At 36.8% G+C, this 72,089-nt stretch overlaps 3 protein-coding genes, 1 long non-coding RNA gene and 2 pseudogenes across 4 annotated transcripts; 1 reads left to right on the top strand and 5 right to left on the bottom strand.

Moving 5' to 3' along the window:
- Positions 1–27,569: 27,569 nt before the first annotated feature.
- On the bottom strand, positions 27,570–28,129 carry LOC127137197 (histone H1). The gene has a single exon (XM_051063680.1). The coding sequence runs from the start codon at positions 27,990–27,992 to the stop codon at positions 27,570–27,572; it is 423 nt and encodes a 140-aa protein (XP_050919637.1). The 5' UTR covers positions 27,993–28,129.
- A 421-nt stretch (positions 28,130–28,550) lies between these two features.
- Positions 28,551–29,769, bottom strand: LOC127137196 (putative disease resistance protein RGA3; annotated as a pseudogene).
- A 1,569-nt stretch (positions 29,770–31,338) lies between these two features.
- On the bottom strand, positions 31,339–39,885 carry LOC127137195 (uncharacterized). Its single transcript, XM_051063678.1, has 6 exons — positions 39,303–39,885; positions 39,072–39,259; positions 37,478–38,966; positions 36,867–37,339; positions 31,463–31,522; positions 31,339–31,362 (listed from the first exon to the last, which is right to left on the bottom strand). Exons 1-6 carry the CDS (start codon positions 39,883–39,885, stop codon positions 31,339–31,341), a joined length of 2,817 nt encoding a protein of 938 aa, XP_050919635.1.
- A 6,562-nt stretch (positions 39,886–46,447) lies between these two features.
- LOC127075222 (uncharacterized) lies at positions 46,448–47,468 on the top strand. Its single transcript, XR_007786262.1, has 3 exons — positions 46,448–46,572; positions 46,849–46,982; positions 47,110–47,468. It is a non-coding gene; the product is annotated as an uncharacterized LOC127075222 (long non-coding RNA).
- Positions 47,469–48,028: 560 nt separating this feature from the next.
- LOC127137194 (serine/threonine-protein phosphatase 2A 65 kDa regulatory subunit A beta isoform) lies at positions 48,029–49,477 on the bottom strand. Its single transcript, XM_051063677.1, has 2 exons — positions 49,006–49,477; positions 48,029–48,705 (listed from the first exon to the last, which is right to left on the bottom strand). The coding sequence occupies exons 1-2, from the start codon at positions 49,421–49,423 to the stop codon at positions 48,029–48,031; spliced, it is 1,095 nt and encodes a 364-aa protein (XP_050919634.1). The 5' UTR covers positions 49,424–49,477.
- Positions 49,478–49,981: 504 nt separating this feature from the next.
- LOC127137193 (putative disease resistance protein RGA3) lies at positions 49,982–51,219 on the bottom strand (annotated as a pseudogene).
- Positions 51,220–72,089: the final 20,870 nt, after the last annotated feature.

Below are 72,089 nucleotides of genomic sequence, written 5' to 3'. Positions count from 1 at the left end.
TTGTAGTGTTCCGGATGTCTTTGGTTTAGTCTTCCGGTTTGAAAAAAATACATACCGAAAGTCTTTTTCCAGGAGTTCCGGTGCGAGGGTGGAATGTGTAATTTTCGAAAGTATCAACTGAATGGTAAAAATGAAATGGTAAATTGGTTAAAACCAATTAAGGGTAAATTTGGTATTTTTAAAAAATTATTGGGGTATGAGTCTAAACATAGGGGTATGAAGTAAAAAAATTCACTTATCAATGTTGATGAAAAAAATACAACATCTATTATTTTATTATATCAGTATCACATTTTAAAAGTTATGAGACCTAGATGTAAGATGGACGTTAAAGTGAAAGATTTCAAGCCTAATAATGAGAATAAAAAAGATGGAAAACTTAAATAAGTATGTGAGACCATCATGAATTCATTGTGAATTTGTGTAAGGGCTTTATAATATCTCATATATCCTTAAAGGTTCAATTGGTTGTTAGTTGAGACCAACTGAGTTTCTAAGTACTCTATCTTTTGTCAGTTGAAACAATTTGCGTTCATATGTGCTCTAAATGTTGTCATTTGGGACCAATAGAGTAATCAATGGATTCTGAAGAGATCAATCATTATTAAAAGAGAATGACAATTATTAATAAGTACAATAGGGGATATTTTAGTAACAATAATAATTGATCAATTGGTACTGGAAGACAAAATATCATTTGAGATATTTTGCATCAATATTTAATATTATATATATTATTATATGTCATATATTTATGTGGTGGAAGAGTAGAAGAAGAATATGTGGATGAGAAAGAGATAAGAACAAGGAAGAAAAAGAAAAAGGAAAAACCAGTAAAGAGGGAAAGAAAAACGTGGAAGAGGGAAAAAGAGGGGGGAAAGACAAAAGAAAAGAGAAAAAGAGAAAGAGAAAGAGGAAAAGAAGATAAGAGGGGGAGAAAAGGAAGATGGGGAGAATAAGAAGACCCATGGAAGCTCACCACCATATCATCATCTTCTTCACAAACTTCATCTTAATTTCATCATCTTCATCAATCTAAGGTGAGTTCCATAGGTAGAATTAGTCTTGGGTGGGAGAATTTCATGAATGGAAACTAGGGTTTTATGATGTTGTCGTTGTTGATCATAACATGATGATGTTGCTTCCATGTTGTTCTTGATATTTGTGATGGGTTAGGTTTGTATGTTGTGTTGATATTGTTAATGTTATGATAGAACCATGAGTTATATTATTATGTTGAAATCATGTCATGTATTTTGAAGTTGTGTTGTTAATTGTTTGGTTGATGTTCATGTGGTAAGCTCACATGGTTAACTATGTTGTTATTATTTGAGGCATGGTGTTCTTGTTGTTCTTCATGTGTACTTTGTGTGATCCATGTCTTATTGATGTTTGGGGGTGTAAACTGATGAAGTTCATGGTATGAGATGATTGGGCATGTTAGGAGATGATTATACATGGCTTAAATTGGATAAAAGTTTGGAAATGGTGTTTTATCAGTTATGGAACTGGTTTTTGCGCTTAACATCCACTTTCTGGGTAATTTTCCAACACTGGTGGCACTCAGCGCGGCTTCTTGGCGCTCAGCGGGCCCTTGTATTTATTATGTTACTTGTATGTGACATAACAAAGTCCTTAAAATAATTAGTCTGTTTAATGATAGATTAAGTGTGACTTAATTGTGAGACCTCATTAAACATAATGATGTTATTCTTAAAGTATCTATAGTCAAGTTGTATTATCAAATAGGACAACAATAATACATAGAGACTATTATGTGAGTATATTCATGGTTGTATCTCACGGGTCATTGATATGAGATATCAAGTCTTCACATAGGTATAAATATTATGAGTAATATTTATACTAGATTACCCACCATGAGAATAGTACATAATATGTTACGTAAGTGTCATAAGGTATTCTCATAGTGATAGTGGTGTATATCATTCTTCGACCTGAAACCACTATGGGTTCTAGAGTGTAGTTGAGTACTTTATTGCTAATCAAACATTATCCATAACATGATGATTATAAAGATGGTTGATGGGTACTCCATAAATCATGATGATGGACATGATTTGTAAGCAGGTATATGGCCAATCCTGGGAAGGCGCATTGACAAGCATTAAAATGGATTCTAAGGTACATAAATGGGCCTATGAGAAGAGTCTTGATTTATGGTGGAGCCTGTGGTGATTATAGCAAAGTCAAAATCAAAAAATTTGTCAACTGTAATTATGCAGGTTGTATGGATTCTAGAAAATTTATTTCTGGATATGTGTTCACCATGTTTTCCACGGCAATCAGTTGGGAAGCAACACTTCAGAAGGTTGTTGTTGCCTTATCAACCACTGAAGTGGAGTATATTTCCCTCGTTGAAGTTGTTAAAGAAGCATTGTGGCTTGAATGTTTTTTTAAGAAGCTGAAACTTCAAGGTCGAGCTATCACTGTTAATTATGATAGTCAAAGTGCAATACACTTGTCAAAGAATTCAGTCTATCATGAGCGTACCAAACACATTGATGTGAGGCTGCATTTCGTCAGAGACATAATCGAGCATGGAGAAGTCCAAGTACTTAAGGTTTCGACTAATGACAATGTTGTTTAAATGACTACCAAAACATTTTCAAGTAGCAAGTTTTTCCACTGTATGCAGTTGATAAAGTTGCGTGATGAAAGCTAGTTTGTTCCCTTGTTAGTGTAGAGTTTGTTCCAAGGTGAAGATTTGTGGTATTTGGATCGAACTCTAGCCTCTACAAGATTAGCTTTATGGTTCGACATAAATTGTGCATGTTGTAGTCGAAGTCTGTTATAGCATGCTATCGAAATATGTTAGCTTGTTGTTTAAGTTAGCAGGTCGAATTGGACCAGTCTGTTAGTCTAATTATTTAAGTTAGCTTAGTAGTCTATAAATAGATTATTTCTCTCAGGTTGTTGAGAAAGAGTTTGGTTGTTGATATTCACTTGTAATCTTTGAATCCTAATAGAGAAAGTGAATAGTAAAACAGTTATAACCAATCTTGATTCTTCTTATTCCTTCTTCTCTCTCTCTCTTTCGTAAAATCTAATAAGGCTTCTTGTGTTTGTTCAAGAAAATCTATCTTTCTCATATTTTGATTTGTTCTTGACGACAACAATTACAACAAAAGAGAATTCAATAATGATCGTTTGACCACTCCAAATAATTTCTCGAACGAGAAGTTCAAATTAGTCTCTAAAGAGAGTTCAAGAAATTCCAAAAAATACTTAAAAATTAAACGAGTAAAAAGAAAGATAAAGAAATTGGTGTTTTGAAAATTTGAAAACTCAATAAAGAAAATGAGGAAGAAAAAACTCAAAAGCAATTTTATATGTTTTGGAATGAAACATTAATAATGAAGTAAACTATTAAAATATAAAATCTCAACAATGTGAGACTTATTTTTCTCAATTAATCCAACAAATGACATAATTTTTTAACAATGTTGGACTTAAGAAAAATGACATAATTTTTTAACAATGTTGGACTTAAGAAAAATTTAAAATTCATCCTTATATTATAATATTGACACGATCGAACAAAGCATGCAACACATGGTTCCTTTTAGTGTTTAAATCCTCCAAATCCTTTTCACTATATGTATGCATCTCCTTGCTTGTTTAAACTCCAAGTCAGCAAAGTTATTAAACTCCACCATACGTCTAAACGTAGCCCTACCATAATCCCAAGCACTTGAGTTATTAAACTCCACCATACGTCTAAACGTTGTGGTTTTGTTGAGGGATTTTTGGTGTAAGAGATGGAGGAGGATTAAGTGATGCCATGAGTGTTTCAGAGCTAGCTAGTTACCGGATGGAAGAAAATATGTGTTGTTTCAAACCATGAAGAAAAAACTTAGGTATCTTTCTATATAGTGAAAATGGGGCCTCGTGAAGATATGGATTTCTAGGCTACTTCGTTGATGAACACAATGAAATTCAGTTGATTACTCATTTAACGTATGGTTGACAAAAACTATATTTTACTCTACCTTGTTTGTTACTTTTGAAATGAAAAATGATGGAAAAAATAGTCAAAATTCTACGCATAATCTACATGAACAATAAGTATAGAATATTTTGTCTTACATACATAATTATCAAACCGCGTTATTTATTTGCGAGTCAGTGATACGGAACTTGTTCCTTTTCTGTGTGGCCTGTGTTGTGTCAAAGTTGCTTTCAACAGTAGGGTGGTTTTAACTATTTTTATTTTATTTTTTATAGTAGTATAAATTAATATATTATTTATGTTTTTTCTTTGCTATCCCTCCATAAAATGGGGATAATTCAGATTTTTTTATCAAAATATCCTAATTTAAAAAAAAAAAATCATGATTTAAAAAAAATTCAATCTATCCAATTTTTAAAAGAAGATGTCAATCCAATTGGTGTCTCCTCTTAAATTTATAGAGGAGATGCCAATTAGATTGGCTAGGGCTCCTGGTGTTGCCAATCCAATTGGCGCTCATGTGCAAAGCTTAAAGGGAGACGTAAATTGGATTGACACTTTTGTGTGTTTTGTGATTTTTTTTTTAAAAAAATCTATGCGGTAGATAAATTCGAATTGGACCAACTCATATTAATATTAAATCTCATTTACATAAAAAAAACTAATGTTGATGACCGAGATCACCTAACCGACCTCCGGTCCCACATCCCCTAGCTACCCGAACCCTTGGCTCTAACCCACGTTGATGATTCACCCTAGGTGTTTGAGTATCCAATGGGCCAGGAACATCACTACTAACTTCATGAGATTGTCTATTGAGATAGTCAGACAAATCAACGTAGTCTTGTGTATGTATCGAAGGTGTACCTCCTAGCTAAGTTCATGACCCATGGCAGAGTAGTTGGGTTTTGTTTGAGTTATTTGAGGGCGATCAGGACGGTTGAAGGGAGACATTGGTGTGAATGATGCATCGAGGAAAGGTTGGAAAGATTGTTGTGGTGTTTGGTAGACATATGGTTGTTGAAGGTTTCAGTTTTGAGATGTTTGACCTTCTTGGCTATGGTAGAAGGAGGGACGGTTGATGTTAAATGATCGTTGAATGTTTTGGGAGGGTGATGTGTTGCGTGCGAAGCGATGTTGGGTCTCTGGTTGATGATCTAGTTGTTGGTGGTGGTACGAGGTATGCTCTTGGTATTGTGGTTGGGTGTACGACATGTTAGGGTTGTATGTTTGTGGAATGGAAAGTTTGACGGATATGGGGTTGTGAGTAGTCGGTCTGACAATGTTGTTAGGGGTTAGATGTTAAGGCCTCTGGTGTGTAAGTTGTCTGTCGTGGGTCGTATAGGTACATATCCTCGGAGATGAACTCAAAATCAACCGATATGTACCAAGCCATATAATTACGACTTGGTTTTTCTTCAGTTGGCATCAAAACGTCAGTTAAGACATGGTCATGGCGGTGCTTCCATTTGCGACACTCAGATCTATCGAAGATTTGCCATGGGTTAAAGTTCCATTGGTCGTTAACTTTGTGTATATGCCATTCTCCTAGGTTTGCTGGGGGATCTGGGATATGTTAAAGCATACCGAACTGCAATTTAACACGGTCACTATTGTGCATCTCCACAGTGGTGAATCGTATGATCGATGTGCATGCAGTCCAAACGGATGTGTCTTCTCCGTTGATTTCATGGTCATGATCCAAATGTAGGTATGGACGTCAAATGAACTGAAATGTGAACATATGTTAGATTATAAATTTGGTAGAAGAAATTAACAAATTGTTACGAAATAATTAGGTTAGTATCCATACATTTTTTGGTCGGAGGTGATCCAAGAGATTGTGATACTGGGTAATACAGTGTCTAGGACATCTGTTATAACTCATACCACGTGTCGACCATCTGCACAATAAAGGTAAAAATATTATTTAGAGATAATAATCGGTAAAGTAAGTAAATATAGTCCATTTTAAAGAATTTACTTTAGTGCATACGGGAATGTGAAAGAGTTGTTGTTGACGGGCGCTAGGACGGTAGTCTGGACCAACCCCATGCTTGGAGCAAAACAGCACATCCAGAAAAGATGGATGTGTCTTTGTGTGAATTTTTACACAAAGAGCTATAAAGATAAGCCAGACAAGCGGATCCTCAATTGTAACTTCCTATTCTATCTACATGTCTTAGTAAAGGTAAATACATAACATGCATACTAGAACCACTACCTTCAGGAAATAAAAATGAACCAATTAAAAGCATAATGTAACACCTAGTTTTTATTATTCGAGCATCTTTGATCGAATTCTCATCTAAGTGTAAGTTGTTATAATATGCCTTAAGGCGTGAAAGGAGTATACCTTGACCTCTTCAGTTATCATCTAACAAATCAACATCCAAGAGGTCCATGCAAATTGAATTCGTATAGTTGGTTTTTCCATTTACCGCCTTACCTTCGATAGGCAGTCCAAATAGCATGTAGACGTCTTCTAACATCACGGTACACTCACCAGTTAAAAACTAGAATATGTGTGTCTCGGGACGCCATCTTTCACATAACACCAGAATGAATTTATTATCCACCGACCAAGACATTATTTTGCTTATATGCCCAAAATCGGCGAGTTTGACATATGGTTAAATCATCGGGTCCATGTGTACGTATTCGTGGACCCGAGTTCGAAACCTTGAAACATCCTATAAAAGAAACAACAAAAAATGTTACTTTATAAAAGATAAACAAAAAATTAAGTATATTTACTAAAAGGTATTCTAGACAAATAAAAAAAGAATTAAACGCTTACATAAGTTGATATGTTTGCAACGGTTCCTCTGTGCGATTCACCCATTATGAGGAGAGATATTTTGTCGGAGATGAAAGAGGTTGTTATAGATGAAAGAGGTTATTACAGATGAAAGAGTTAATGTTGTTGAGGAAGAAGTGAGTGTTGGTGTGGGAAAATGTGAGAGTTTGATGTCTATTTATAAGGTGTGACATGCAAAAGTGTGGAAGCTTGGAAAATTGTGATTGCATGTGCTAGCCAAATGAATTGACGCCCATGTGCATTTTCTACAAGCCAGCGTCAATCAAATTGGTGCCTTCCTAGGCTCATGCATGACACACCTTGACCTAGACTGGCGCATGCATGGCTCTACATGCTTGGTTACGAGGTCTGCATGCAAGACATGGTGTCGCCAATTGGACGGGCGCCCATGTGCAAGCATTACAAGCTAGCGTCAATCCAATTGGCGCTAGGGCTTGCATGTGTGACATGTGGCATCCCAAAGAATTCCACAAGTCAATCTCTATTTGATTTCTGATAGACATGATGCCATTGAGAGTGTTTACAATAACCGTGACAATGGATGGCATGATCCTCCTTCTACCCATGTCTATTGCAGTAGACATATCGCACAAAACTTCATGCGTGCAATCAAAGATAAGAACCTTCGCAAAAAAGTGGTGAATGTTGGGTATGCTCTAACTCATCCGTCATTTCAATATTACCATGATGAAATTAGACTGTCTAATGCAGATGCAGAAAGAGGGTGGATAACATACCAGTAGAGCAGTGGACAAGGGAATTTGACGGAGGTTGTCGATTGGGCCACATGACAACAAACCTTGTGGAATGCATGAACGGCATATTCAAAGGCATTAGAAATCTACCAATAACTGCTTTGGTCAGAACAACATATTATAGGTTAGCTTCTATCTTAGCAACCAGAGATGAAAGATGGAGTGTAGTGTTAATATCGGGTCAAATATTCAGTGAATGTTGTATGAAAGTGATGAAATAGGAGAGTATCAAAGCTAGCACACACGCGGTAACAGTCTTTGACCGTCATAGGCAAAAATTCAACGTACAGGAAACAATGGATCATAATGAGGGGAGGCCAAATTTATCCTATGTTGTCAAACTAAACAAAAGTTGGTGCAATTGTGGAAAATTTCAGGCCTTCCGTATTCCTTGCTTCCATGTCATTGTGGCATGCGCACATACTCGCCATGACGCTTACAGTCATCTATCATATGTTTACAAGGCCATTACCGTCATGAATGTGTATAACAAAAGCTTCTCAGTGCTACCAATGAAGGAATACTGGCCTCCATACAAAGGTGACATAGTTTGGCACAATGATGACATGAGAAGAAAGAAAAAAGGACGGCCAAACAACACGCGTATTAGAACAGAAATGAATGCAATTGATAAAATGATAAGATTATGTAGTATATATCATCAACCAGGACACAATAAGAACAATTGTCTCAATATAGGAGCAACATCTGCATCATAATATAGTATTTCCTTTTAAATTTTGTAACCTTGGATTTTATATATCATTATCTTTTTGTTACAATAAGGTCAACAACAAACATCACTACAACATAACCAAACTTAAAACAGAACATTCCTAACTGATTACAACAATCAAATTGATGTCATCTCTTCCAAACATCCTTTCCCTAGCATCCTTATCAGTTTTGACTCGCATCCAACCAAATATACTATCGAGTCTCTCAATAATTCTAATTTTTTCTCCTTCTGGTATTTTTCCATCTAACCAACGAATCAACTCCACCTTCAGTTGATCGAAACTCGTGATGTTCTAGAAAAGCATCAACATCGGAGGTTTGTTTCTCGAATAAACCACATTTCCGTAGTGCCGACGAACACCAAACATGTTTGCAAAATGATGAAATAATATATGGAAAATGATTCAAACAATACCTTTATTTATAACACAAAAAATTGAACTTTACACTGAGGCGCCTGACCAATTGGCGCCTCCTCTTCAAACTAACACATGGGCGCCAATTGGGTTGGCAGCACCATGTACTGTAGTCAATCCAATTGGAACCTCCTCTCTAACTTTAGGAGCTATCTCCAATTGGTCTGGCGCCTCCTCTAAAAGGTGGGGTAAAAGGGGTAGATTGGGAATTTTTTGAAATCAGGGTTATTTTGGGATTTTTTTTGAAAATTAGGGTTATTTTGGTTTAAAAAAAATCGATAATTCACCTGAATGATGTGTCGATCAACTTTTAAATGTTAACCATATATTTAAATTATATATTTTGATAATGTAGATTTCGGTCTCCCCTTTTAAAGTATTTTATTCTATTTGAATTTTATGTTTGAGAGACTTAGTACATTCTTGATCTCTCTGGTCCGAGTATCATACGGAACATGGAACGATTGAGTCGAGTAAGAATTCGAACACGAATTAATCATTGGACAAAAGTAAGCAGGTCGGCCTAAAACAAACTCGTCCAGTTGATAACATGAACACCTTAAATACGCGGAAAAAACTTGAAGAGCATATTAACGCATTATTACAAATAATACATTTTATAACAAAGTTTTTATCTTAGTCAGTAAAAAATCGAGGTTAAATTATCTGGAACGCGTCATTTTAATATATTTTTTTATAAAAATTAAATCTTATCCCTCGGGTTTTCAGAAAAATGACATAAACTATAGCTTGGGAATTGAGTTTTTATTCCCAGCTCCTGCAATTTTATGATTTATTTAGAATCTAATAGGCGCCACTATTTTATAAATCATTTTTTTCCTTGGTTTTTCTGAAAACCGGCATGCAATGTTGAATTAATAACTTATTTGGTTAAATTAAACTCGTCTTTTACGTCAATTGTTTTCCCTCGAGTTTCTTTACCAACTGAGATTTAAATGACTCTATTCGTCTCAAAATAAGTGTCATAGTTGGTCATTTAATAGAGATTAAGAAAATATGATAAATGAAAGAGGGAGAATAGTATTTTTATCAAACTATTCTTGTTTACTATTGGTGTATTCGAATTATCATAAATGCAGGGTGAGAGAATAATATATTAAGAGTATTAATTAGATGGCATAATTGGAAGATAAAAATTAAAATTGTATTGGAAACTAAAAGCTGATATTTATTTTGGACAAATAATTTTATAAGATGCGAAAGTTATTTTGGGACGGAGGGAGTATTAACATTATTTTATTACAACATCAAAATATTAAGTCTCATTCACTTTTTATTATTTCTCGCCCTAGCAAACTAAAGAAACGCCATTCATTCTCCACCAAGCAAACTAAAACACCATTCTTCATCTTCTTCAAGGAGGAAGGAATCTCGAATAAGAAAACTCACTCATCAGATTTCCGGTATATAAAAATTTCTTCATGATTGTACCAGTAATCTCGTTGTTGTTGTTGTTATGGATTTTGAGACTTATGGTATAATGTTGTTTTGTTTTTAAGGTATTTATAGTTGTTGTTTTTGTTTAGTGTTATTGTTGTTTTATTGAGATGAAATGTTCATTGTTATTGGTTTTGTACGAAATTTATTTTATTTTCAGAAGTTGTATAAGATTATGGATTGTAGTTGGGTGAAAGTCAATAAATTAAGTAAAGAGTATAAGAATGGAGTAATTCAATTCTTGAACTTGTGCAGAAAAATCTTTCTAACAATAATGAGATTTTTTATTGTCCTTGTAAGAAATGCTACAATACGCAAAAACTTGCAAAAAAAGATATATTTACTCATTTAGGTTGTGATGAAATTATTCAAAATTATACGAAATAGGTATGGTGTGGTGAAGTGATTAAAAAAGACTTGCGTCACATAGAGTTGAAGTTGATGAATATATGAATGATACTCTAGAAGATATGATATGTGATATTGGAATAGATTTTTTAAGAAATCTCATGTGAAAGATAATTTGCAAAGAGACATGAAAGAACCATTATTTCCGGAGTGCAAAATTTTTACAAGATTGTCAGTTGTGTTAAGGCTATTTAATCTTAAGGGAAAAAAGTGAGTGGATGGATATAAAGTTTCATTGAATTGTTTTAATTGTTACAAGAAATTCTTCTCAGAAGGTAAGATGTTGCTGAATTGTAATTATAAGACCAAAAAGATATTTTGTCAAATGGGTTTGGACTATGTCAAAATACATACATGTTGTAATGGTTGCATATTTTACATGAATAAGTATGAATCCTTGAAGGAGTTTCCGAGGTGTGGGGAGTCTGCTGGTGTAAGCCCTAGAGGCCAATACTTTTGGTACTTGTATCGAATTATTTAAAGACTTTTTCTTTATTACGTTTGTTTAATAAAGTCCCTAGAATAGCTAGTCCGTTTAATGTATCAAGTGTGACTTGATCATGAGATCACATTAAACATAAGGACACTATTCTTAAAGTATACGTAGTCGAGCTTTATTGTGAAGTGGGATAACATTAAAGCATTAAGACTATTATGTATATAGACTGATGATCACATCTCATGGATCATGGATAAGGAGTTATCAAGTCTTAAACATAGGTATGAATGTTAAGAGTAATATTTATACCGGATTGACCCGCTATGAGAATACTATATAGAATGTTATGCAAAGTGTCATAAGTTATTCTCATGGTGATAATGGTGTATACCACTCTTCGACCTGAAACCACTATGGACCCTAGATGTAGAGTCGAGTGCTTTATTGCTAATCAAACATTGTCCGTAACTGGATAACCATAAAGACAGTTGATGGGTACTCCACGAAGCATGCTGAGGGACATGAGTGACCTAGATGGAATTTGCCCATCCTGCGTAACAGGATAAATGTCTATGGGCCCAATATTGAACTGGACAAGGATGACACGGTCTATGCCTTGTGTTCAATATAGACATAAGGGAAAAAGGGTAATTCTACATAAGTATTATCACAGAAGGATTTGTCAGATCACATGACATTTTCGTGTCTTGGGTAGCAGTGATGTGTTGCTAGATACCGCTCACTATTTATTATGTTAAATACATGATTTAATATAATTGCCAACGTCGCGAAAACCTACAGGATCACACACAAAGGACGGATTGATGAGAGATAGAGTAACTAAGGAACACCGTAAGGTACGGTGCACTTAAGTGAATTATAGAACATCGTAAGGTACGGTGTACTTAAGTAGAATACGAAATATGGTAAGGTACCACAAGCTTAAGTGATTTTAGGCATATTATAAGATATGGGCCAAAATACACTTAAGTGGGCTTTTTAGCTTGAAGCCCACACAAGTGGTTCTATAAATAGAACCCTTGTGCAGAAGCACTCATTGCGGTTGCATTATTTTCGCTTTCTCTCTCTCTCTCTCTCTCTCTCTCTCACACTCAAAGCCTTCATTCGTACCAGCTAGCACTGAGATTGAAGGAATCCGTTCGTGTGGACTGAGTAGAGACGTTGTCATCGTTCAACGTTCGTGATCGCTCCGTAGATCTGCATCAAAGGTTTCGATCGTCACAAGAGATCTGCGCCAAAGGTTTCAACCGTCACAAGAGGTAAATATTCTATCACTGATCATGACCACTCGTAAGGATCTCTAAAGGAGAAATTTTAATTTCCGCTGCGTTTTGGACCGCAATTCTCCTTCAGTGGTATCAGAGCCACTTACGAAACCACGACTCGGATAGCTGTTTATTTTCTGTATTAATATGATTAAAAGACAGAATGAATCAATTAATTAAACGGGTAATTAAATTTGGCATCATGAGTGTACTAGTTGGATGATTGATGTTGACTATGCTTCGGAACCGACATTAGTATGGTGAAGCAGCGATACATCGATCGTCCATAGGTTACGCAATTGAGACTGATAAACTTATATATGATATAAGTAATCCTAATGCAAAGTACGGTATATATGATATACTATTTCTGTTTCGTTCATTCAAACACTAAATGATTGTTTTCCTATGAACGATCAATGGTCATTTGCTTCGGAATCCGACATTAATATGGTGAAGCAATGACCTGTTGATCAATCATACTGAATCAACAATCGAGATGTGTTTGACGGTCTGAAACTGGTGCATTAGGGTTAGTGACAATGCAAGGGTTGTGCCGTCAAGAAGTTGTGGATTAAGGGCTTGTTGGAACACGTCTATTGACTGTTTTAAAGTGCTGGTTTTTGGCCGCGTGACGATCGTCATGGACTTGTGACGATCGTAACAAGTTGGACGTGACGGTTGTCACGTGCTTTGTGACGGTCGTCACATTCACAGATCCAGAATTCTAGGCGTTTCTGTTTTTGGCCGCGTGACGTTCGTCGTGGGCCTGTGACGGTCGTAACATGTTTGTGACGGTCGTCACACTCATAGAGTCAGAATTCTCGGGGTTTCTGTTTTGTGACTGCGCAAGAGTTGTGTCGATGCAAAATGACACCGATTTCAAATGAATTGTTCATTAAAATTTTCGGTCAGGGGTGCTGCCCCCTTGACCCCCGTCCGCTGAACGGTCAGCGGAACCACCGTCCGCTGACCGGGCAGCGGACCCTTGGCTAACTCTGCATAGTGTGATCGGTCGCCGAAATTTAATTTGGTTTTAATTAATTAAAGAATTAAAATTAATAATAATAATGTGTTTATTATTGTTGCCTTGTTGTGATCAGTTATGGCCTTAGTTTTCCTTTATTTTATTTTGGGTTTTTAAATACGACCTGCGTGTCGTGCCTCTCCTTTTAATCTCTTAATGTAACTTCTTTTCTCATCTCAATCTCTCGTATGTAAAACGAGTTTCTTCTGTAATATAATGTTATGAAGAAAGAGAAGAAGACAATGTTATGAAGAAAGAGAAGATTTCAATATCAAAGGAGGACAACCTTGAAGATCAAAGGAGGACAACCTTGAAGATCTTGCTTGGAGAAGCTTAGATCGTTATTAGGTTAGCTTAGGTTCTCTCTTTGGCTTGGGAGAACAATTGCGCTAGGGGCCATAACTGTTTCATTATGTATGTTGATGCATGTGTATGTATGTTGATGCATGTGAATATATGTTAATGCATGTGAGAGACGATTTATATGATAAATAAGCCGGTGAGATCAGAACAATTGCAATTCCCTCAAACTAAATATTAAGTTTATGCTTTCCAAGTTTTAGCATTCATCAAGACTAGTATCGGATAATGTAGGTTTCGCCTACGCGAGGTGCATGTTCTATATTAGTAAGGTGCGATGGGATAATTGTAATATCCAACTGCTAAGACAATGGGTCAAACTTAACTAAACAAATTATAATAACATTATATATGTTTGCTTTCCAAGTTTTAGCACTCATCAACACTAGTATCGGATAATGTAGATTTCGCCTACGCGAGGTGCATGTTATATAATTGTAAGGTGCAATGGGATAATTGTAATATCCAACTGCTAAAACGATGGGTCAAACTTAATTATAATAATATTATATATGTTTGGAAGCAAGAGTTGGGAATGATCCATATGATGGATTGGAATAAGGAGTTATTCACCCAACTGAAATTTTTGAGAGTTGTATGTGATACAATTGGAAGGAGTTCCTACCTAAATAACCTAGTTTTGTGTAATCCGTCTACACGGACTTAGAACGAAATGAAATATGGATCTCGACCCACTAGAAAATCTTCCAACGGGATTTTCCGAATCAAATGATGAGGGTCATTTGTTTTAAGTAAAATAGTGGGAGCATATTTAATTAAAGGCCTAATTAAATATGTCAATGATACTTATATTTTCATTAATTCTCATGTAGATTACCATGACAACAAACACCTCTAACAACATTTTGCGATCAATCCTTGACAAGGAAAAATTGTTTGGGACAAATTTTCTGGATTGGCACCGAAATCTGAGGATTGTCCTAAAACATGATAAAAAGTTGTATGTCTTGGAGAAACCCATTCCTGAAGAGGAACCTCCTAGTTCTGCACCTAAGGAAGAAAGAGATGCTTATAAGAAGCATGTCGATGATGCCAATGAAACTGCTTGTCTCATGCTAGCTACCATAAACTCAGAGTTGCAAAAGTAACATGAGAACATGTCAGCGTTCGATATGATCGAACACCTGAAGATGCTCTATCAAGAGCAAGTAAGGTATGAAAGGTTTGAAGTTTCAAAAGCCCTTTTTCAAAGCAAGTTAGCTGAGGGAGCCCCTGTAAGTCCCCATGTGCTCAAGATGATTGGGTATGTGGAAAACCTTGAAAGGTTGGGTTTTCCCCTCGGAAAGGAACTTGCGACTGATGTGATCTTGCAATCGTTGCCAGATGGATTCAGTCAATTTGTCCTAAATTTCAATATGAATGATATGGACAAATCTCTTCCTGAATTGCTAGCTATGTTAAGAACTGCTGAGCAGAATCTGAAGACAAAAGCGAAGTCCATTCTGATAATCGGAAATGGAAAGAGACAGAACAAAAGGCCCACCAAGCAGGGTGATAAAGGGAAAGGCAAGGAAGTTGCCAAATCCAGACCCACTGTTGCTGCTTTGAAGCCTAGTGGAGGCATAACAAAGGCAGGCACCTGCTTCCATTGCGGTAAGACCGGACACTGGAAGAGAAACTGCCCAAAGTACCTGGAAGATACGAAGAATGGAGTAGAGACTTCAACTTTAGGTATTTTTGTTATTAAAATAAATTTATCTACTTCTGCATCATGGGTATTAGATACTGATGCGGTTCTCACATTTGTACAAATGTGCAGGGGCTGAAAAGGAGTAGAGATTTGGCAAAAGGTGAAGTTGATCTACGAGTTGGCAATGGAGCAAAGGTTGCTACTTTAGCCGTAGGATCTTATGTGTTGACTTTACCTAGTGGTTTAATAATTCAGTTAGAGAACTGTTATTATGTACCTGCAATTAGCAGGAATATTATTTCCATTTCTTGTTTGGACAAGTCTGGTTTTTCATTTATAATAAAGAACAATTGTTGCTCAATTTATTTGAATGATATATTCTATGCTACTGCACAAATGAGCAATGGACTATATGTCCTTGATCTCGATATGCCTATATATAACATTAATACTAAAAGGATGAAACCTAACGAGTTAAAACCAACTAGGTAAGAATATTAAAACTCTTCGATCAGATCGAGGTGGTGAGTATTTAAGCCTAGAGTTTGATGACCATCTGAAAGAGTGTGGGATCCTATCCCAACTTACTCCTCCTGGAACACCCCAATGGAATGGTGTATCTGGGAGAAGAAATCGAACCCTGTTAGACATGGTCCAATCCATGATGAGTCACGCCGATCTTCCAAACTCCTTTAGGGGACATGCACTATTGACAACAACTTACACACTTAACCGTGTTCATCCAAAAAGGTTGAGAAGACACCATATGAGATATGGAGTGGTAAGAAACCACATATGTCTTACATGAAGATTTGGGGTTGTGAAGTTTACGTGAAACGACAAGTTTCAACTAAGCTTGAGCTCAAATCTAACAAATGCTTATTTGTGGGGTATCCTAGAGAAACAAGAGGGTATTACTTCTACAATCTTTCTGAGGGCAAAGTGTTTGTCGCTCGAACTAGAGTATTCCTAGAAAAGGATTTTTATTTCCAAAGGAATCAGTGGGAGGAAAGTAGAGCTTGAAGAAATTCAAGAATCACAACGCATTGATACACCTATGGAGGAATTAGAGCAGGAAACACAAGTAGTTGTGTAAGAGCAACCTGCTCAAGTAGAACAAGACCAGCGTATGTCAAGCAGGATACGTCACCTACCTGAGAGATATGGATATCTCATAACTGATCAAGGTGATGTATTACTCATGGATTCATCAAGAACGAAGATGAGCCTTGTGTCTACAAGAAGGTTAGTGGGAGCATGATCGTTTTCCTGGTATTATATGTAGATGACATATTACTCCTTGGAAACGATATCCCTACTGTCGTACCTCATATGAAAAAATGAGTGACACGACTTTAGCGAAGCGCGATCGCACGCTCGCAATGATGGACTGAACAGAGTCGCCACCGAACTTTATTTATTCCTAAAAAGGAAAGGGGAAATATCGATAAAACCCAAGACAAAACGACAATGATTATGGTCGTCGCAACCAAATCAGGGTTCGGGAGTCGATTACGCAAGGGGAAGGTATTAGCACCCCTCACGTCCGTTGTACTCAACGGGAACCATTAGGTTATTTGTGTGCATTAATGTTAGTTTGAAATGTTAGGATTTTCAATTTATTAGGTGGGAAAGAAAGAGTAAAAGAGAGGAAAATGTTTTTGGATTTTTGACGAAGGACTGACCTAAGTTTTTTATTAGTGGGCCTGACAAGATTTACAAATCCTGCTCCTACGTATCTCAACAGAGAAATCAAGGCTTACGTAGTTCTGGGTAGAAAAATGTTTGTTTGTTGGTCGATTTTAGCGAAAGCTACTTTGTGTCAAATCGACGAAAACATTGTTGGACTACCCAAAACAGGTGGAAAAACATTGCTTTGCATTATTTTGAAACAAAGTACCTCTCATTTGAGAAAAATTTTGAGAGTCAATCGCACGGCGGCGAGAAAAAGAAATTGATTGGTTTGATGTGTTTTGAATAATGGCGAGAACTTGGATGAGCGAGATATCCATCTCGAATCCTAGTCTCAGGAGTGCGTGGTATACACCACGTTCCATTTCCATCTTATTTGCAAAAATGTTTAATAAGCATTAAGTGTTTTTTGAGGTTTGATTGAGAAAGGGTTTAAAGAAACCACATTGACAATTTTAAATGATGGCGAGAGCTAAGATAGGCGAGGCATCCGCCTCGAATCTTAATCTCAGGAGTGCATGGTATACACCATGTCCCATTTCCATCTTTATTGAAAAGTGTTTAATAACGGAATTAAGTATTTTTGAGTTTTTGTTATGAAAATGACTTGACATTAGATCAAGCATTTGATGAGCGATTGAGAAAGATTTGAATGAGTGTTTGAGAGAAACAAAATAGATAAATTTGGATGATGGCGAGAGCTAGGATCGGCGAGATATCCATCTCGAATCCTAGTCTCAGGAGTGCGCGGTATACACCACGTTCCATTTCCATCTTTATTGAAAAGTGTTTAGATAGGATTTAATATTTTTTGAGTTTTTATTATGAGAAATGGCTTGACGTTGGATCAAGTATTTGATAAAGGTTTGAAAGAAATGGAATGGAATGGGAGGAAGAAATGAATTGATTTGTTTATTGAGAAAAATACTCGACGTTGGATCGAGTCTTATTTTTTTGATCTTTTGGAAATGGTTGATTTTATTCTTGTGTTAGTAGCTAACTAAACAGTCAAACAAATAAAGAAATGAAAAGCAGTAAAATTATTACAAATCGGGGGAGTGGGGTACATTTTGTCAAATGGGGATTCAAAGTAATGAAATAATCAAATCGGGCCCAAACAACAAACAATGCGATGGATGAGTGTAAGTGCACGCGAACTGTCTCATTGTAAGAAGGCCCAAGAGTAAACCATGTGAAAAAAATAAATAACACAACAAATTATATTTACAAAACACTTAAAAATTAAATCTAAAAAAGGTAAAAACGGGATTTTCACGGGTGGAAATTGAGGGACGCGCAAAACCTAAATAATGTGCTCAGAGCCGGTTTACACATGTTGACAACAATCGAAATGTCATATGTGATTAATCAGAACGCGGCGAAATACCATCAATGTATCGATAAAGGTAATCGTGGATAAACAACATGGGAATTGTTGAACCCATGAATTAAAATCGATGTTTAACAAATAAAAATAAAATAACGACGAGAGAATAAAAACTAAAGTTGAAAAGTGAGAATAAAATAAAACAAAATGATTAATAATAAAATAGATCTTAAATCTATCAAAGATTAAAAATTGAATAAAGTGAAAAAAACTAAAACCAAAGTGAAACACAAGGGTATTGAACCCGGGACCAAAGGCTTGCCAAAGCATCCCTTTACCAACTCTGCCAGACAAGCATCCTTGTTGTATGATCTCAAGCACTAATACATAAGATAAACATGAACCAAACTCTTAAATAAAGCACAAAGTTAAAAACAGGAACATGTTCTTATAAACATTTTCATCTTCATCCATCCAGCGATATCTTTCTTTCCATTTTGACCATACAATAAAACATTAAAAAAATCAAAAGCAAGATAACTCCACAAACACATGTAGGTGATGGTAAAGCTAAACCAAGTGGAAACTTGAAGGAAACCAAACTGGCATGCAAATAACTCCCTCAGAATGATGCAAAGCGAGACCGAAGCATGGATTAGAAACAAAACTTGTAAATGAAACTAATCAGTTGCAGCGAAGTCGACCGACGGATGTAAAGAGAGATTTTGGATTCCCCTTTAGAACGTTAGATGTTTCGGCTGCTCAACTTCAACTCGTGTGAATCCTCCGGCGGTGTTCCGATGAATCCTTCGTGTTTTCTCTGAGGAAAGGTAGAGATTCTAGCTTATCTCCTTCGTCTCTTTCTTTGACTTTGTTAGGGCTTTGATGTTCTCGCCTCCTCATCGTCAAAGATTCTTAGGGTTTTTAATTTTTGTTATTTTGCATAATTTTCTCTCCTTTTCGTGAACAGTGGACGCGCCTCCTTCAAAATTAGGGTTTGTGTGCTCTTATATGCGTGAACAACAGGGACCACAGGAGTGAATTCGTAGTCTCATAGTACGGAGTTTCCTGAGGAATTTTTGTCTTCTTTCAATAGGTGGTCCCTCCTTCAATCCTTTCCATCTCCAAGAATTTTTACTGTTGGTAAGAAGCTTATTTACTATAGTGTATTTCACTTGAATAGAATATACATTTTCCCTGGGATTATCAAAATGTAACTGTGTTGTTTGATGCTTGCAGGAGGACATGTCGGGTTTATGAGCACAAGGGTGGGAAGCACATGCTAGCAACTTGAGTTCCATGGCCAACGTCCGATGAGAAGAGAAACGCAAGTTTGTCCTTGTGGAGAATAATGATTGCGTCATGATTGTTCAAAAAGAGTTCGTAAATAGCACTCCCATCTATTTGGACCAATCTCTTTCTGAAATGTGAGTTTTCTCAACGAAATTGCACTGCTTTGGGCATATGCCGCTAATCTTTTAAACTCCAGTGCACTAGGCGATAATCCAGTCCAGGCCTCAGATGCTTTATCATAAGTTGCAGCCGAGAACATCATCGGCTCTATATTTTGCCCATTCTCTATGTGACCTTTCTTTCGTAACAAACAATTATCATTTACCTCTTTGACATTACCTTAGCTCAAGTCGTTGTTTATGTCAACAACCAGGGAGAAAAAGTCCAATCAGTGTGAGAGCAAACTGCAGGAATCTTAAAAATCTAGTAATCCGTGAGCAGGGAGCATCAAATGGCAAAGGGTTGAGAAAGCGATATGCAGTCGATAGCTCAAAGGCCTCCTCTACCAAACAAGCAGAAAATAGATGCGAAGCAGCCCAACGTTGTAAGTCCTTGTTTGGTTCTTCATGAGACAACTCTCCAGCTGCTTTCAAGCTATTTTTATGTAGCAACTGACCAGGATAAACAATTCTTATCTCCTTGAACTAAATATGGTTATCTTGCATTTCCAGGTCCATTGCTCAAGTATGGTAAGCTAGGAGCCTCAATTCGTGTCTGAAGGAATCTTGATATAACCAAAAGCTTCTAACGAGATGGAGCTGGTGAATGGCAGTAATCCTGTCACCTAATTTCTCTTTCCTAACCTTGAAGGTTGATTGAGTCGTAGCTTGACTAAGACCATGTCTCTAACTCTGAACTCCGCCAACTTCATTTAGCATCAACATACTTCTTCATAACTTGCTGAGCACGATGGAGATTGTACAGAAGTTTGACATTTTGTTTCGATAATGACTTATGCGATTTTGTACAGTTTCATGATTTTGATTCTAATGGAGCTTGTTGCAGGGTCCTGCTTGGAAATTAAATGATGATTTGGCATGGCTTTCACATGGCTTTGGTGCGATTCGTTATGGATTTGTTGCACTTCCTACATGGCTCATTTGGAGACAAACCCTGCTGGATTGATGCTGCCATAAGACCGAATTGCAGATTGGTTCAGGTTGGAGAGGCGGATACCTTGGCATCAGAGATTATTCAGCTATTATCCTATGGGTGATGGATGGAGAATCCATTCCAAGTGTTTCCATAAGGAAGTTCCTTTCACTTTCTGAAAATTGTGGACTTGGAATTGCTGAATTTACTTGGATATGACCTGATTATTTTGCTGTTTCTTACTGGAGTAGCGAATATGAAACAAGAAAGATTCATTGCCACGCTCCCCTTACTTTTTCTCTTTGAACGTCCTTTTACAATTTGTGTCTTGTGTTACTTTGCTGACTTGAGATAAACCACTTTTTTGCAGGAGAATGTTATACGACGTGTCGATCATCATTAGCGGTATCTTTTCAATATACAATTTTGCATTACCAGTCTCTTGATTTTAATTTGGCAGGCAGAAGCTTCATATGGCCACTTCTCTATGCCTTCAATAGAAGAACTCTTCTATTTCAAAGCAGCCGACACGAATTGAATGAACCTTATCCTGTAACCATTGCATGCAAAGAGCACCCAATTTGTCGTCAAAAAATCCAACCCCCAATTGACTTGCCAACAAGGGTATATACTCTATAATTGCAAGCCGAACCCTCCAATGTCTATCCTCTGCAAGCTCAATAATGGCGGGTATTAATGATTGAGATAACAGATTGATTCCAATCACCCGATTCACTTGATCAAGCTTGCTGATGATGTTTAGGCGAACATCAAGAAATTCATCCTTCAGAAGGGATAGGAAAATAGGAAGAAGTTGCTCAATTGTTGCTTCTTCCTAACACTGGAGCCATTCCCATTATTACTGAAGCCAGAGCTGAGCGGACATGTTGTGAAGAATCCGATGACAATTCCTTGACACAAAGAAGAATATGCTGAATTGCAAGATCGGGACTTAAAATCCGGCAAAACTTGGTCACTTTCCCAACAGCTTCTATGCGTACTGTAAGACCCCATCCCTAAGATCCCTCAAGGCATCATATCATACCATTCATTGCCTCAAGGATCATTGTGCACCTTTGCTTGCCTCCTAGTGGATGGGTTGTCTTGTGAGTGTGGTTCTTGATCACCAAGCATGTTTTGCATTTGTATATCATTGCTTTTCATTTGTTTACTGACCAAAAGTATAAAGATATTGTCATCTAACCTTGTTTCTTGCAGATGAAGCAAACTAGGTCAAAACAGTCAAATCATTCATTGAGCAATGGATGGTGGCCATTCTTGAAGAATTTGGGCACCATGATCATTCATCAAGAGTTCATATGAGTTGTGATATCATTCGGAGTCAAGATCTCAAGAGAAAGAGGCTTGGAATTCATCAGAACATGGCTCGGTCAACCAAAACCCTAGCAAAGTCAACTGGGGTCAACTGTGCATTTAATTAGGGATTTGAAGGAGTGAGATGGTTGGAAAGGTCTCATTCATGTCCATATAAGCTTCAATTAACATTTCAAACACCATCATTGAAGAATTGGAGGTCAGACAAAAAGTTTCCCAAAATAGTAATGACCTGTAATTCTCACCTGCCCAAAATGGAAAGTCATTCTCCTCAAAATTACATCATGAACCAAGCTTCAAATCAAAATTTGTCCAACATGAAAGTTGAAGATCTTGCTCTTGCCTTTCCAAAAAGTCCAAGAACACTCATTTCTCATGTGTGGTTGGCAAGTTATGATCAAATCATTTTCAAGAATTTTGGGATTTCAAAGTGGCATAACTTTCAAACCATTTGGCCAATTTGGGTGATTCTTTTTTGAGAAAACCACATTTGATGTGTACTATCCAAATCCATCATTACATTTCATCAAAAACTTTCACATAAAAAGGTCATTTTTCAAGTGAACCATTTAAAATTTGGTGGGAAAAATGGTGATTTTCAAAAGTACATGCATTTTTCATGCCAAATCAATTCTAATGGTTTCTAAACATGATTTGTGATGTGCTGCAAAAGAAAAATCACTGTTCCATTGGTTCCAAGTTCAAAAGGGCAATTTGGCCAAATGACATAATGAGCTTCATTCACTAATCCTTCCAATTTGCCTAAGCATGATTAAGGAGTGTGATTAGCAGGAACTATAAAAGCCTAATCATAACAGAAATTCTGGATCAACAATCACATTTTCAGATCAAATCACAAAATTTCACAAATTCTCTCAATTCTCACAATTTTCACTCACATTTTTTTCACTCATTCATCAAGAATCCATCACTTTTTCTGTTTCCTCTTGTGTGAATCATCGATTGCAGGTGGAACTAAAGATCTGTTTGAAGTTAATCGTGGAAGAATCGTGCTGAATTCACAACTGTGCGACCTTGAGCTTCCATGGCAGTTTGAAAATTCATCATCATCGTGCACTATTGAGCTGGATCTTCACCTCCATACACCTCCTGCATCACTCTAGGCGATATGTTTTCACCATTGAAGTCCTGCAACGCTCGATTTCATTACTGCATCATCAAGAAGGTAAAAATTCAAAACTTCTAATTCATGAAATTGGCATGTGGTTTAGGTAGATCTTGCAACCTAGAATACACTGCAACTTATGGTTTTGAATTTCATTAGGTTTTGAGTGAGAAATTTGGAGTTGAAGGTTTGAATGTGAAACTTCTTTTGATCGATTCATGCTAGATACTTAGAATTAGGCTAGAGCATGTTGATATTGTTGATGTACGTGATTAGACGATTCCGTTGATATATGATTTGCTAAGTTTCGTGAACAAATGTTCTTGCTGATTTCTGGAATGATGAACACTTTGAATACGCTCAAGAACGCGTCCAAATGCTTGTTTGATCCGTTTCCGCCTGGCTTTCGTTTGAATTCTTGTTTCCCGCGGGTTCCAGCCAGTCAGAGCGCGCCACGGCGTTTAATGAAACGCTGCGTTTCAACGCTAGTGCTCAACAACTACAAAAATGCCATTGCAGTCTTTAATTCATTTTAATTGTTTAAATGTTTATTTCATTTTGTGATTCAATTTCAAAAATTCATAAATAATTCATGGAGCATCCAAATTGCATGGGGATTTTTGCATTGATCTCCATTTTTTCTCTAGTTTCTTATGAGCATGATAACTCAAGTTGTGCCTGATTGATTTTTAATTTTGCCTAATGACTTTGATCATGTATCCTTTGTGTATATGTTTGCCATTTCATTCATAAAATAATGATGCCTTATCCAAAATGCTTGAAATTTTATATGCATGATCTAGACTCTTTCCTGGTGATTTTGATGTATAGTTTGCTATTTTTGAGTTTCTGGATTGGTAGATATGATGTGATCTTCATGAGTGTGACAATGTGTACATACTAGGTTTTGTTCAACTTCTTGAATTTTGTTTCCATGCTTAGGTTATGCCAATTACTCTGATTTTTTGCATGTGATTACTTCTGTATGTCTAGTTTGAGCATGATTTTTTGTAGGATTTGTTGATCAATTTCCTATTTGATTGGGATTTTATTTGCTGTTTAGTCATTTTTGGGATCTTCTTGAGTGATCATTTTACATAGGTTGTGAAATTCTCATGCCTTATCATATGAAGCTGAAATTTTGTGGATTGATCCTTAGCATGTTTAACTTCATTTTGGCATTGGAGTGACTCATTTATCTTATGTCATTTCTTTTTTACACTTGCCTAAAGTTGATACATCATTTGTGGCCTAGTTTGAGCTCATTTTTGCATACCATGACTTCATGATTTAATTCCCATACTTCCTCTGGTCCAAATAGCATGAAATTTGATATGTTGCTCATCGAATGTGTTCTGTTTAAGCTGGAATTTTCTGGGAATTTATTGAGCTATTTTGGTATTTGTTTGATTGTGATCATTCTGTTTGCTCCAATGCGATTCCAAAGTGCATAGTTTGACATGTTTAGCTTATGAGATAGACTTGGTGCATAGTTTTGATGTGGGACCAACTGGAAGTTATTCTTAATTGATAAATCTTGATTTTGATCAATTTTCACTTGCTGTTTTGCATTTTTCACCTCCTTTTGACCCTAGGCTTGTCCTAGTGGTCTTACTTCTCACATTTGAGTTGTTTTTTCAGGTTAAAGAAGCAATTGCTTTAAGGAATTTAATTCAAGTTGATTGATTTTGGTTTATTTGATTATCATGAACTAACTTGGTTTGTTTTGTAGGATGCTAACTCATTTGGTTTGAGTTTGTGCTTTGCACATGTGATTGATTGTGTTGTCTGTTGGTTCATAATTTGTCTGTTTTGACTTTGTGATTGAGATACTGATTATATTTGATTGATTTCAGGTACCATAGTCGCTTTAGTTCCTTTGAGAACTTGCTATTGCTTTGCTTTGCTTAAGCATTGAGGTAGACTCTCTTGTCTCCATGTAGTCTGGAAGACCTGGCTTGTTATTTAGCCAGACAACTGTCTGAAGTCCTCCTTAAGAGGCAATGTTTGTGATTGTTTAACTTTGTCCCCAAGCAGGTAAAGACCTCATATGAGGCAATTGGTAGACAAAAGAGATATGTAGCCTATCTCCTACTATTCTGTGAGTCACTCACCTTGCTCACACCACATGTGTTGATGCATAGTGAGTAAAAACCCAAGATCTATCGAGTCTAACTTGTGGAGAGAGTTCCATCTTTCTGAACTCCCACACCTTCTGATATTCAATGCTCTCCCTGACCAGGGATAAGAGTGATGAGGCACACCCCTCATATCCTTTCATCTGCTTCACCTTGGCTCACAATGTCAAGGTTAAGAGCACCATTTACCCTATTCCAGTTGACTTCATAGTCTAACCCTTTGATTGAGCCTAATTGTTTGGTTATAGTGGGTGCTAAATGACTTTGTTTGATTGATTGCTTGTTGCATTTGTACATGCTTGCTTGCCTTTGTGCACTTATCATCATTGATTGTTCATTATTGCATGATCATCATTGCATACTCTTGTGGTTTGTTTGAGTTTACCCATTGAGGACAATTGTAAGACCATGTTCTTTGGCCATTGTTCCTAGGATTTGGAAGGGACAGAGTGTAAGACCATTTCACTTGGTCACTCATATCCATTGCTTAGTGCATTGTTTGTTTGTTGTATGTGAGGATGCAATTGTAAGACCATGTTGTTGGCATTTGTACTCCCATGATCATCCTTTGGAGGTTGGTATAAGTCCAGATAGATTGGCACCTGACATCCAAGTTTTATTTTACTTTAGGAGATTGGTGTAAACCCATTTATTGGTATCCGATATCCGCTTTTGCTTTGTGAGATTGGTGTAAACCCGTTTATTGGTATCCGATATCCGCTTTTGTTTGTGAGATTGGTATAAGACCATTGATGGCATCCGGTATCACCTTGCTTTTATTTTTACTTGCTTTGTTGCCTATTCCTAAGGACACACTTGAATCATCTTCTATATGATTTCAAGAGGTGAACCTTTCTAAGGAGTTTTACATTCCACTATCCATACCCTCTTTGTCCTAAACCTTTTCACACTTTGCTTTCAAAAAAACTTTGATTTGTTGTGCAAACATCCTCATGTCTTTTCAAATTAGAAACTTGGACCATAAGTCCTTGATTTGTCAAACTCCATTTCATAACACTTCTTTGAATCAATCTTAATCATACCTTGACCATATTTTGTGAATAATCATAATCAATTAACTTCACCCATTCAATTGTTTTGGCTTTGTCCATTGTTAATATGTTTTCATGCATTAGCCTTAGGTTTCAATTACCATAGTGGTTGATGTAAATCTTACCTTATCCGTAGTGAGTTGATTGTAAGTCTTCCATGCTTATTATAGGGTTAACCCCTCACTAGTATGTTGAAGCCGTCCTCACATGGTGGATTGTTGATTCGGGTTGAGTTTTCTCCCATTGGTAATGAAAAGCCTTAGTGCTTGTGTTTTAAAATGAACTCACTAATTTTTGGAAATCTTTTAGCCGAACTACGGCGTTTTGATCCTTACCTTTGATGGAAGGTACGTAGGAAACGGGTTCATCCGTTCAAACACAAAATAACTAACTTGTACATTCTTTTCTCATCATCCCATTCGTGTTTGCACAATATGTCAAAAACAAATAAACATTTTATACAACAAGTGTGAAAAGGGCTCCCTAGGAGTACCTAGGACGTGATGGGTGCCTAACACCTTCCCATTGCGTAATTTACCCCTTACCCAGATTCTCTGATCTTTTCATTAGTTTTCTACGTGTAAAACTTCTTAGGTTTTTGTTCGCTTTTTAACCAGTCCTTAGGATAAATAAAAGTGCGGTGGCGACTCGATTCATTGTATGCTTTGCTTATGGTTTAATCAATAAATCATATAGCGACGAATACACCGCTACACGTACCTCAACCTCATTATCTCGAAGCAATCGGACATAGGCAGGGACCAACTCCGCCCTGGTAGGTTCAGGGCCTACAGCTTCACATAGCTCATACAATTGATTTGCAACCATGTAACGCACACGCCACGACTTATCCTGAGAGAAATTAACAATAACTGGGACTTTTTGTCCTCACCCAAACTTGTGACTCCTCCTCTACTCCTCATTTACCCTTTTACTGCTTGGTAAGAAATTAACCACTACTTACAAGTTTACTCGACACACTTGAACAAGAATGGGATATGTGTTATTTGAAATATTGGAATGGGATTGTATTAGTTCATGACCGTGTTGTTTGATGTTGTGCAGGGTCTTGTGTCATGGCGCAGTTTGGTGAGCTGCCATAAGCGTGACGGTTCGCCTCACAACATGAGCCTGATAATGCATCACTACAATGTCGCCCATTCTGTTGGTATCAGGTTAGCATTAACCTGGTTTTGACTTTGGCTTGGCAACTGCTGGCTTCTTAGCTGCTGCAGAAAGCTTGAACGAACCTTTAACCTTAGCAAGCTTTCCAAAAGCAACATTCTTCTTCAAATTTTGGAGAAATAGCTTCTTGAAGTTTCCAGGAAGCTGTTTCTGTTTCTCTTTAATGAATTTCACAATCGCGTATTGGCTCGAACCGTTCTTCTCCTTTAACGACACTATTGCATCCTTAATCATCTCTTCGTAAGTAGGATGGGAAGCAAGGTTTCGTGGTTTGGAATCTTTCTTAGGTTCGGTTTCCTTGACTTTCTTCATCTTCTCAGTTTCGGCCTTTGGTTCATCAACTTCCTCCAAGTCCGGAGGTTCGGCGGTTCCTGGTTCGGACACGGGTTCAACGGAGATGATGGGTTCTTCGGTGGTCATTTGAAAGGGAATTGAATTATGGATGCAGAGAAGAGTTTGTTATAGTGCAAACTGAAATGTCTTTGTGTGTGATATTGCATGATTTGGTTTGTTATTCACAGGGTTTGGTTGCGTTTGTTACGTTTTGCAAGGGCCTTGGCTACAAGATACTGACATCTGCCGACAATCAACATGTGGAGATACGGCTGGTACTTGCAAATCCTTGAAAATAATTTCAGGTTCCCTCACCCATGATGTAACTCTTATGGATGAAACAATTGGGAACTGAATATCATTCAGTCTCAGTAGAGCCATTAGAAGGATTATCATGCCACATGATAGGATAACAGCTTGCTCCAGATGAACCTGCTTCTGCTCATCAGGTTAGTACTGGTCTGAACTTTGACTCGCTTTAATGGCCAGAATATGCATACGGTCGGATCAAAATCTTCATGGCTTACATCGTATATTGCAAGCTTGCTTTTATGAGTTTAAAACTTGAGTCCCTTTATCGATTTCAGGTGGTGTTGTAGCAGAAACATTCCAATTTGAAGTTTGGGTTGCGGCGGCCGGAAGAAGTCATAGACACGTTGGTGCCAAGACTAAGGTCGACCGTGTTGTTATATTGTAGTCAAATCGCTGCAGAATGCTCAATTTTACAAATCCAAATGGTATTCTGTCTCTGGAGGCTTCCTAATCAAAGATGTGGAGGTGTCTCAAAGTGATCAATTTTGATACAACCTTTGTAGAAAGCTCCACTTTTTCATTAGGTTTCAATGTTAGTGTTTGTAACAAAACTGCTTAAGGATTTGTAAAGACTTCCCAGTTCTCTACAGTTGGACAAGTTAAGATATCTTAAATGTTTCAATTTTCTAATTGATCTAGAAAACTTGCTTAAAGAACAATCCGTCAGCTTCAAGACACGCAAGTGTTTGAATTTTGAAATGATTAACAATTCATCCTCATTGAATTCTTCCTCATTGGAAGACAATAAAATCAAAGTTCGCAGCCTACTTCCATCTAATGAGTCCAACAAATGAATTGCCTTGGATTCCAATGATACATGCATGAGTTTTTGTACACGGCTTTTTGTCTCACTGTCTAAGTAACAACAAACATTGCCAGCTACTTGCATTTCAAGATCATGCATTAAATCATGCATTTCGAAACTAACTATATCACCATCTTCACCCACTTTTGCATCTTGGAAAAATGACCTCATCAAGAAAAACTTCACAAATTCTTCACCAGTGTCTTCCACGAGTTGCTTTTCATCTGAGCATTGAAGATAACCCTGTGCCATCCAAAGTTGAATCAACAGATCCTTCTCGATTTCACAATCGTTAGGAAATAAAGAGCAATAGGAAAAACATTGTCTTAACCGAGGCGACAAACTTTGGTAACTTATTTTCAGGATTGGTAGTACGAAGCTTTCTCTGGCTTCGCCTAATTCCAAAAACACGCCTTGTAAGACATCGATCCGTTCAGTTTCTTCACTTTTACTCTGTAATAGGCCTCCCAGTGTTCTAATTACTAGTGGAAGTCCCATGCACTATTCTGCTATTTGTTTGCCAATTGATTCGAGTTTTTGATCCACTCCATTGATTTCATTCCTAAATGCCATTTTCTTTAACAGACTCCAAGATTCATCTAGAGTCAAACAATTCAAAAAGTAGAGGTTGCTTGTTTCCAGTCTCTTTGACAGTCTTTCACCAGCTAAATTTTCATGAAGTTTATGTTGTATGTATTCAATGGATAACTTATCATCAATTTTGCTATCGGTTAATGACTCCCGCATTTTCTTCACAATAGTCTCTGGATTCTTGAGATTCCTGCGTCACTAAGTAGTTCCTCCTTTTGCCTCTCACATTTAGAAACAGCAGCAGATGAAAACTGAGGTAAGTTTATGTCTTTGATACCATTTCTCTCATAACACTCAGAGCTCCTAAGTCCATAAGCAAACCTAATGTTTTTTTAGATGGGTATTTAAAAATCTCTCCAGGCTCTTAAGAAAGTGACAGAAGAAACCAATCTCTGGATCTGATAACGAGTCCACACAAAGAATGTAGGTGAGTATCCTCATGACCAGATGAAAAGGTCATGAAAAAGAAGAATGCAAACGAATGATTGATGTGTCGAAATTTTCAGGGCCAAAATCGGGGTATGACAGTTGCCCCTATTTAAACATCCTCCACCAGAGGAAAATGAAACAACACTTTTTCATCGGATCGCAGTGGGGGATGGTTAAATACCATGGAGACCTAGATTTTGATCCTGAAAAAAATGCAAATGCTATGATATAATATGCATGGATGCAAGACTCTTTATTTTTTTTTGAATTTATCTGTTAGGGATACGGAGAACCTACTAGACAGACAAATCTGTGGGGAATGCTGATGGTCCACAGGGAGACAGACAAATGGTAACAACCAACTCGCTGGGGAAAACAATCATGTTGGAGAATCAGACACACACTAGAGAGTACTCAAAGTGAAATTCGACGAACGACACTTAGAATACAAGAGATTTCGGCAGTAAGTTCACACATGACTTACTAAACCCGAATAAGAAAAATTTCTACAACAGGTTCATACATGACCTAACAACATTGGAACAAAAGGTTCAGCAACAGGTTCATACATGACCTGACAATACTGGAATAATCAAAGAAAAAGATTCTTCAAAATAGGTTCAGACATGACCTGGTAACACAGGAATAAAAGCTCAACAGCAGGTTCATACATGACCTGACAATGCTGGGGAATACCAAGAACGGTTTTGACAGCAAGTTCAAACATGACTTGACAACAAACAGAAAAATCAAAAAGAGTGTATCAACAAGTTCATACATGACCTGACAACACTGAAATAAACATAGAGAAAGATACTTCAAAACAGGTTCATACATGACCTGGTAATACTGGAATGAAAGCTCAACCACAGGTTCATACATGACCTGATAATGCTGGGGAATACCAAGAAGTTCTGACAGCAGGTTCAGACATGACCTAACAAACTCAGAAAAATTCAAAAAGAGTATATCAACAAGTTCATACATGACCTGATGAGCAACTTGAACATTTTGAGAAAATTTCCACAACAAGTTCATACATGACTTGACAACCTTGGAACAAAAGATTCAGTCACAGGTTCATACATGACCTGGTAATACTGGAATAAAGGCTCAACAGCAACGGGTTCATACATGACCTAACAATGCTGGAACATTCAAAGAATTTTCAACAACAGGTTCATACATGACCTGACAAACTTGACTATTCAAAGAATTTCAATTAACAGGTTCATTCAAAGAACTTTCAACAACAGGTTTATACATGACCTGACAAACTTGACTATTCAAAGAATTTTAATTAACAGGTTCATACATGACCTGACAAAACAGGAACATTCAAAGAATTTTCAACAACAGGTTCATACATGACCTGACAACACTTGACCATTCAAAGAGTGCTCAATTAATAGGTTCATACATGACCTGACATTACTTGAGAAAAATCAAAGGGAGTTTTATCAATAGGTTCATACATGACCTGAGAATATTGGAAAACATACAAAGCAAGTTTCAATAATAGGTTTATACATGACCTGACACTTTAGAATACATATGATGGTTCTGGAGATTTCTCACAAGAAATTCATCCAATCACAGATTTTGGAGATTCCTAACAGGGAATTTATGCAAAACAAAGATAAACATGAGTCTTCTTATAAGTAGATCACCCATGCAAAAGGCTACAATGATTCTTTACAGAGAAATCAAACAAAACCAACATCATTGGAGTTTTCTAACACGAAAAACCTCCAAGCTTCTGGGAACTCCTCAAGATGGTGAGTCATACATGACTTTCATGGAACCATCAGGAAAGACAAGGTATTCAAACTCTCTGTACGTGCCAACAATAATTGGACTTGATGAAAGTCATTAGTAAACAATTACCGGCTACAACGGAGTTTGCCAGCAACAACTGGACTTGAAATGATGTTGGCGACAACCAAACTTCAGATATCAATCACAAATGTATTTACAAACAGATTGACAGTAATGCCAACGACAATTGGGTTTAAAATAAATGCTGGTTACAACCCGACCTTAAAGGATACCAGTTACAACTGGATTTGGTCAAAGACACTGGTGACAACCATACTTAACAGACGATGCCAGTAACAACTGGTCTCAGAGGTCAAGGAATACAATCAACAACGAGACCTGAGATTATGCAAATGAGCGCGAAGCACTTCGGGTTATGCATGATTTGGATTTTGCTTATATGCATGATGTATGAATGATCATGAAATGCAAATGCTGACAATATACAGACTGCAAATTAGGGAAAGCTTTATGGAGGTACTGAATCATCAACACCAATAACTCAACCGAAGGAGTGAGCAAATGCATCAAAGGAGGATCTATCGAGCTGAACAGTCACAACTGGCCCAATAACCCTTCCAGAGAATGATAAATTTGTGCTCTCTGGAGATAGATGTTGATCATCCAAGGGGAGTCTTGCAACTTGAGACTTGCGGGGAAAGACGAAAGATTTCCTTTTAATATTTCCACATGTTAAATCAAAATTGTGTTTCTCAATATGTTGAAAAATTCTTTTTGAGTTCAAAATTCATTATTAACAAATAAATGACATTTTGCATAACAAAGAAAGTCAGAGAAAAACAGCAAATGATAGAATTTGATAGGCAAACTTGTATTTATTCAAGAATGGTAGCACACAAATGGCGTAGCTCCATGGAATGTTACAAATTTGAAAATGGCAATAGGGAAAGGTTTACATTGAATCGCAATGACTACTACTATCCCTAATAACAATGACTCCACGAGACCTCGCTTCTGAAGGGAGTAACTAGATTGACCTTCCATTTTTAGCTCTTATGTGTTGATCAGTGACGAACCGATGCAGTTTATGCCTTTTGTCCCTAATTTTTGCATGGATCGCCCTTTCGGGTTTTCAATCCACCGGGACGCTCCTTTTTGCCTAAGTCGCCCTTTCAGGTTTTCAACTTAGCGAGCTACCATTTTTTTTGTCCCTAACTTTTTCCTGGACCGCCCTTTCGGGTTTTCAGTCCACCGGGATTTGTTAGGCATAGTATCTTTTGACTGCATCAAAGTTCACAGGGTGAATTAGCTCTTCGCCATCCATAGTTGTGAGAAATAGAGCACATCTAGAGTATGCTCTCTTTACAATGTATGGGCCTTCATAGTTGGGAGTCCACTTCCCACGTGAATCTTTGTGTACTGGCAAGATCTTCTTGAGCACGAGATCTCTTTCCTTGAACTCTCGAGGACGGACCTTTTTGTCAAATGCCTTCTTGATTCGTTGCTGGTACAATTGTCCATGGCACAGAGCGGTCATACGCTTATCATCAATGAGGTTAAGTTGATCATAGTTGTTCTGGATCCATTCAACTTCATCCAGCTTGGCCTCCATCAATATTCTCGTGGAGGGTATCTCTACTTCGACTGGGAGAACTGCGTCCATCCCATACACTAAGGAGAATGGGGTTGCCCCTGTTGAAGTGCGGATTGAGGTCCGGTATCCATGCAACGCAAAGGGGAGCATCTCGTGCCAATCCTTATAAGTTTTCACCATCTTTTGCAGGATCTTCTTGATATTTTTGTTGGCATCTTCAACAGCACCATTCATCTTTGGACGGTATGGAGAGGAATTATGGTGGTCAATCTTGAAACTCTCACATAATTCTGTCATTGTCTTATTGTTCAAGTTTCAACCGTTGTCAGTGATGATCTTGCTTGGGATTCCATAGTGGCAAATAATCTCCTTCTTGATAAAGCGAGCAACCACATGTCTCGTCACATTGGTGTAGGAAGCAGCCTCTACCCATTTAGTAAAGTAATCGATGGCAACCAGGATGAAGCGGTGACCATTGGAAGCCTTCGGCTCTATAGCACCAATCATGTCGATGCCCCACATTGAGAAAGGCCAAGGTGATGTCAAAATATTCAACAATGTTGGCGGTACATGCACCTTATCAGCATAAATTTGGCATTTATGAAATTTTCTTGCATAGCTGAAACAATCGGACTCCATGGTCAACCAGTAATAGCCAGCTCTCAAAATCTTCTTGGCCATGGCATGTCCATTAGCATGGGTTCCAAAGGATCCTTCATGAATCTCCTTGATTAACATGTCTGCTTCGTGTCTATCCACGCATCTGAGCAGAACCATGTCATGGTTTCTCTTGTAAAGCACATCATTGCTCAAAAATAATTTGGACGATAACCTCCTCAGAGTTTTCTTATCCAACAATGTAGCTTCTTCTGGATACTCTTGACTTAAAAGATATCGCTTGATGTCATGAAACCATGGTTTACCATCAATTTCTTCTTTAATCAGCTGACAGTAAGCAGGCTCATCTCTTCGCTCGATTCGAATAAGTGGAGCTTCATTATGGAATCTGACTTGGTACATTGGTGCTAATGTTGCCAAAGCGTCAGCCACTTGATTTTCTACTCTTGGGATGTGATGGAAAGTGATATCGTCGAAGTATTCTATCATCTTCACAACATGAGCACGATACGGGATCAGCTTCGCATCGCGAGTTTCCCGTTCTCCTTTGACTTGATAGATCACCAAGGCTGAATCTCCATACACCTCAAGGATCTCGATTCGGAGATCAATTACAGCTTCAAGACCAAGGATACAAGCTTCATATTCTGCGACATTATTCGTACAATCAAAGCACAACCTTGCTGTGAAAGGGGTAAAGCCACCATTGGGATTCATCAAAACATCTCCCACACCATGACCACTGTAATTGGAAGAACCATCGAACGCGAGCTTCCATCGAGATCCTGATTCTGGTCCTTCATCTGGGCCTGGGATCTCACAATCTTTTATCACCATGATATCCTCATCGGGGAAATCAAACTTCAACGCCTGATAGTCTTCATCTGGTTGATGAGCAAGATACTCTGCTAACACACTTCCCTTGATTGCTTTCTGGGTTACGTACTGGATGTCGTACTCTGACAAAAGCATCTGCCAACGGGCAAGTCTTCCAGTCAAGGCAGGTTTCTCAAAGATGTACTTTATTGGATCCATCTTCGAGATCAACAAAGTAGTATGGCAAATCATGTACTGCCTTAAACGACGAGCGACCCATGCTAGCGCGCAACAAGTTTTCTCCAAAAGCGAATATCGACTTTCACAATCCGTAAACTTTTTACTCAGATAGTAAATAGCATGTTCTTTCCGACCAGTTTCGTCATGTTGCCCCAGCACGCATCCCATTGATCCTTCAAGCACAGTCATGTACATGATTAATGGCTTTCCTGGGACAGGAGGAATCAAAATAGGAGGCTCTTGTAAGTATTGACGAATCTTCTCAAAAGCATTTTGACAATCAGAATTCCATTCAACAACTTGATCTTTTCGAAGCAATTTGAAGATAGGCTCACATGTGGCCGTCATATGTGAGATAAACCTTGAGATGTAATTCAAACGTCCCAGGAAACCTCTAACTTCTCGCTCGGTGCGTGGAGCAGGCATTTCTTGTATAGCTAGGACCTTGTCAGGGTCTACCTCAATTCCTCGTTGACTAACGATGAAACCAAGCAACTTTCCTGAACGGACACCAAATGTGCATTTTGCAGGGTTTAATCGTAATCTAAACTTTCTGAGGCGTTCAAACAGCTTCTTCAGATGGTTCATATGATCCTCTTCATTCTGAGATTTAGCGATCATGTCGTCAACATAGACCTCTATCTCCTTATGCATCATATCATGGAAAAAAGTGACCATAGCTCTCTGGTAAGTTGCCCCAGCATTTTTGAGACCGAAAGGCATTACCTTATAGCAAAAAGTGCCCCAAGGGGTAATAAAAGTGGTATTCTCCATGTCATCTGGAGCCATCTTGATTTGATTGTATCCAGAAAAACCATCCATAAAGGAGAATACAGCAAAACCTGCAGTATTGTCTACCAGAGTATCAATGTGTGGTAGAGGGAAATCGTCCTTTGGACTAGCTCTACTCAGATCCCTATAGTCAACGCACATCCTCACCTTGCCATCCTTTGTAGGCACAGGTACAATGTTAGCTACCCATTATGGGTACTTCGCCACTGCGAGAAAACCAGCGTCAAATTGTCTTTTGACTTCTTCACGAATCTTCAGAGCCATATCTGGTCTTGTTCTTCGGAGTTTTTGTTTTAGTGGCGGACATTCTGGCTGAAGCGGGAGCTTGTGCTCAACGATGTCAGTGTCTAGACCTGGCATATCTTGGTATGACCATGCAAATACATCCACATATTCTTGTAGCAGCTTAACCAATCTCTCTTTGATGCTTGCTTCAAGTGTGGTGCCGATTTTGACTTCTTTCTTCTCTTCCTCTGTGCCAAGGTTGATTGTTTCCACCGGTTCTTCATGTGGCTGAAGGGCTTTGGACTCGTGCTCGAGCAGCCTTGCCAATTCGTCGGGGATGTAACAATCTTCTTCACCCTCTTCTTCCGCTTGGTAGATAGGGGAGTCAAAGTTATGAGAGGTAGTAAAGTCATTGGATTCAACGGGGTTATCATTTATTCTGCATGTTTGAATGATTGATTTCTTTTAGAAAAGTAAAAATAAAAGATGCATAAATGAAAAAGTTTTTTGTTTTTGAAAAGATTGCCATTTTCTTAAGAGAAAGCCAATTAAATGAATAAAAAGAGTTTAACAAAATGCATTTCATTCATTGATAATGATTATTTAAAAATGAAAAGGGGCCCTATAACATGATCCATTAGCCTTGGGCAGAGCTAAGGATTTGAGAGGAAAAATACGACAATTATTACTTTGACAAAGGAAAAATTTCGGGGATCTCAACTGCCTTCCAGTTGTTCAAAGCTGTCTCACACCGGTAAACCAAACATGGCTCATCTTCATTTGCAGTGCTATCTTCAATTGCATCGACCTGATCTCCATGGATGAATCCTGTGCTAAGGAACACTTCCTGGATGCTTCGGGTGTTGTCCTTTGCAGGGACTCGGGCTCCTTTCACAGCGGAAGGCACATATCCCAGACCAAAGCGATCATGCTTCTCACGAATATCAATAACTTGACCCCAACCTTCAGGGTTTCCTCCTTCGATACTAGACTTTGCGCTCTTCAGAGAAGCGAAAGATGAACAAGCTTTCCCAACAGGGTCCTTCATTTCCACAAAAGTGGCATTGGCTATTTCAAGAGCTTGGAAAGAAGTTTCCAAAGCGTCTTCATCAGCCTCAATATACCTGAAGGATGAAAGGTGACTGACCACAAAGTCCTCCTCTCCAAAAATGATGATTAGTTGATTGTCCACTACAAACTTCATCTTCTGACGTAGGGTGGAGGTAACTGCCCCTGCAGCATGAATCCAAGGACATCCCAGCAAGCAGCTATACGCTGGATTAATATCCATGACTTGGAAATTAATCGTGAATACATGAGGGCCAACCAATATGGGCAATTCCACCTCTCCAATCACGGTTCTCCTGGAACCATCAAAAGCTTTCACTACCAAGGCACTAGGCTTCATAGCTGGTCCTTGATAAGATAATTTGGCGAGTGTTTTCTTTGGCATAACATTCAGAGAAGATCCGGTATCAACCAACACTCTTGCCAAAGCATCATCTTTGCATTTTACCGAGATATGGAGAGCACGATTGTGATTTTGTCCATCCTCGGGTAATTCCTCTCCACTAAAACTCAAAGTATTACAAGCTGTGATGTTTGCCACTACTCCATCAAATTGGTCTACTGTTATGCTTTGTGTTACATGAGCTTGAGCAAGCACCTTCAACAAAGCCTCCCTATGGGCTTGGGAGTTCAATAGCAGAGACAGAATAGAGATCTTAGACGGTGTTTGATGCAACTGGTCCACAACCTTGTAGTCACTTTTCTTGATCAACTTCAAGAATTCAACAGCATCTTCGGATTGAACCACTTCGGGTTCTATAGTGGGAGCTACAACTGTTGATTCCTTGTTTGGACCTTGAGGAGTCACATTGAATTCGGGCGTATAGATTCGACCACTACGGGTCATTCTGCTCATCCCTGCAATATTGGTGACGTCTTCACTTACAGTTTCTGTCACCTCAGCGTCTGAACTTCCTTCAACAACCTTATCCACAACAGTAATCTCATATTTCCAAGGCACGACCTTGGTGCTCTCGTAGGGAAAAGGCATGGGCATACATATTTCAACAGGCGACGGATGACTATTCTCAGGTGCCACCCTTCTGCTATAGTAAGGGATTTCCACTGGTTCGGGTAAATTGAAACAAGGTTCAATTACCAACACGTCTTCGTTCTTCACAACACTAGATATTTGAAGCACTCCTTTATCCATTAAATGTTGAATGTTGTCTCGTACCACCTGACATCCCTTTGGGTATGTGGCACACTCTTCACAATTTTCATGATTAACATTAATCATGCCAGCTTCCACCAATCGGGCATGGAATGCTGCCAAAGGAGTCTTAACATCCTCCACCTTCGCAACCATAACAACAGTAGATGCATCTCCAATGGCGTTCACCGCAGGATCTCCATGGGGAGGAAGAGGATTGTTCTTCACATTCGGTCCCATGTCCTTAAAAGACAGGATCTTGCTCTCAACCAGTTCCCGAACCCTGTGCTTTAGAGCATAGCAACCCTCTAGGTCATCCCCGGGGGCACCTTCATGGAAAGGACAGTGTGCATTAGGGTTGTACCATGGAGGAAGACGGTCAGGTGGAGGTCCCAAAGGTCTGGGAACCACCAACCCATTTTGCAATAGGGAGGGATACAACTCAGTGTACGACATTGGGATTGGATTGAAGGTCGCCCTCTCCCCTTGCCTCCTATTTTGGTTTTGAGCATTTTGCCTTGGCGCTGGAGCTCTCGGTTGTTGATAAGCAGGAGTTGTTGGTGCTTGTTGATAAGCTGGCGGAGCCGCAGCACGTTGTTGAACTGGAGCTGGTCGATAAACTGGAGGCGCTTGATAAGCCTGAGCAGGTTATTGATTGAATGCAGGCATCACAGCAGCTACGTATGGTTGCGGGGCGTACTGGATGGGGTACATGGGTTGTTGATAGGGAAGTGGTTGTTGAACATACTGCTGAGGTGGATATTGTTGTGGTCTCCTTCTTGGAAGAGCTCTTCCCTGTCCAACAGTCACAACATTTGTTTCCCCTTCCTTCTTCCTAGGAAACCCTCCAGAGAACTTCTTTTGATTAGCGTTTGAAGTCCCAGCTACAGCCGCCAGTTTTCCATTTCTTACACCATATTCGACGCGAGCTCCTATAGCAACAAGCTCGGAGAATCCCAAAGAAGCACTTCCAACCATCTTCTCGGGGTTGAACCGTGTCGATAAACAGTTCAGCCAATTCCTTCTCATCCAGAGGTGGTTCGACCTGAGAAGCCAACTCCCTCCATCTCTGAGCGTACTCTTTGAAGGACTCTTTGTCATGTTGGAACATGCTCTGCAACTGTCTTCTGTCAGGCGCCATATCCATGTTATATTTATAGTGTTTTATGAACGCGTCTGACAGGTCTTGGAAACACCTAATCCTGTTCTGATCCAAACTCAAATACCACTTGGAAGGAGCCCCACTTAAGCTATCTTGAAAACAATGTATCATCAGCTTGTCGTCCTCCACGTGTGCAGCCATTTTGCGGTAATACATGATGAGATGGCTTTTTGGACAAGTGTGCCCCTTGTATTTGTCGAAGTCCGGAGTTTTGAATTTTGCCGGAATCACCAACCCGGATACAAGGCACATTTCTTTGGCAGCAGATCCAAAGACGTGGTCTCCTTCTAAATCTCGGAATTTCTTCTCAAGGAGCTGCATGTTCTCCTTTACCTCCCTGAAGTCCTCAAACCTTACTTCGTCACCAGCAACTGTTGAGTCAACAGTCTGATACATGTGGTTTTGATCTTCATAATGAGGAACATGCCTAGCATAGGCAGCTGGTGGAACCACAATATGGATGACTGGACGTGTGTCAGTGTAAACCGGTAATGGCACGGCTTGTTAGACAGATTGCCCCATGTCGTGCACCACCTCCGCTCGGGGGACGAAGTCTTAAGGTAGCCCATACGGAGGAAGGGTTAAGGGTAACGTCCTCTGAGGTGGGACTTCCACTGTCGGGCCCGTGGTCTCTGAAATCACGGTCGCTTGTGGAATCTCAAACCTGAAGGTTAAAGCTTGCAGCATCTCTCGCATCTGGGACATGCCTCCCTTGATTTCATCTAGTTCAACTCTAACTCGGGCGCTCTTTTGTTCTTGTTCAGCCATTCTCTGTCTTGCTCTAGCGAGAGTATTATACTGGTGTTGAAAATTCAGCGTGAAACTGGAGGAAGAAAGGGCGGTGTGAGACTCTATTTTGAAAATGCATGAATGCATGTATAGATGCATCTTGTTTGCAAAACTCTTGGTTAGTTTCAATCATTCATTTCAGAAATACCACAATACTTGTTCGCAAATATTTAAAGTAATAAGGAAATGAAACACAATAAAAATGAATCTCAAAAGCGATTTTTCATTAATCTCATATCAAAGTTCAAATACAAACAACGTGCTCATGGCTTATGGGCTTTCCGAACCGTAGCAAGGTCGGTAGTCAACCCTTCTAGCATTGCCTTACAAAACTTAATGAAATTAAAAACTTGATGCCGGGTGTTCTCTGGACACATGCACCAATCAGCTTCTTGCAGCTTCTCAAGAAGCTCTCACATGATGGAACTCGCAAATCCGGACAGCCTCAGAAATTTGCCCTTCCACTCAGTATAAAGCCCGTGGAGATCTTGAATGATGCGCAAGTCTTCAGCCTTGGTCACCTCTATGTCCCTATAGAGGTTTCTCCAATATCTGCACTCACCTAGCAATACCATATAGGCAGCATCCTGATCCCCACCTTCGAGTGCCTGGATTCTAGCATCGGCTCGTTCCAAATGATATTTCAGCCGTGTGCAAACTCTTTCTGACTCTTCAGTCTTCAGCTTCTCGCGTTCCAGAGTATCCTTGTATTTCTGAATGGTATTCTCCAGTTCACGAGTGCGAATCTCAGAAATCAGTCGTGCTTCCCTTTTCATTTCAAGGGTCAGTTCCAGAGTCTTGTTGAGTTTTTGAATCCGGAGTAAAGCTTTATCCAACTCTTCCTCTTTTGACTTGAACACAGATTTAGTGTTGTAGAGCGCTTGTCCGAATTTTTCCCTCCTTGCTTCAGACTCCCTAGCTCTTTTGTTGGAGATTTCAAGCTCCTTGTCCTTCTTTTGTTGATCGTCTTTCAAGTTCCTATTCTCTATCGAGACTCGGCCGAGCTTAATTCTTAAATCAGCATTTTCCAACTCCAACTCCTTGATACGGGCATTGAGCTTCTCTACATCTTCAGGTAATATGGATTCTGGCTCAGGAACCAATGGATAGATATAAGGATCAAATGGAAAAGGGAGTTTAATCATCTGAACCCTCTCTCTAACCCAACAAGTGTAAGGCTCTTGAGTAATGACATTTCTCTTACCCAACTTTTTACCTTTTCTGATAACTACTTGCCAAGACCTCTTGATCTTTTTCACCATGGGATGATCTGCTTCAGCACTGTGTAAGACAAACGGCTCTAGAGCTTCAGTTTTTGGAGGGCCATTCATAGGGTACCCATGCTGCCTCAGAGATAACATGGGGTTATAGTTAATGCAACCATTGGTTCCTATCAACGGCACATTGGGGAAGTCTCCAATGCTGACAATCACATTCTCGGTTTCCCAATCCCTGATATACCATTTAACATGACTAGAGGTGAGGGAAGCTAACTTCTGGGAAGGTTTGAGTTCCCTTGAGACAAAAGGACCTTCTTCGGGCATATGGGATCTAAACCAGGCATGCAACAACTGCGCACAACATAAGATGATTCCTCCCTTCTTCTCATGACGATCGTGGAGACTGTAGTAGAGATCTGCCAAGAGGAACGGTACAGGGTTACCAGAGAGGAAGATTCTCACCGCCAGGTGGTCCACAAAATGGTCAATATTTGGGAAGAGAACTATCCCATATACCAACACGGTTAACACAGCATATAAGGCTTCCCAATTCCCTTCTTTTTCCATCTTCTTAGCTTGATCTTCCAAGAACTTCCTAGAAAAACCATTGAACGGTCCTTTCACATCCCAATTGTCCACGACTTCAAAAACTTTCAGACCCAAAGCTAAAGTTATCCTCTTGGGAGGAATATCTTCATCGAACTTAGGAAATGGATTATGATCCTTCAAATTCCGGCCTATGATCCTCTCAAACTCCTCCAAGGTAGGAGCCAACTGGAAGTCAGAAAACGTGAAACAACGTAGAGGTGGATCATAGAACTGAGCAATAGTCACTGCGGTCATCATGTCCATCTTCTCATTTAGGATGTCCAGAATTCTTCCATAGTTTTGCACAAAGCTGTTGAGTTTGATTGGTGTTACTTTGGCACTCAACTTCTGCAGGCTGACAAGGTCCACATTCTTGTATTTGAACTGAAAAGTGCCTCTTCTCTCAGGATTCATCTTGCTAACAAGTCTTGGATTCCTGAAATAATGCGAAACAAACTAAGAGTTTTGCTTTTTATGCGTATGCAATGAATGGATGGATGCAATGTTTTTTTTGGATAGGTTCAAAGGTCCGAGGTATGGATAAATTTGATTGCTTTCCAAAACGGGGTTCTCACCGGGTGTGATTTAGGGCTTTGTTACAAAGGATCCCCAGAGTCATTGATTCACAAGAATGTTTGACGCTTACGGGAAATACTTTTCGGTCGTCAACTCCATCAAGGGAATCTATTCTGGGTGAGGTTCTCGTACCGACTCTTACGAAGTATTCACCTCGGGAGTCCGCACTACGCAACCATCGACTCGGTTCTAGACAGGGTACTCAGAGTCATGGATTCAAAAGATTGTTTGACGCTTACAGAAAATACTTTCCGGTCGTCAACTCCATCTAGAGAATCTATTCTGAGTGAGGTTCTCGTATCGATTCTTACGAAGTATTCACCTCGAGAATCCATACTACGCAACCATCATTTCTAGTTGGCCAAAGGTTCAATGTTCTAAAAGGCTCTTAGAGTCATGGACCCCTTTGAAACATTGAAGCTTACAAGGTATACACCTCGGGCGACAATATTTGCAAAAGGAATTACTCTAAGTGAGGTTCTCGTACCGACTCTTACGAAGTATTCACCTCAGGAGTCCATACTACTCAACCATCGTCCTATCTTATATTTTTTTCACTCTAGACTCGGGTGTAGAGTCTTTCCCACATGGTTTGCAATCAAATACCCAAATACCAACAATCACAATAGAAATAATATACAATAGATATATCAATATAATAATAAAGATAATAAAAAGCAATAAATAAGGAAAAGCCACACAACTAAACAAACAAAGGCACCCAAACGTCCTAACTAGGCCTGACTCGCTTAGGGAACAACAGTCCCCAGCAGAGTCGCCATCTGTCGCACCTCATATGAAAAAATGAGTGACACGACTTTAGCGAAGCGCGATCGCACGCTCGCAATGATGGACTGAACAGAGTCGCCACCGAACTTTATTTATTCCTAAAAAGGAAAGGGGAAATATCGATAAAACCCAAGACAAAACGACAATGATTATGGTCGTCGCAACCAAATCAGGGTTCGGGAGTCGATTACGCAAGAGGAAGGTATTAGCACCCCTCACGTCCGTTATACTCAACGGGAACCATTAGGTTATTTGTGTGCATTAATGTTAGTTTGAAATGTTAGGCTTTTCAATTTATTAGGTGGGAAAGAAAGAGTAAAAGAGAGGAAAATGTTTTTGGATTTTTGACGAAGGACTGACCTAAGTTTTTTATTAGTGGGCCTGACAAGATTTACAAATCCTGCTCCTACGTATCTCAACAGAGAAATCAAGGCTTACGTAGTTCTGGGTAGAAAAATGTTTGTTTGTTGGTCGATTTTAGCGAAAGCTACTTTGTGTCAAATCGACGAAAACATTGTTGGACTACCCAAAACAGGTGGAAAAACATTGCTTTGCATTGTTTTGAAACAAAGTACCTCTCGTTTGAGAAAAAATTTGAGAGTCAATCGCACGGCGGAGAGAAAAAGAAATTGATTGGTTTGATGTGTTTTGAATAATGGCGAGAACTTGGATGAGCGAGATATCCATCTCGAATCCTAGTCTCAGGAGTGCGTGGTATACACCACGTTCCATTTCCATCTTATTTGCAAAAATGTTTAATAAGCATTAAGTGTTTTTTGAGGTTTGATTGAGAAAGGGTTTAAAGAAACCACATTGATAATTTTAAATGATGGCGAGAGCTAACATAGGCGAGGCATCCGCCTCGAATCTTAATCTCAGGAGTGCATGGTATACACCATGTTCCATTTCCATCTTTATTGAAAAGTGTTTAATAATGGAATTAAGTATTTTTGAGTATTTGTTATGAAAATGACTTGACATTAGATCAAGCATTTGATGAGCGATTGAGAAAGATTTGAATGAGTGTTTGAGAGAAACAGAATAGATAAATTTGGATGATGGCGAGAGCTAGGATCGGAGAGATATCCATCTCGAATCCTAGTCTCAGGAGTGCGCGGTATACACCACGTTCCATTTCCATCTTTATTGAAAAGTGTTTAGATAGGAATTAATATTTTTTGAGTTTTTATTATGAGAAATGGCTTGACGTTGGATCAAGTATTTGATAAAGGTTTGAAAGAAATGGAATGGAATGGGAGGAAGAAATGAATTGATTTGTTTATTGAGAAAAATACTCGACGTTGGATCGAGTCTTATTTTTTTAATCTTTTGGAAATGGTTGATTTTATTCTTGTGTTAGTAGCTAACTAAACAGTCAAACAAATAAAGAAATGAAAAGCAGTAAAATTATTACAAATCGGGGGAGTGGGGTACATTTTGTCAAATGGGGATTCAAAGTAATGAAATAATCAAATCGGGCCCAAACAACAAACAATGCGATGGATGAGTGTAAGTGCAAGCGAACTGTCTCATTGTAAGAAGGCCCAAGAGTAAACCATGTGAAAAAAATAAATAACACAACAAATTATATTTACAAAACACTTAAAAATTAAATCTAAAAAAGGTAAAAACGGGATTTGCACGGGTGGAAATTGAGGGACGCGCAAAACCTAAATAATGTGCTCAGAGCCGGTTTACACATGTTGACAACAATCGAAATGTCATATGTGATTAATCAGAACGCGGCGAAATACCATCAATGTATCGATAAAGGTAATCGTGGATAAACAACATGGGAATTGTTGAACCCATGAATTAAAATCGATGTTTAACAAATAAAAATAAAATAACGACGAGAGAATAAAAACTAAAGTTGAAAAGTGAGAATAAAATAAAACAAAATGATTAATAATAAAATAAATCTTAAATCAATCAAAGATTAAAAATTGAATAAAGTGAAAAAAACTAAAACCAAAGTGAAACACAAGGGTATTAAACCCGGGACCAAAGGCTTGCCAAAGCATCCCTTTACCAACTCCGCCAGACAAACATCCTTGTTGTATGATCTCAAGCACTAATACATAAGATAAACATGAACCAAACTCTTAAATAAAGCACAAAGTTAAAAACAGGAACAGGTTCTTATAAACATTTTCATCTTCATCCATCCAGCGATATCTTTCTTTCCATTTTGACCATACAATAAAACATTAAAAAAATCAAAAGCAAGATAACTCCACAAACACATGTAGGTGACGGTAAAGCTAAACCAAGTGGAAACTTGAAGGAAACCAAACTGGCATGCAAATAACTCCCTCAGAATGATGCAAAGCGAGACCGAAGCATGGATTAGAAACAAAACTCGTAAATGAAACTAATTAGTTGCAGCGAAGTCGACCGACGGATGTAAAGAGAGATTTTGGATTCCCCTTTAGAACGTTAGATGTTTCGGCTGCTCAACTTCAACTCGTGTGAATCCTCCGGCGGCGTTCCGATGAATCCTTCGTGTTTTCTCTGAGGAAAGGTAGAGATTCTAGCTTATCTCCTTCGTCTCTTTCTTTGACTTTGTTAGGGCTTTGATGTTCTCGTCTCCTCATCGTCAAAGATTCTTAGGGTTTTTAATTTTTGTTATTTTGCAGAATTTTCTCTCCTTTTCGTGAACAGTGGACGCGCCTCCTTCAAAATTAGGGTTTGTGTGCTCTTATATGCGTGAACAACAGGGACCACAGGAGTGAATTCGTAGTCTCATAGTACGGAGTTTCCTGAGGAATTTTTGTCTTCTTTCAACAGGTGGTCCCTCCTTCAATCCTTTCCATCTCCAAGAATTTTTACTGTTGGTAAGAAGCTTATTTACTGTAGTGTATTTCACTTGAATAGAATATACATTTTCCCTGGGATTATCAAAATGTAACTGTGTTGTTTGATGCTTGCAGGAGGACATGTCGGGTTTATGAGCACAAGGGTGGGAAGCACATGCTAGCAACTTGAGTTCCATGGCCAACGTCCGATGAGAAGAGAAGCGCAAGTTTGTCCTTATGGAGAATAATGATTGCGTCATGATTGTTCAAAAAGAGTTCGTAAATAGCACTCCCATCTATTTGGACCAATCTCTTTCTGAAATGTGAGTTTTCTCAACGAAATTGCACTGCTTTGGGCATATGCCGCTAATCTTTTAAACTCCAGTGCACTAGGCGATAATCCAGTCCAGGCCTCAGATGCTTTATCATAAGTTGCAGCCGAGAACATCACCGGCTCTATATTTTTCCCATTCTCTATGTGACCTTTCTTTCGTAACAAACAATTATCATTTACCTCTTTGACATTACTTTAGCTCAAGTCGTTGTTTATGTCAACAACCAGGGAGAAAAAGTCCAATCAGTGTGAGAGCAAACTGCAGGAATCTTAAAAATCTAGTGATCCGTGAGCAGGGAGCATCAAATGGCAAAGGGTTGAGAAAGCGATATGCAGTCGATAGCTCAAAGGCCTCCTCTACCAAACAAGCAGAAAATAGATGCGAAGCAGCCCAACGTTGTAAGTCCTTGTTTGGTTCTTCATGAGACAACTCTCCAGCTGCTTTCAAGCTATTTTTATGTAGCAACTGACCAGGATAAACAATTCTTATCTCCTTGAACTAAATGTGGTTATCTTGCATTTCCAGGTCCATTGCTCAAGTATGGTAAGCTAGGAGCCTCAATTCGTGTCTGAAGGAATCTTGATATAACCAAAAGCTTCTAACGAGATGGAGCTGGTGAATGGCAGTAATCCTGTCACCTAATTTCTCTTTCCTAACCTTGAAGGTTGATTGAGTCGTAGCTTGACTAAGACCATGTCTCTAACTCTGAACTCCGCCAACTTCATTTAGCATCAACATACTTCTTCATAACTTGCTGAGCACGATGGAGATTGTACAGAAGTTTGACATTTTGTTTCGATAATGACTTATGCGATTTTGTACAGTTTCATGATTTTGATTCTAATGGAGCTTGTTGCAGGGTCCTGCTTGGAAATTAAATGATGATTTGGTATGGCTTTCACATGGCTTTGGTGTGATTCGTTATGGATTTGTTGCACTTTCTACATGGCTCATTTGGAGACAAACCCTGCTGGATTGATGCTGCCATAAGACCGAATTGCAGATTGGTTCAGGTTGGAGAGGCAGATACCTTGGCGTTAGAGATTATTCAGCTATTATCCTATGGGTGATGGATGGAGAATCCATTCCAAGTGTTTCCATAAGGAAGTTCCTTTCACTTTCTGAAAATTGTGGACTTGGAATTGCTGAATTTACTTAGATATGACCTTATTGTTTTGCTGTTTCTTATTGCAGTAGCGAATACGAAACAAGAACGATTCATTGCCACACTCCCCTTACTTTTTCTCTTTGAACGTCCTTTTACAATTTGTGTCTTGTGTTACTTTGCTGACTTGAGATAAACCACTTTTTTGCAGGAGAATGTTATACGACGTGTCGATCATCATTAGCGGTATCTTTTCAATATATAATTTTGCATTACCAGTGATCTTTCTTGATTTTAATTTGGCAGGCAGAAGCTTCATATGGCCACTTCTCTATGCCTTCAATAGAAGAACTCTTCTATTTCAAAGCAGCCGACACGAATTGAATGAACCTTATCCTGTAACCATTGCATGCAAAGAGCACCCAATTTATCGTCAAAAAATCCAACCCCCAATTGACTTGCCAACAAGGGTATATACTCTATAATTGCAAGCCGAACCCTCCAATGTCTATCCTCTGCAAGCTCAACAATGGCGGGTATTAATGATTGAGATAACAGATTGATTCCAATCACCTGATTCACTTGATCAAGCTTGCTGATGATGTTTAGGCGAACATCAGGAAATTCATCCTTCAGAAGGGATAGGAAAATAGGAAGAAGCTGCTCAATTGTTGCTTCCTTTCCTAACACTGGAGCCATTCCCATTATTACTGAAGCCAGAGCTGAGCGGACATGTTGTGAAGAATCCGATGAAAATTCCTTGATACAAGGAAGAATATGCTGAATTGCAAGATCAGGACTTAAAATCCGACAAAACTTGGTCACTTTCCCAGCAGCTGCTATGCGTACCTCAACCTCATTATCTCGAAGCAATCGGACATAGGCAGGGACCAACTCCGCCCTGGTAGGTTCAGGGCCTACAGCTTCACATAGCTCATACAATTGATTTGCAACCATGTAACGCACACGCCACGACTTATCCTGAGAGAAATTAACAATAACTGGGACTTTTTGTCCTCACCCAAACTTGTGACTCCTCCTCTACTCCTCATTTACCCTTTTGCTGCTTGGTAAGAAATTAACCACTACTTACAAGTTTACTCGACACACTTGAACAAGAATGGGATATGTGCTATTTGAAATATTGGAATGGGATTGTATTAGTTCATGACCGTGTTGTTTGATGTTGTGCAGGGTCTTGTGTCATGGCGCAGTTTGGTGAGCTGCCATAAGCGTGACGATTCGCTTCACAACATGAGCCTGATAATGCATCACTGCAATGTCGCCCATTCTGTTGGTATCAGGTTAGAATTAACCTGGTTTTGACTTTGGCTTGGCAACTGTTGGCTTCTTAGCTGCTGCAGAAAGCTTGAACGAACCTTTAACCTTAGCAAGCTTTCCAGAAGCAACATTCTTCTTCAAATTTTGGAGCAATAGCTTCTTGAAGTTTCCAGGAAGCTGTTTCTGTTTCTCTTTAATGAATTTCACAATCGCGTATTGGCTCAAACCGTTCTTCTCCTTCAACGACACTATTGCATCCTTAATCATCTCTTCGTAAGTAGGATGCGAAGCAAGGTTTCGTGGTTTGGAATCTTTCTTAGGTTCGGTTTCCTTGACTTTCTTCATCTTCTCAGCTTCGGCCTTTGGTTCATCAACTTCCTCCAAGTCCGGAGGTTCGGCGGTTGCTGGTTCGGACACGGGTTCAACGGCGATGATGGGTTCTTCGGTGGTCATTTGAAAGGGAATTTAATTATGGATGCAGAGAAGAGTTTGTTATAGTGCAAACTGAAATGTCTTTGTGTGTGATATTGCATGATTTGGTTTGTTATTCACAGGGTTTGGTTGCGTTTGTTACGTTTTGCAGGGGCCTTGGCTACAAGATACTGACATCTGCCGATAATCAACATGTGGAGATACAGCTGGTACTTGCAAATCCTTGAAAATCATTTCAGGTTCCCTCACCCATGATGTAACTCTTACGGGTGAAACAATTGGGAACTGAATATCATTCAGTCTCAGTAGAGCCATTAGAAGGATTATCATGCCACATGATAGGATAACAACTTGCTCCAGATGAACCTGCTTCTGCTCATCAGGTTAGTACTGGTCTGAACTTTGACTCGCTTTAATGGCCCGAATATGCATACGGTCGGATCAAAATCTTCATGGCTTATATCGTATATTGCAAGCTTGCTTTTATGAGTTTAAAACTTGAGTCCCTTTACCGACTTCAGGTGGTGTTGTAGCAGAAACATTCCAATTTGAAGTTTGGGTTGCGGCGGCCGGAAGAAGTCATAGACACGTTGGTGCCAAGACTAAGGTCGACCGTGTTGTTATATTGTAGTCAAATCGCTGCAGAATGCTCAATTTTACAAATCCAAATGGTATTCTGTCTCTGGAGGCTTCCTAGTCAAAGATGTGGAGGTGTCTCAAAGTGATCAATTTTGATACAACCTTTGTAGAAAGCTCCACTTTTTCATTAGGTTTCAATGTTAGTGTTTGTAACAAAACTGCTTAAGGATTTGTAAAGACTTCCCAGTTCTCTACAGTTGGACAAGTTCTCTACAGTTGGACAAGTTAAGATATCTTAAATGTTTCAATTTTCTAATTGATATAGAAAACTTGCTTAAAGAACAATCCGTCAGCTTCAAGACACGCAAGTGTTTGAATTTTGAAATGATTGACAATTCATCCTCATTGAATTCTTCCTCATTGGAAGACAGTAAAATCAAAGTTCGCAGCCTACTTCCATCTAATGAGTCCAACAAATGAATTGCCTTGGATTCCAATGATACATGCATGAGTTTTTGTACACGACTTTTTGTCTCACTGTCTAAGTAACAACAAACATTGCCAGCTACTTGCATTTCAAGATCATGCATTAAATCATGCATTTCGAAACTAACTATATCACCATCTTCACCCACTTTTGCATCTTGGTAAAATGACCTCATCAAGAAAAACTTCACAAATTCTTCACCAGTGTCTTCCACGAGTTGCTTTTCATCTGAGCATTGAAGATAACCCTGTGCCATCCAAAGTTGAATCAACAGATCCTTCTCGATTTCATAATCGTTAGGAAATAAAGAGCAATAGGAAAAACATTGTCTTAACCGAGGCGACAAACTTTGGTAACTCATTTTCAGGATTGGTAGTACGAAGCTTTCTCTGGCTTCGCCTAATTCCAAAAACACGCCTTGTAAGACATCGATCCGTTCAGTTTCTTCACTTTTACTCTGTAATAGGCCTCCCAGTGTTCTAATTACTAGTGGAAGTCCCATGCACTTTTCTGCTATTTGTTTGCCAATTGATTCGAGTTTTTGATCCACTCCATTGATTTCATTCCTAAATGCCATTTTCTTTAACAGACTCCAAGATTCATCTAGAGTCAAACAATTCAAAAAGTAGAGGTTGCTTGTTTCCAGTCTCTTTGACAGTCTTTCACCAGCTAAATTTTCATGAAGTTTATGTTGTATGTATTCAATGGATAACTTATCATCAATTTTGCTATCGGTTAATGACTCCCACATTTTCTTCACAATAGTCTCTGGATTCTTGAGATTCCTGCGTCACCAAGTAGTTCCTCCTTTTTCGTCTCACATTTAGAAACAGCAGCAGATGAAAACTGAGGTAAGTTTATGTCTTTGATACCATTTCTCTCATAACACTCAGAGCTCCTAAGTCCATAAGCAAACCTAATGTTTTTTTAGATGGGTATTTAAAAATCTCTCCAGGCTCTTAAGAAAGTGACCGAAGAAACCAATCTCTGGATCTGATAACGAGTCCACACAAAGAATGTAGGTGAGTATCCTCATGACCAGATGAAAAGGTCATGAAAAAGAAGAATGCAAACGAATGATTGATGTTTCGAAATTTTCAGGGCCAAAATCGGGGTATGACACCTACCCTACAACAAGTAAAGTCTTGGTTGGGGAAATGCTTTTCTATGAAGGACCTAGGTGAAGCAGCCTATATATTAGGAATCAGAATCTATAGAGATAGATCACAAAAACTGCTTGGCCTAAGTCAGAGCACATACATAGACAAAGTGCTGAGACGCTTTAATATGCATGATTCCAATGGTTATGTGTTTTTGCTTAAATGGTGGCACTGTGAGCTGGAAAAGTTCAAAGCAAGATACAGTTGTTGATTCTACAACCGAGGCCGAGTATATTGCTGCCTCAAGTGTAGCAAAGGAAGTTGTTTGGATCAAAAAGTTCATTAGTGAACTTGGAATAGTTCCTGGCATTGCGGATCCCATTGGTCTCTATTATGATAACAATGGTGCTATCTCACAAGCTAAGGAGTCCGGATCTCACCAACGATCCAAACACATACTTAGACGTTATCACCTCATCGAGAGATAATAGATAGAGGAGATGTGAAAATATGCAGAGTACCTACACTTGACAATATTATTGACCCACTGACAAAGCCTCTTGCGCAGCAGAAGCATGATGGCTATACTAGATCAATGGGCATTAGGGGTATGCCTGATTGGCTCTAGTGCTAGTGGGAGATTGTTGGTGTAAGCCCTAGAGGCCAATACTTTTGGTACTTGCATCGAATTATTTAAAGGCTTTTTCTTTATTACGTTTGTTTAATAAAGTCCCTAGAATAACTAGTCCGTTTAATGTATCAAGTGTGACTTGATCATGAGATCACATTAAACATAAGGACATTATTCTTAAAGTATCCGTAGTCGAGCTTTATTGTGAAGTGGGATAACATTAAAGCATTAAGACTATTATGTATATAGACTGATGATCACATCTCATGGATCATGGATAAGGAGTTATCAAGTCTTAAACATAGGTATGAATGTTAAGAGTAATATTTATACCGGATTGACCCGCTATGAGAATACTATATAGAATGTTATGCAAAGTATCATAAGTTATTCTCATGGTGATAATGGTGTGTACCACTCTTCGACCTGAAACCACTATGGACCCTAGATGTAGAGTCGAGTGCTTTATTGTTGATCAAACGTTGTCCGTAACTGGATAACCATAAAGACAGTTGATGGGTACTCCACGAAGCATGCTGAGGGACATGAGTGACCTAGATGGAATTTGCCCATCCTGCGTAACAGGATAAATGTCTATGGGCCCAATATTGAACTGGACAAGGATGACACGGTCTATGCCTTGTGTTCAATATAGACATAAGGGCAAAAGGGTAATTCTACACATAAGTATTATCACAGAAGGATTTGTCAGATCACATGACATTTTCGTGTCTTGGGTAGCAGTGATGTGTTGCTAGATACCGCTCATTGTTTATTATGTTAAATACATGATTTAATATAATTGTCAACGTCACGAAAACCTACAGGGTCACACACAAAGGACGGATTGATGAGAGATAGAGTAACTAAGGAACACCGTAAGGTACGGTGCACTTAAGTGAATTATAGAACATCGTAAGGTACGGTGTACTTAAGTAGAATACGAAATATGGTAAGGTACCACACGCTTAAGTGATTTTGGGCATATTATAAGATATGGGCCAAAATACACTTAAGTGGGCTTTTTAGCTTGAAGCCCACACAAGTGGTTCTATAAATAGAACCCTTGTGCAGAAGCATTCATTGCGGTTGCATTATTTTTGTTTTCTCTCTCTCTCTCTCACTCAAAGCCTTCATTCGTACCAGCTAGCACTGAGATTGAAGGAATCCGTTCGTGTGGACTGAGTAGAGACGTTGTCATCGTTCAACGTTCGCGATCGCTCCGTAGATCTGCATCAAAGGTTTCGATCGTCACAAGAGATCTGCGCCAAAGGTTTCAACCGTCACAAGAGGTAAATATTCTATCACTGATCATGACCATTCGTAAGGATCTCTAAAGGAGAAATTTTAATTTCCGCTGCGTTTTGGACTGCAATTCTCCTTCAGAGTCACACTACAAACTGAAGGACAATGATGTTGAAATAATGATGGTGTAACTAGAAAAGGTGTTTCTGTCATGGTGATGTGGTACCTACCGATAATTCAAAGGTTCAAGAGACTCTTTGCTAATGTAAATGACGTAAAAAAATATTAGATGGAATGCAAATGAAATAGTATGTGATGGAAATTTTTGACATGTAGCTGATTCTTTGCAATGGAAAAAAATTGATTCAATATTTCTAGGTTTTGTAAGTGAGCCAGGGAACTTTAGGTTTGGACTTGCCACATAGGGAATTGACCCTTTTGATAATACGAGTACTAATCATACTTCATGACTAGTTCTTATCATTATTTATAAATTATCAAAATGGTTGTACATGAAGCACAAATATATGATGTTATCAATGATGATTTTGGGTCCAAAACAACCAGGGAATGACATAAATGTTTATTTAACTTCAGTGATTGAAGATTTAAGAGTTTTGTGGAAGGCGGACATTGATGTTGATTATGCGTATATAGGCGATAACTTTAAGATGTGTTACATGTTATTACACAATCAATGACTTTCCTGCATATGGTAACTTTTCTAAGTAGAGCGTCAATGGACATAAAGTGTGTCCTATATGTGAAAATGGTACATGCTTCCACCAACTACAAAATGGAAAAATAATGTTTACCTTGGGCATCAAAATATTCTAAGACCTAATCATTCATATCGTAGAATGCATAACGCTTTTAATGGAGAGCAAGAGTTTGATATCGCTCCAAAGCCCTTAACCGGGAAGGATGGTTATAAAAGACAACAACACATTAATGTTGTATTTGGAAAGAACCAAAAAGGTCTCGTGGAGAAAAATATTTGGAAAAAGGGGTTGGTGTTCTCTGATCTTCCATATTGGTCTAGTATCAATGTAAGATGTCGTCGTGATGTGATGCATGTGGAGAAAAATGTATGTGAAAGTTTGATAGAAACACTTCTTAACATTAAAGACAACACAAAAGATAATATGGAATCCCGTCTAGACATGGTGGCGATGGGTATACGACAAGAGTTGGCCCAAAAAGAAATAGGAAATGGAACATACTTTCCTCCAGTATGTCACACTTTGTCTAAAAAAGAAAAAAAAAGTTTTTGTGATTGTTTGGGGATATCAAAGTTACCAAGGGTACCCATCAAATATGAAGAAACTTGTGTCAATGAAAGATCTTAAATTAGTTGACTTAAAATCTCATAATTGTCATGTCTTAATGCAACAACTTCTGCTGGTGGCTATCTGTGGCATTTTACTAAAAAGTGTAACGATAAATATAATGATATTGTGCTTTTATTCAATTCTATATGTATTAAAGTCATTGATCCTAAAAATTTAGATGAGTTGAAACATGAGACTGCAACTATTTTTTGTCAATTAGAAATGTATTTCCCTCCATCATTTTTTGACATTATGGTTCACTTAATTGTTCATCTAGTAAGGGAGATTAGATTTTGTGGTTCAGTTTATTTAAGGTGGATGTATTCGTTATAATGATACATGGAGATCTTTAAATGGTATACAAAGAATCGTCATCGTCCAGAAACTTCGATCGTTAAACGGTACATCACATAATTAGTTTCTATAGGCACCATTATTAACATATTATTAGTTTGATCGGTAACCAGCTTAGGAATCACATCCTCCACAAGAGAGTTATCCTGCAAAATATAAATATTGTCAAATAAATTTTTCAAGTGATTCACTACATGGTATGTTATCTGCTCATGACTTTTGATGAGAGTGTCTCCAACTTTCAGAGAGTGGATGACTTTAGTGACATTTCTAGTTTTAGTTACCATGTGAAAATTTTGGTGTTTCTATCCCCCTCTGCATGACACTTAACTCTAGCATCTTCCTTCCAAAATAATTTTTCATAATGAAGGGTTATTTCTAACTTAGCCTTAACTTCCCTCTCCTGACCACCCAGAGCATCAGAATAGCCTTCCATGTCAATTTTATCCTATATACTACCAAGATCCTTTTCCGTTTTCCTGACATTCTCTTGCACATCTCCAAAATTATTCTTATTCTAATCCTTGAGCTCTTCTTTAAGAATTTTAAGCTTTTTTAGAAATAACATACTTTGGACAATCCACTACATTAGAGTTACAAGCTTCTTCCACCACTTTTGCCATTTAAATTTATCCAGTCTTGAGTACAAATGCCCATGTCCAGTCTTTTTTAAGTGTGTGTAGCGTTACTTCTGCCATTAGACCATGTATATTTGTCATCTATGGTGGGGATATGGATCAAATTATTGGAATCTGTTCAGCTGGCAAAATATTCCATTGGACCTCTGACAGGGTTGAAAGAGCCACTGTACTCGTGCACTGGAATTGACTTCCTATAAAGCCTCATCATCCAGATTGTTTTGAATATCATCTGTGACTCCTATTCCTAGCCTCTGATTTTGAAATTCTACCATATTTGCTCAGGAAGAATTCAATAACTCCAAATCTTTTTCTAACTATAAAGGATTAGTCTAAAGGACTTCTTCCTCAAAATTAGCTTGTGTACAATCAATAAAATATCAATTTTATTAAATATTAAATTTCTACAAAAATTAAATATTCAATTATTTTTGAAATAAATTTTAAATAAAAAGCTTATTCCTTTAAATTTTAAATTTTTTACATCAAATGTTCCATTATAATTAAATAAATTGGTTAAGAATAAAATAAAGACATTTATCTAAATATTATATATTTTTTATCAAATAAAATACATTTCTATTAAACTATATATTTTCTATTTATCAAAAATATATAATATTATGCGACGGGATACACGAGTCTCTTACTAGTGTTTACTCTAAACTAGCAAGATACTTGTGCGTTCGCACGGATAAATTTATTTAATACGGTATAAAATATATTTAGATACACGTGTAAATTTAAAATGGAAAAATAATTGGAAAAAAAAGAAAATTTTAACATTTGAAAATAAAGAATTCATCTCTCAATTAAAGATAATTATTGGTTAAAATAAAATAGATATTGTCCTGACAGTGACCCGTGAAATAGAAAATTAATGGTGTGCACCATTATTGAGTGATATTCAATTTGATATTATATAAAATGTTTTTAGATACACATGTCAATTTATAATGTGTTATTTAATTTTAAAATGAACAATGATCATAGAAATTCACTTGTATTAACTAATCATATAGTGAAATGGAGAAAGAAAAAAAATTCACATTTAAAAATAAAAAATCTTATCTAAAACAAAGTTAGATAATATCCTAATAGTGACGCGTGAAATGAAAAGTTAATTCTCTGCAGTATTATTGAGTGTTATCCAATTTGATACAGTATAAAATATATCTACTTTTAATATATAAAAGTTAATTACCACCATAATTACTTAATTACCCTAATTACAATCCATAATACAGCTACTTTCATGTTCCTATAAGTAATTTCGTACTAAACTCTATTTTATTGTTGTTGCAATCTTATCATTCCAAAATGAAATCAATATTCTGAAATCAAATTAATTATTATTGTAGTTTTTTTGCCAAATATTATCGTTACTTGATTTTCTTTAAATGACAAAATGAATATTTAATTGTATAATTATATGTTATTAAATTATAACTTTAAAATTAAAAATAACTATTTAATATAGTTGATTAATATTAATTGAGTAATTTAATATTATTGTTAATTTACCTACCAATTAATTATTATTATTGTTATTATTATTATTGATATTTACCCGCCATATATGATAAGAATATTTTTAAAATTTAAATAGTATATTTATTATTTGATTTGATTTGATTTAATTGAGATCCAAACTCTATAAATTAAAATCGGTTACTTATTATGAACAATAATATAGGGTCATTCCAAATTATACATTTTTATTATAATTCGGTATACAGAATGTACGTATTTACTATAATTTGCAATAAAACTGATTTTAATAAGTAACCGATTTTAATTTATAGAGTTTGGATCTCAATTAAATCAAATCAAATCAAATAATAAATATACTATTTAAATTTTATTAATATCAATAATAATAATAACAATAATAATAATTAATTGGTAGGTAAATTAATAATAATATTAAATTAATCAATTAATATTAATCAACTATATTAAATAGTTATTTTTAATTTAAAGTTATAATTTAATAACATATAATTATACAATCAAAACGATGTTATATATGTGTAACATCAAAGGTTGGATCCTTTTCAACATTTTGCCACACACCTCTATCAAATTTATATACTCTTTTTTTTTCCAGGTTATTAGGTTTGTAATTTTATAGTCATCTAAATTTGCAGTTACATTAATTTTTGAAATTTTTTTCAGTGAAAATGAGTAGAAAGGTTGATTCTGTGAAAGACATCAATGACTCAAAAGAAACTTGGCGTCTTGCTGTTCGAATAATGGATGTTTGGAGTGTTGTGAATAATAAGGGTATTGAACATTTGGAGATGATTGTTATGGATTCTTTGGTAAATTATTTTTCTTTTTTTGAAGTATAGATTTTTGTATGATAGTTAGTAATTACAACAAAATTCTTTTTTGTATAACATATAAAAAGAAGATTATTTTCATTTTGTTAGGGTGATCGGATTCAGGTTCTTATTCGTCATGACCATTTACTGAAATGGAAAGAGGTCATTAAGGAGAATATGATCTGCATTATAAACAATGGCAGTGTCTATAACAATGATTTTCAGTGGAAGGTATGTGATCATTCAGTGGAAGGTATGACCTGATGAGCTTGAAATGCTGTTGAATAAGAAAATGGCTTTTAGAGTTAAGGTGCAGCCAACGTTTTCCCAAGCGTCTGTTTGGAAGCTTTGTGATGATGAAGCATTTGTTAAAGAGATTGAAAATGACTACATAGTAGAAGACGTATAATATTCACTTAATTCATGTATTATTTAAACATTTAACAAGTATAATAAATATTCGATGTTTCAATGTGCAGAATCAGTCTAAAACTGAATATGCAAAGTTGGTCCCTAACAAAGAAAATTTGGAAACTTCCGCAGTAAGTATCTTCATTTGTTAACATAATAATTTTCTATGATAAATATTGTATCATTATAATTCATTTTATATCTGACAATTAATTTTTTATATTGCAAGCAAACATTATCTGCATCTGGTGAAAATGATCCAGAATCAATCATTCTAATGACTCCGGCTAAGGATGTTGTAATTGCTGACAAGGGTGAAGAAGTTGATTTTGAAGCGTCTGGCGTTACGCAATTATCAGGCACCAAACCATCCAAGAAATTAAAGATAGAACCATCTTCTTAATTAGAATTTTCGGAAATTTGATATTGAAATATATTTTATGAACTTTTTAGCACCAGAATGAGTTTAAGTATGAAGTTATTAAGAACATGATATGTTTTGGTTGTAGGATGTGTTCTTACTTTTTTGAAGTGTTTATTTTGTGGGATTACAATTGACATTTATATTTCATGTATGGTTTAAAGGATGATAATGAGTATTTAATTCATGTGTGTGAAATTATTCAAAATCCTATGTTGTTATGTTGAACATTGTGTTTTGTGTGTTCTTTCAACTACAAAATTTATATGAGTATCATATCTTTAAATGTTAATAAGTATTTTAGATTGATAACAAAATACGTTGTCATCTTATGAAATATGTGTATACGACTAAATTATAAATAGATTATTGCATGTCATGTTTGGTTTCAGCATGCCTAATGGTGTTAGAAATTAAAAAAACAATTACATAAAAATTTATTATGAAATCCTTCAAAACTAATTATAGAAAACACATAGAAACACATTTTTTTACAATTTTTTTCAAAGTCTAATACATATGTTAAAATTGCAGGTAGTTCAGAAATGTTGGAGCAATGTTTGAATCTTGCATTCAACTGAATTAAGGATTTATAAAAAAAAGCAAGGTATAATTATCATATACAGTGAATTGTCTTTTGATTGATAATGGAAAATCTACATTGTTTGTTTGAAATGATTAAGTTAAGCATGCAACTATACTTTTTACCAATCTCACGTCATCATATATAGTATTATAACTCAACATATTTAAATTATTTATTTGTCAAAATATAGTTGGGGGTTGAAATGAATAATTATGTCCGCTGCCTCCTTTCTATTGGCTAGGTCAGTGGAGTATTAAAATAATTCAGCCGTAAGTTAATTAATGTTATGCATGATTTGTAATAAATCAATAAGAATATCAATTCTTTATACATTTAGTTGTACAAGAAAATGATTGTAAATAATAGAAGTGGGCTAAGAAAATGGACCCCACTAAATCCCACTATATATTATATAAAATATAATTAAAAAATTGATTCAAATATATCAAAATACATTAAAAGAGAGTTTTTCATTGGGTAAGGTGATGTATGATATGAGTAATTTCCAATGGGTGAATTATTTTATGGATTTGGGATAAAAAGAGAATTTTGAAATCTTGAATTATGGTGTGGATTTGGAATAAGAGGTGGATTTCCAAAATATGGGGTGTTTTGTTGATTTGGGATACAAAGAGGACTTCCATCATTTTGCATAAAATTCGAGCATGTGTTATGTTGATTGAGGTTCATTTTCAAATGAAATGTGTACACAAAAAAATTAAAATTAAATAAAATAAATTGGTCAAATTTAGACTAGATGTGAGTGAAAAATGTGATAAAATAAATTACCTATTTATACTACTAAAAAATATTACCGTTATTTTATTGTTGTTGCAATCTTATCATTCCAAAATGAAATCAATATCCTGAAATCAAATTAGTTATTATTGTAGTTTTTTAAGGTTGCAGGCAGGTTTTGAATCATCACTTCCTAAAAGGTTGCGGGCAGGTTTTGTATAAACCAAGTTTTTTAAGGACCAAAGAATTGTACGAAGTTAAATCATTTTTGTTGCTGGACTTATTTCTCACAATTTTAACTAAAATTGTGAATCTTTTGTTTCAATATCTTTTGTTGCATTAAACCTTACTGTATCAATTGCAATTAATTTCAACATTTGGTAGTATTCATTACTATATTTTAAAACAAATGAGGTTCTGGTATTTCTTTTACATGGTTTATGTATTTTGGTTAAATAATCATTTATTATGAAGGTTAATATTTGCGCTTTTATACCTCAAATTAGTAACAGATTGGAAAATTTCATCCATTACTAAATAAATATATTTTTATTTCTTATGTCCAAAATCTCAATGATAAATGGAATGTTTATTCATAACATTAACAATGGAATGTTTATTATATATCAATATATCAATAAATTGTAAAAATATTTTTGTATTATAGTTTTTGATTATTTCCTTAATATAGTATAAAAAAAATTAAGCAAATTATATTACTATAAATTAATAATGTTTTACTTTATTATGTCCCAAACTGAAAAAAGTTATTTGTGGAAATTTTTTGAACCCATTTATTGATCATTTAACATCCATTACATTAAAAAAAAACTCTTATGCAATAAATTTGTGTACGTTGATCCAACCATATATATATATATATATATATATATATATATATATATATATATATATATATATATATATATATATATATATATATATATATATATATATATATATATATAGAAACAAAAAAATATATTATATTTTAATTTTTTAAAAATAAATTATTGCACTTGCGCGACCCGTGCGAATGCACGGGTCCTTTACTAGTTTAGATACAAATGTCAATTTCAAACGAGGTACTTAATTATAAATGAACAATAATAATATTAATTATGAATATTTTTTATATAGAATAATTATAAAATATATATATTTTTATTTTAGATAAATTTTGTGTTTTAAAAATTCAACATTTTTCTGTGTTCTTCTTCATTAAATTAAAAGATATTCAAATTTTGTTATTTAAACTTTAAAAAGTAAAATAGGAAGAAAAAATGAAGAGAGAAAAAATTAAAATGAAAGTGAGAAAGTGTAAGAAAAATAAATGTGGGGAAATTTAAAATTTGAAATTTAAATTAAGAAAAAAAAAGAGTGTGAAAGTTAAAAGTAAAAAGTGAGAAATGAATGAGGTGACAAAAGAATGTAGTTTTAATTTTTTTAACATTTGTAAATTATAAATACGCCATTTTGTTAGTATAATTTTTTAAAAGAAAATGATATATTTATAAAACTTGGTGATAATTTATTTTAATAGATAGATAATTGATATCTTCTGATTTTTTTTAAATAACCACTATTTTCAAAAATAATACTAAAATAACAAACTTTTCAAATTAATTATCAATAAAACCACTTTTCAAACAAAAAAAATATTTGTCTAAAACAGTCGCCATACCAAATGGCGCATATGTTTGGTAGTTACACTAAGGCGTCATTAGGCATAATTATAAAATATATATATTTTTATTTTAGATAAATTTTGTGTTTTAAAAACTCAACATTTTTCTGTGTTCTTCTTCATTAAATTAAAAGATATTCAAATTTTGTTATTTAAACTTTAAAAAGTAAAATAGGAAGAAAAAATGAAGAGAGAAAAAATTAAAATGAAAGTGAGAAAGTGTAAGAAAAATAAATGTGGGGAAATTTAAAATTTGAAATTTAAATTAAGAAAAAAAAAGAGTGTGAAAGTTAAAAGTAAAAAGTGAGAAATGAATGAGGTGACAAAAGAATGTAGTTTTAATTTTTTTAACATTTGTAAATTATAAATACGCCATTTTGTTAGTATAATTTTTTAAAAGAAAATGATATATTTATAAAACTTGGTGATAATTTATTTTAATAGATAGATAATTGATATCTTCTGATTTTTTTTAAATAACCACTATTTTCAAAAATAATACTAAAATAACAAACTTTTCAAATTAATTATCAATAAAACCACTTTTCAAACAAAAAAAATATTTGTCTAAAGCATTCGCCATACCAAATGGCGCATATATTTGGTAGTTACACTAAGGCGTCATTAGGCATGGCTACTGCATGCACCTCAAGCCAATGCAATTGGCGCATACATTATGCCATTAAGAGTATGCGTCATTGTAAGTGGTATCTTTTTTAATTTTTTTAACTTATAATTATAAAAAAAATGAAATAAAAAAGAAATTGGAAAATAATCAATAATATCATGTTATAAAATTAAAATACAAAACAATTGACAAAAAAATCAATGATACGGCCGATCGAAACGCTCCCGTGTTCCATATCCCGGTGCATTAGTTTGCCCTTGAGGTCTCCCATGATTTTTCTGAGGTGTTTGGGGTCTTTGCAATGGTGGTTGGTGTGAAGGTCCTGCGGAAGGTCCAACGGTATTTGACAAATTTGTCATCATTTCTCCCCAATAGTTAGGGGGTTACCGCCAACAGCGTTGTCGTAATTGAATGTGATGTCCATGTTGTCGTAGTTGGGTCGATGTGGTTGGGTTGTAAGTTGACGGTATGGTTGCCCGAATTAGGACATTGAATCATTTTGGAAACAAACCAATGGTTTCTATGGTGTAAGAAAGTCAAATAATGGTTGGGTGTTATGGCGGTAGGATGTTTGAATGTTCATTGATGGGGGGGTTATGGTGGGATGAGGTGGAATCGTATGAATTGTCGAGACTATAGGAAGATGTGGTGGTTGTTGGTGGTATGAGTTTGGTTCTTGGTTTTGTGTTTGAGTGTGTGGCATGTATTGGTTATGAGGTTGGATGTATATGGTATGGTGGTGACGGTGTGAGGTTGGTCGTTGGGTTTGGGTGGGTTGACATTGTTCTTGGTAATGGTGTAGGATTAGTTGTTGATTGGGGATTTATTGTTGAAAGTATGATGATGAAGCTCGTTGGCATGGATCAATCAAATACCTCGGCTCAGACACAAACTGTTGCGTTATAACTGACATAAACCAAACCATATAATGTTGATTTGGTCTAGCACCATGGATGATTGGTTCATTTAAGATGTGTTGACGTTGATTCCTCAAATGACGATACATATCTTTAGCGAAGTCTCTCCAGTTTGAATAATCTCATTGGCCATTGACTCTTTGTTGTTGTCAATCTCCCAAACACGTCGGAGGTTCTGGAATTTGTTGTTGCATGTCAAACTACACTTTCACACGGTCACTCTAGTGCATCTTCACAGTAGTGAACCTGATGATTAGTGTTTTTGTTGTCCAAATTGCAGCAGCATCGTGGTTAACCTGATGATCAAGACCCAGATACGACCTCCAGATAAACTGTATAAGAAATTTACATGATTAAAGGACTTGTAATTTGATAATTTTTTAAAATCAAAAATAGAGTAGAGTTGTTTAGTAGTAATACATTTTTTGGTCCAATATCGTCTAAAATATTGTGATACACTACTACAACGTGTTTGGGACACCTATTGTAGTTCATCCCCATATTTGAGCACCTAGAACGAAAAGATTGAAAATATATTAGTTATAGTCAGTTGTAGTATAAAGTCTAAAAAATTCTAAGATTTAAGATAAACTTACTTTGTTGCATAAGGAAATGTGAATGACTTCTCGTTGACCGGGGCGAGTGACGACATTCTCGACCAACCTCATGCTTGTAGCAAATAAGCGCAAAAATAAAACGTACAAGTATTATTTTTTTTGCATTTTGAATTTTTACACAACAAACTATATAGGTGGGACAAAATAGTTGAACCCCAACTATATGTGCCTACTTTATTTATGTTTCGTAACAACGACAAATACATAATATTTACCGTATTACCAGTACTTTCAGGAAATAAAAAATTACCAAATAGAATCATAATATAACAACAAGTTTTAATTATCTTTTCATACTTAGTCGATTCTTCATTTAATGTTATACTTGAATAATGTTGTTTAAGACATTTTAAATTAATACCTTGGCCCCTAGATTGACCCGAAGTTTATCCCATGGTTATGTCTTCACACAAAGGGGGCCCCAACAATTCTTCTCATATAGAGTTATCTTGGTTAAATCTACTATTTACGGCCTTACCATTGATAGGTAGACCCGACAACATGTAGACATCCTCTAGTGTGACGGTACATTCACCGAATGGAAGGTGAAATGTGTGGATCTCGGGTCTCCATCTTTCTACCAAAGAAAGAATAAATTTGTAATCAACTGAGTATGGGACTATGTTGAGTAGATTACCAAAACCACTTGCTCGTAAATACGGTTCTATCAAAGGGTCGTGTGATACATATTCATGTACACGTCATTGAAATCTCTTTGGGTCCTAACAAAAGATAAGTAAGGAACTAAGTAAGAATATTAATAGGTTACAATATTAATAAATAATAACTTACACATGTTGCAATATTGTCGATAGTTCCTCGATGTTCATCATCCATGGTTAGTAGAGAAATTTTTTGAATGCTTTTGAGTATCTGTTGTTGACAAAGTGGGTAGGTTGAGGGTATGTTGCAGACAAGGTAGATAGGTTGAGTGTGTTTGATGGAAATGTTGAGAAATACATCAGTATTTATATATAGGAATGGTGCATTCACGTGATGTTTTTTTGCATGTGATTTTTAAAGCATGCGATATTCGGTATGTCTCATATGTTGTCTTTTTAAAGCATGCACAATTGGGTAGGGCGCCTCTTAGGGGAGAAAATCATGCATGGAATCCTATAAGGGAATCATGCAGGGAATCATGGAAGAGATTCCTTGTAGGTTGTGTTATAGGGTAAGACATGCAAGATTCCTTGTAGTCTGAACCATAGACTCATGCATGCAAAGGTAGAAGCAATTGCAAATGGCGCCTTATTTAAAACAATAGAGCACGCGCCATACCTTGTGGCGCATACCTTGCTTTTTGGAAATCCATCCTCGTCCTTATTTAACTGTGTGCTGATACAACTAAGATGCAACTCACACTCTATTATCATAACCATTACACTAAAATATATTGCATTTTACAAAAATGGTTCCATCACCACAATACATGATCAATGCTCACATCAATGGTGAGATATTTGAATGTGAGTTATCCAATTTTAATTTTTCGTAATATAGAAGTTACTTAATTTACAATAAATAGACAATCAAATTTTTCACATTTGAAACAAAGAATAGAAAAGAAATTATAGTGAAGTCAGGTAGGACAAATCATCTACAAAAATTCGGTGTTTTTTGCAGACAACAAAGTTAAGTTTTATCAGCTGAAGATTCGAGATGATGACGATGTTCATAATATGTTTCTCACTCATGAACATTTTGGGTTCAACGATATTGAGTTATATATTTTACAACAACAAACTCAGTTGTCTCAGTTCATTGATCCGCCATAAGTGTTTTGTGAAACTGACGATGATGAACAATTTGAAGTCAATGTTGTTGACAAGGAAGAAGAACAAGACGATATATTGGTTGATGAAATGGTGAATGATGAAATTGTCGACCACTAGCAAGAGCCATTACCAGCTAGTCGAGTATATTATCCACCTCAACACATGACAAGCTTGAATTTGGGTGCAGATGAACCTTCATCAGATATATTTCACAATCCTTATGTGCAAACTCAAAAATTATTAAAATAAGGAAACAAATTTCGCACAAAATAAGAACGTGTCAGAGCCATTAAAAAGTATCATATGGAATTATCAACTGATTATAAGGTTGATGTAACTAATGTGATGAGGTATAAGATCTTTTATCGTAATGAGCTCTGCCTGTTCCGGTTGCCAGCATCTTATCGGAAGATGAGTGATTCTTGGGAGATAGGTTTTATGGGTCCAATTCACACTTGCATAATCACCAACCCAATGCAGGACCATCACAAACTCAACTCTCAGTTAATATGCGATGAAATTATGTATGTCATTAGAAACAATCCGTCGTTAAAGGTGAGTACAATAATCCTGCATATCGTAAAACAATAAAACTATACTCCATCATACAGGAAGGCATGGATAACTATGACTAAGGTAGTTGAAACAATGTCCAAAAATTGGGAGGAGTCGTACAAAGAACTTCCAAAATACTTGGTGGCACTTAAGCATTATGCTCCAAGGACTATTGTCAATTTGGAAACCCTGCCAGCATATACCCTAGACAGGACTCGTGTTAGTGGAAATGGCATATTCCACCGACTCTTCTAGGCATATGAACCATGCATCAAAGGTTTTGCTTCATGTAAACCTATTATACAAATTGATGGAACATGGTTGTATGAAAAATATAAAGGAACGCTACTCATGGCAGTGGCACAAGATGACAACAACAATATTTTTCCAATCGCCTTTGCACTAGTTTAAGGGGAAACTGCTGGTGGATGTAGTTTTTTCCTAAAAAATATCCGATTACACGTTGATCCTCAGCCTAACTTATGTTTGATCTCAGACAGACATCCATCAATTTTAAGTGCCTATAAAAACATTAATAATGGCTAGCAGGATTCTTCTTCGACGCATGTCTACTACATTAGACATATCATGTAAATTTCGTGCGGGAGATCAAAAACAAGATGTTGTGGAAGAAGGTTGTCAATGCAGGGTATGCATTAGTAGAACCTTCCTTCAAACACTTCTGTGAAGACATCAGATTGACAAATGCAGATGTAGTAAGGTGGATCGGCAATATTCCATTGGAGAAGTGAACTAGGGCATACGACAACGGTCAATGATGGATCCAGATGATAACAAATCTCCTAGAATCAATGAACTCTATCTTCAAAGGAATTTGAAACCTACCACCGCTTTAGTGCGAGCTGTCATACCCCAATTTTGTCCGGGTAAGGAAAAATCCTTCACCATCATTCATTACCAGATATTATAAGGCATAAATTTTATTTTAAAACGTAAGTTCTATCTTAGGGTGTCTCAGCCTTTGGTGACATCAAATCTTCAGTGACATTTTCATCTGTTGAGATCTTTAAGAAGACATCTGTTGCATTTGTCTCTTATTGCCATTACCGAAGCATGGGATAGTATGTGCATTTTGGTTAACAAGACCTATTTTGGCTTATCCATAGGATCTCTTGATTCTGAGAAGGGCCATTCACATATACATGTCCATGATTAATATTGCAAAGTGTGGTTTAAATCTTTTTACATCAACTGATCCAAAGTCCATTTGATTATCAGTAAGTATTAAGAGTCATGGATATTTTCTATGATCACATGTTATTAAGCTCATTTCCACATCCCAAATGTTTATGCCAAAGTCTCAATCCTTTATAAATATCTAAATTCAAGTTGCATTTTTTAACATGTATTTGTTTTAAGCTAAGGTGGATTGTGGGAAAAGACTATGGTGATGGACAAGGTTTTAAAGCTCATTTTGGAATTGTTTTTATTGCTTATGATGCACATTTCATGTTGCTCATTTAAGCTAATAATAATTGGTATTCTATCTTGGCCCAATCCATTTTCAATTTGAGTTAGAGTTTAAGCATTTTAAATGATCAACACAAATAAGATATTGAGATAAAGCTTAAAATGTTTAAAAAAAGATTAATTGCATAATTAATTTTTTAATCCAAGTGTTACAAATAATTCCAAAAAAGAGCCAATGCATAATCAAAAAGAGGTTCACATAACAATCCAAAATGGTTACATAATTATCCAAAAGTGGTCTCAAATTAAAAATGTACATGTTACAAACAGCCAATACATAATCCAAATGCACTTTATCCAAAAGTTCTGTTACACCAAAATGAATTTGAAAAAAGTAGAAAACGTTGTAAACCCAGCAGGTTGAACAATAATTCTTCAAGGACTTTTCCAAAACTTCTGTTGAAAGTCCAGCGCCCCAAATCCACTTTTCAAAACTGGTGCAGGGCCTTCTTTCAATCAAACATCACTTCACTTTTGTAAAACCTGCAAAATCAATTCAGAAGATTAAAAAAGACTTATCAAATAAGCACTTATGGAAAACTGAAAAATAATTGGTGAAATGCTCAGATTAATGTTTTGCACAAGAGATCATAATAAGCACTAATCCAAACAACCTTAAATCCACAGAATAATCATTCCATAAAATCTGGAAGAGATAACTTAACAAGTTATCTTAAGATCTAAAATTCATCATATAAATACCCAGAACAAAAATTAACAATAACACATTTTGGAGAATCCAAGAGAAAACAATCAAAATATTTTTCTATTAAACTCAAAACCTAAACAACAAAACAAACACGATTTTTTTGGAATCAAAAGAAGAAATCAAAATAATTTTTTGACAATAAACGCATAACACCCCAAAGGAACAAAAACAGAACGACAGCATTCAAAAAAAAAAGAATAGAGAGAGACGAAGAGCATTAAGAAAGAGAAAGAAACTTATCTGAAGCATGGTGGAGGAACTCGTCATCACCGGCGATGCAAGCCAAGTAATTCCTTTCCCTCAATTCCTTGCTTGAAACCCATTCTCTTTTTGTTCGTCATTGCAAAACAATCAAAACCCCTATATTAATTTCTCCAAATCGTGACTATTGAAGGTTGAATCACAAATTTAGGTTTAGGGTTTTTATTTTCTTACCGCCGATCCGGTTGATTGAAGCGGATTTTGAAAAAACTGAGGCCGAATTTGGAATCTCCGGCCAAAATAAGGTGGGGTATGTGTTTGAATTTTTAGGATTAGGGTTGGAGGTCGCCGGAGAAAGGGGCGGCGCCACCGCGGTTGGCCGGCCACCACCGTCTTCTCCAACAGGTTTGGCCGTGAGGAGAGTGACGGAGAAGAAGAAGTTGCAGAGCAACTTTGTTTCAGGAGTGAAGAGAGAGAATGAGAGGAGCAAATGAGGCTCTCTCTCTCTCAATTTCCGTTTTTATATGGGGTTTGGAATGGCTACATGGGTGCCACGTGGCCTCTCCAAGAGGCGCCATATTTAGTTGACTTCTGAGTCAACCAGGGGATCCTGTGTGGATCCCCCCACCATATGTTGGTGCACCCTGTAGCGGTGTATTCGTCACTTTATGATTTATTTATTAAATCAAAAGCAAAGCATACAAAGAATCGAGTCGCCACCGCACTTTTATTTATCCAAAGGAATGGCTAAAAAGCGAACAAAAGCCTAAGAAGTTTTACACATAGAAAACTAATGAAAAGATCAGAGATCTGGGTAAGGGGTTAATTACGCAATGGGAAGGTGTTAGGCACCCAAAACGTCCTAGGTACTCCTAGGGAGCCCTTTTCACAACTTGTTGTATGAAATGTTATTTGTTTATGAAATATTTATTGTGCAAACATGATTGAAGAGATGAGAAAAGAATATACAAGTTATTATTTTTGTGTTTGAACGGATGAACCCGTTGCCTACGTACCTTTCCATGGAAGGTAAGGATCAAAACTCCGTAGTTCGGCTAAAAGATTTCCAAAACATGAGTGGATTCATTTTAAACAAAAGCCCTAAGGTCTTTCGTTATCCACGGGAGAAAACTCAACCTTATACAAACAACAAGTCCACCATGTGAGAAAAGCTTCAACTTGCTAGTGAGGGGTTAACCCTATAATAAGCAAGGAAGTCTTACAATTCAATCACTAAGGACAAAAGGTGAGATTAACATCAACCAACTAGGATAAATCAAACCTATGGCTAATGTATGAAAACTTATCAAGAATGGACAAAGCCACAAAATCATTGAATGAGTGGAATTAATCAATTGGAATTTATTCACAAAAGATGGTCAAAGTATGATTAGAATTCAATTCAAAGGAAGTATTATGAAAATGAAGTTTGAAAAATCAGAGGCCTAAAGCCTAGGTTTCTAATTTGAAAAGAAATGAAAATGTTTGCACAATAGTTTTCAAGTTTTGGTTAGCATGCAAATGGAGGTTTAAAGAAACAAAAGGTGGGAGGGTGAGGAAGTAAAACTTCTTAGATGTTCACCTCTTGAGATCATATGTAGATGATCCAAGTGATTCCTTTGGAATAGGCAACAATGCAAATAACAGATACACAAAGTAAATGGATACCGGATGCCAATCAATGGACTTATTCCAATCTCCTAAAACAAAACAAAACATGGATACCGGATGCCAACCAATGGACTTACACCAATCTCCTAAAACAAAGAAACAATGATACCAGATGCCAATCAATGGACTTACACTAATCTCACAAAACAAAATGGATACCGGATGCCAATCAATGGACTTATTGCAATCTCCTAAAACAAAAAGAAACATGGATACCAGATACCAATCAATGGACTTATACTAGTCTCCTACCATATCATGGGAAACAACTGCCAATTAATGGACTTATGTTTGTCTCCTCCATGGACAAAGCAAAATGCTACAAAGCAAAGTCATGAAATGATATACAAGTGATGATGATAAATGCACCAAGGCACACTCAAGCAAATATGCACAGATGAATCAAGTAAGCAGACAAACAAGTCAATTAGCACACACTATATACAATCAATTAGGCTCAAGCAAGGTTAGGCTTTACAGCCAATTGGAATGGGGTAATTTGAGCTCTTAACCCTAACATTGAGAGTTAGGGTGAAGCAGATGAAATGGAGATGAGGGGTGTGCCTCATATCTCTTATCCCTGGTCAGGGAGAGCTTTAAACAATGGAAAGTGTGGGAGTTCAGAAAGTAGGAACTCTTCTCCACAAGTAGACTCTATAAGATCTTGGGTTATTATCCATAATGCATCAACACATTGTGTGAGCAAAGTGGATGACACACTGAGTAGCAGGAGATGTATTACACATCTCTTTTATCTGCCAATTTCCTCATAAGAGGACTTTTCCTGCTTGGCACAAAGATAAACAAACACAAGCATTGCCTCTTAAGGAGGACTTTAGACAGGTGCCTGCCCACATAACAGGACAGGTCTTCCAGACTACATGAAGATTAGAGGTTATACCTAAGTGGTTAAGCAACCAAGTAAAAGCAAAGTTCAAGTGAACTTAAAGCAACTTATGTACCTGTGGAAACATCAAACAAATCAGTACAAGACTCAGACAACCAAACAACAGTCAATGAGCAACAAACAATCCCAATGTACAAAAGGTGTAAACCAAAAGTCAAACTCAAATGAGTTAACATCAACCTACAAAACACACAAATGTTAGTAATCAAAGGCAAACATCAATGCTCAAATGATGAAGCATCAACAACTATGGAACTTGGATGTTCAACCTGAAATCAAAGCTCAAAGATAAGCAACCAACCACTAGGTCAAAGCCTAGGGTCAAAGGTGAAGAAAAAATTCAAAACAGAAGCTGAAATTTAACAGGAATCAACTTCAAACACATCTTGAAACATTCCAAAAGGTCTCACATCAATATCATTAACCAAAAGCATTTCATGATCAATTGAAGTTCAAAGCAATTTTAAAGCTCAAATGTGATCAACCAGAACGAAAAATCTCAAATAAATCAGAAATGATTCAAATAATTCTAACAAAATTCATGCTCATTCACAACATCCATAACATGCATCACACAAAAAATCAGAGTAATTGGAGATCAATTGGCATGGCAAACACATCACACAAGTTGAACAAGCAAAGGTGTGACACAAATTGTCACACCAACTTAGAACAATC

This window comes from Lathyrus oleraceus, chromosome 4, assembly GCF_024323335.1.
Source record: "Lathyrus oleraceus cultivar Zhongwan6 chromosome 4, CAAS_Psat_ZW6_1.0, whole genome shotgun sequence".
NCBI lineage: Eukaryota > Viridiplantae > Streptophyta > Magnoliopsida > Fabales > Fabaceae > Lathyrus > Lathyrus oleraceus.
Note: the sequence above shows the minus strand (reverse complement) of the source record. Positions and strands in the feature narration are given on the sequence as shown.

Bases quoted from the DNA above. Each gene is read 5' to 3' on its own strand.
- LOC127137195 (XM_051063678.1), bottom strand. From the start codon at position 39,885: ATGTATCAGACTGTTGACTCAACAGTTGCTGGTGACGAAGTAAGGTTT. The intron at 38,967-39,071 runs GTTCAACAACCA...TAACCTGCTCAG, and splicing joins AATATCCACCTCAGCAGTAT to GCTTATCAAGCGCCTCCAGT. The intron at 31,523-36,866 runs GTTTACCGGTGT...CAATATTCTCAG, and splicing joins ATGAAGATGAGCCATGTTTG to GTCATGTATGAACCTATTGA.
- LOC127137194 (XM_051063677.1), bottom strand. From the start codon at position 49,423: ATGACCACCGAAGAACCCATCATCGCCGTTGAACCCGTGTCCGAACCA. The intron at 48,706-49,005 runs GTTAATTCTAAC...AGTTTGGGTGAG, and splicing joins CAAGCCAAAGTCAAAACCAG to GACAAAAAGTCCCAGTTATT.
- LOC127137197 (XM_051063680.1), bottom strand. From the start codon at position 27,992: ATGACCACCGAAGAACCCATCATCTCCGTTGAACCCGTGTCCGAACCA.